The sequence below is a fragment of the Salvia splendens genome, chromosome 16, assembly GCF_004379255.2.
Source record: "Salvia splendens isolate huo1 chromosome 16, SspV2, whole genome shotgun sequence".
Classification (NCBI taxonomy): Eukaryota; Viridiplantae; Streptophyta; class Magnoliopsida; order Lamiales; family Lamiaceae; genus Salvia; species Salvia splendens.
In genome coordinates this window covers 19826997-19899085 of record NC_056047.1, presented here as the reverse complement: position 1 = coordinate 19899085, position 72089 = coordinate 19826997, and the positions used below count along the sequence as shown (strand labels likewise).

General features: G+C 37.8%; 1 protein-coding gene and 3 long non-coding RNA genes across 5 annotated transcripts; 3 read left to right on the top strand and 1 right to left on the bottom strand.

Annotated features, from left to right (window-relative positions):
• Positions 1 to 16012: 16012 nt before the first annotated feature.
• Positions 16013 to 16823, top strand: LOC121770925. The gene is made up of 2 exons (XR_006043884.1): positions 16013 to 16283; positions 16365 to 16823. It is a non-coding gene; the product is annotated as an uncharacterized LOC121770925 (long non-coding RNA).
• An 11220-nt stretch (positions 16824 to 28043) lies between these two features.
• LOC121770319 (protein FAR1-RELATED SEQUENCE 5-like) lies at positions 28044 to 52926 on the bottom strand. Its single transcript, XM_042167069.1, has 10 exons — positions 52792 to 52926; positions 52602 to 52688; positions 52034 to 52272; positions 31947 to 32284; positions 31703 to 31886; positions 31469 to 31573; positions 30783 to 31360; positions 30391 to 30465; positions 30147 to 30236; positions 28044 to 28102 (listed from the first exon to the last, which is right to left on the bottom strand). Exons 1-10 carry the CDS (start codon positions 52924 to 52926, stop codon positions 28044 to 28046), a joined length of 1890 nt encoding a protein of 629 aa, XP_042023003.1.
• A 9996-nt stretch (positions 52927 to 62922) lies between these two features.
• Positions 62923 to 63821, top strand: LOC121771289. Its single transcript, XR_006043976.1, has 2 exons — positions 62923 to 63510; positions 63606 to 63821. It is a non-coding gene; the product is annotated as an uncharacterized LOC121771289 (long non-coding RNA).
• A 1733-nt stretch (positions 63822 to 65554) lies between these two features.
• LOC121771055 lies at positions 65555 to 67372 on the top strand. 2 transcript variants are annotated; one of them, XR_006043914.1, is made up of 3 exons: positions 65555 to 66438; positions 66534 to 66870; positions 67336 to 67372. It is a non-coding gene; the product is annotated as an uncharacterized LOC121771055 (long non-coding RNA). The 2 variants fall into 2 exon arrangements; XR_006043915.1 differs by having other exon boundaries at positions 65555 to 66705; positions 66802 to 66870.
• The last annotated feature ends 4717 nt before the right edge of the window (positions 67373 to 72089 follow it).

Here is a 72089-nt window from a genome sequence, read left to right as displayed (position 1 = left end):
CATTACTCATTGACATTTTTTGTGGGTGCTCTCATTGATCTTTTGTGGGTGCTCTCAGTGATGCATATTGACATTCTGTGCTAACATGCCAGGTTGAAATATGCTGCTAACATTATCTACTAATATTTTGTCGTTGAAATATTCTGTCACCACAGAATGGAATACTGATGTTGCTGCTCTCATTAATCTTTTGCAACTTTCAGTGTTTCAATACACATGCTACATTGATATTTTTTAACAAATGACTAGTTGAAAATGCACATTAACATTTCTTAATTTGTTGTATGTGTTTTCATGCCAGAGTGACCGTCTGCCTATGAGCGGTGGAATGTGTTATTGACATTATTTTTGTTTTTTTGGTTTTTTTTGTTGGTCTTTGAAATAATATGGTGTTGACATTGAAATTATATGTAAAATATGATGTAAGATGTCGTTGACATTGAAATAATATGAATTAAATCTTCTATTCGGTGCTGTATTTGACATTACTCATTGACATTTCTGTGGGTGCTCTCATTGATCTTTTGTGGGTGCTCTCATTGATATTTATTGGCATTTCTAGTTGAAAATTCACATTAACATTTCTAGTTTTGTTGTATGTGTTTTCATGCCCGAGTGACAGTTTGCCTATGAGCGGCGGAATGTGTTATGGACATTTTTTTTTGGTCATTGACTTAGGTTATTGATGGTTGCAACTTGATCAACGAGACGTCTAGCAAAAGGAAAAGCTGTAGACGATGGTGAGTCAAGCGGGAAGCGGAAATCTGTGGTGGACGTCCCTGCACAAGCCAAGAGACCTCAGTTAAGGATCAAGAGAACAACTGCAGCTGTACACACGATAGAGAATCGTCATCGAAGAATGTCATCACGAAATGTCAACGGCCAAATTGGCAGAATATCATCGCACACTATATCAGATAAAACACATTGCTGACAGATTATGTATACACCATCAGAACAAGCATAAAAAATTAGATAATCTTGCACAAATTCTACATTTCAAAAACAGATTCATCAACCATTTCGGAATATAACCTAATGCCTATGCATAATCTACTCTACGTACTATGTCTTCTTCAGTCAAGAACAACAACTTCTACACTATATATTCAACAATTTTTCACCAAAACAATGACGGAAAATTCATCACAGGGACATCAACCATTTCGAAATCTAACTGCAGCTGTACACACGATAGAGAATCATCATCCAAGAATGTCATCACGGAATGTCATCGGCCAAATTGGCAGAATATTATCGCAAACTATATCAGATGAAACACATTGCTGGCAGATTATGCATGGAGCATCAGAACAAGCATAAAAAATTAGATAATCTTGAACAAAAACTACATTTCAAAAACAGATTCATCAACCATTTCGAAAATATAACCTACTACTCAACCTCATCCATCAACGAACGTAAAAACATAGAACGTAATCACCATTGGTTTCAATATTATGTTACACATATTATTCAAATTTGCAAGAAAAATACCTTGAGCTTCGTAAGCCATTTCCATTTCAACACAAACGAGGACGTTGACCTTATGTCGGAGAAGAACGTTGAAAAAGAATACCAGAGAAGATTTGGGATATGAATTTCAACATGAGATCGAAGTTTATATTGCAATGTTGAATAATTAAGATATGTTATATTTTATGGCTGAATGAGTAATGTAATCTCTTTCCAAAAAATGATAATAATGGTAGTTTGGGAGAATGGAGATAAATTAGGGCGTCATCATTTACTAATCACGCCTAGGAACGGTTACAAACAATTCTGGTTATGATTATACCAGATTGGAGTGAAATGAGGATGTATGTAACTGCTGGCAAAAAATGATTTTCATATACACCCCCCGCTGACATAAATTGTACTGCCCGGTGACATCGAATTTGTAACCTCCTAACAGCCGTAGATTAGTTACAAAGATGGTGTGTGATTACAGTTTGTAGTTTGCATTATAAATGTGAGTTTGTATTTGATCGCACCTCTCTCTATATATATATATATATATATATATATGGATGTATTCATTTCCTTTTTGTATCTTTTGTTCTGTTGTTCTTTTTAATCTCAGCCCCACGATTTTGTCTTCCGACGGTTAGATTGATGCCACGTGTCATTTAATAATGCAGATTTTTAGTTGAATAATGCACGCCGACTAATAATGCACCATTATAGTGTAATAATACAGATTTTCAGTTGAATAATGCACACCGACTAATAATGCACCATTATAGTGTAATAATGCAGATCATCACAACCATCCAATTCAAGGATCCAAGGGTTGTGATTAAAAAGAAGCTTGGACTGAAAAGCTACGAAGGACCTTAACACACCCTTATATATATAATATAGGGGTGCGTTAAAATGATAACCATATTTATGGTGATAACCTAATAACCTATCATTTTATGGGTCAAAAATAACCTATCATTTTTTACTAAAAATGATATTTATACACTATAAAATAATATTTTTTCAGCATGCATAGAATGATACTTTTAATCCATAAAATGATATTCTATTTTATAAATAAATATATTTCGTCTATAGAATGATAGGTTATTAGGTTATCACCATAAATATGGGTTATCATATGATCACATCCTTTATATATATATATATATATATATATATAGGGATGTATTCAATTCCTTTTCCTATATTTCCCCCTTTTTCCTTCTTAATATCAGCCATTAGATTAGAGAAATGGACGGTCAAGATCAACATTGGGTAATTAATCCCGTGTTGCATTATTTGTCCTATTTTGTGCATTATGAGGGTACAATAGTAATCTAATAATGGCTGGAAACCGCTACGAATAATGCACCACATGGTCACGAGTAATGCATATAATTTCCTATATAATGCACAGTATGTGAACTGCAATGCATACGAACAAGATGTGATGTGTTATGATGTTTGACACACGTTTTTTGTTTCCCCTAAGGGTTTAATAAGCTTAGGGGCTAGGGTATAGTACGTAGACATGTATGTAATCTTCACATGGTAACGAGTAATGGATATAATTGACTATATAATGCACAATTTGTGAACTGCAATGCATACGAACAAGATGTGCTGTGTTATGATGTTTGACACACGTTTCTTGTTTCCCCTAAGGCTTTAATAAGCTTAGGGGCTAGGGTATAGTACGCACGCATTAATAACAAATTATAAAACGATACGAATAATTCACCAAATTGTCACGAGTAATGGATGTTATTAACTATATAATGCACAATATGTGAACTGCAATGCATACGAATAAGATGTACCATGTTATGATGTTTGACACACGTTTCTTGTTTCCCCTAAGGGTTTAATAAGCTTAGGGGCTAGGGTATAGTACGTAGACATTACTAAATGCACGTATGTAATCTTCAATCCGTTGATTAACCCATATACACAATACCTCTAATAATGCATAATATACTGAGATAATGACAATTAACAGCTACATAATACACTACCTAAACCAAATAATGCACATACGTATATTCCAATAACAATAATTTGTTAGTAATGTCTACGTACTATACCCTAGCCCCTAAGCTTATTAAACCCTTAGGGGAAACAAGAAACGTGTGTCAAACATCATAACATGGTACATCTTATCTGTATGCATTGCAGTTCACATATTGTGCATTATATAGTTAATAACATCCATTACTCGTGACAATTTGGTGAATTATTCGTATCGTTTTATAATTTGTTATTAATGCGTACGTACTATACCCTAGCCCCTAAGCTTATTAAAGCCTTAGGGGAAACAAGAAACGTGTGTCAAACATCATAACACAGCACATCTTGTTCGTATGCATTGCAGTTCACAAATTGTGCATTATATAGTCAATTATATCCATTACTCGTTACCATGTGAAGATTACATACGTGTCTACGTACTATACCCTAGCCCCTAAGCTTATTAAACCCTTAGGGGAAACAAGAAACGTGTGTCCAAACATCATAACATGGTACATCTTATTCGTATGCATTGCAGTTCACATATTGTGCATTATATAGTCAATTATATGCATTACTCGTGACCATGTGGTGCATTATTCGCAGATACCAAAATGTGGCAGTTACTTTTCCGTCAAATGTCAATAATAACCCTGTAATGCATACAACCACCTTCTATAATGCAACACGGAACCAGTTTTATAGAATCAATCTGATCCGTTGATGCCTTAGATCTAACGCGTAATATTAAGAAGGAAAAAGGATCTAAGATGTGAAAAGGAGAATAACGCTCCCCTATATATATATATATATATATATATATGATTTTGATCAAAACAAGAATGACTTTAAATAAAGAAATACAGGCCAAGTGTGATCCTTAGGATTTGGCGAGATCATCTTGAGATTAAAAGATCTAATGGCTCAATTAATTCCCTAAATCTTATTATTTTATTCACTAAAAATCCAATAAGGTTACTAATGTCATTAGCTACATCTCGATTGTTATGGAAACTCCTATAATCTTGTTATTTCTCTTTCCACTAACAAATCATATGCGTGAATTATGAGTTAATATTCCTCAACTTCATCTCCTTCGTATCTTCATCTTCTTCAGCCGATGTACCATTAATCTTCCATTATACTTTTTTCCATGAAGATTTATTATTTGTGATTAAGTAGTTGCTAGAATATTCGATTTGTTAATATCCAGAATCAATCTCTCGTCCCATCTGTCTGTATCCTTCATCGGTAATTTTTTCTCCGGATCCAATATGACTGCAAGTTAATACTCCGTACCATTGCTCTCTCATCTCCTTATTCACTTCATCAGTTTGTTATCATTTTGTAATATATAAATTAAGTTTTGTAATTTTCATCGATTTTGTTTCATGATTTGATAACTTTCATTTGTCGGGTTTTTTTGGCATAGATTTTTGTACCTTCTTTTTGCCTGATCCAATATATACTATAAGTTCATCTCCTTTTTTCAATTCAGCCGGCGGTTAATGTATAACCCAGAGTTTTAGTTTTTGAATTTTCATTGATTTTTTTTATGTTTTGATTACAAAATCTGTTGTTTATGTCTTTGTATAGATTCTCGTTTCTTCACTCCAAAAATGGAATCTGAAACACCTTATACTTCGCATGTAGATAATCAAGCATCCTACGATGACATTATTGAGAATACAGGTTTCTGTGACTGTAATTTTGTTGTTATGCTCCGATTCTGAATTAGTCAGTGTTCATAAATGTTTTCGAAGGTACTATGTATGACTTAACTATGGGTTTAGTATGACATATAATTGTTATGACCTTAGTCCGCATTTAGCATGACCTAATGTTATGAACACTTATTTGTGTACTTGTTTTTTTTTAACTTTTAGTACTGTTACAACCCTGACTTATTAATAGTATTATTATGACATGATTTCGTATGAACTTAATTTGCACTAAGCATGACATACCGTTATTAGCACTTTTTTTCAACTTTTGGTACTGTTACAACCATGACTTATTAATAGTATTATTATGACACGATTTCGTATGACCTTAATTCGCACTAAGCATGACATACCTTTATTATCACTTATTAGAAACTAATTGAGGAATTTTATAGGGCAAAGGCACCCTAGGAAGTAGTTGTTCAACCACTTGAAGTCGTCAGCATGAAGGGATCTGGTAGTAGACTCCTCTCAAGAGTGGAGAAGGCTTTGAAACTTAAGAGCAAGCCTTTGCGTTAATGTAAGAAATGTCAGGAGTGGGGTCACCACGATTCAAGGAATTGCGACAAATTCAAAGAAAAAGAAAAGCAGCGGTCTAGAAAAAATTCTGAAGTTTGATACCATGTATTCTTTTTTTTTGAAGTAACGTTAGTTTAAATTTTTTTTGGACTCCATTTTATTTGCAATGTCAGGTTGTTTGAAATTACTCAGTTCGTTCAGTTTTGTATGAGGCATTCTGGTACTCAGTAAGTTTATGTCATGACTTGAATATTGGATTATTATGACCCAATTTACCCATACGTTTCCATGACTCAAATATTCGTTTATTATGACCTAAAAGAACTTACGATGTTTGGGTTATTGTTTGTGTATTCTGCGTTCGTAATACTTTTTGTGTTTATTTTGATATGATAAAAACATGAGAATAATTGTCTATTTTACTTCAGTTTGTTTGATATGAACATTTCGATCAGAATTGTATAAGACATTCTGGTACTCAGTAATTTTATGTCATGACTCGAATGTTGGTTTATTATGACACAAATTAACCATACGATGCTATGACTCATATATTCATTTATTATGACCCAATGTATTGAGTAATTATCATCACACGGTGTTTCGTCGCCAAGAAACAAGAGGAAAACATTACAAGGTGTTTCGGAGTACAGTTTTACTCAAACTACTAATTTTTTATTCAAAAGTCCAATTTTACGTCATTTTAAGTGCAGTTTTCTGTCAAATGACTGAAAAATGGATGGAGAAAAGGAATAGGTGTAGTTTGGGTCATTGTTGTTGTATTGTTGGGTCATATCATCGTACGGTTAATCTTTAAATTTGTAAATATCAGCGTAATAATTGTACAGACGACGTTTTGACTGCTCTGTTTTTTACTAATTGGTACAATGCAGCATCAGCTGGATTACTAGTACATAGAGACTCCAAAAATTAATACAGATGAAATAATATATACTAACAATAACATCAAGCTGACATACATAAAACATGGTCCACAAAATGAGAATTACAGGGTCTAAACATCGTTTAATTAAAATAGTGGTAATCTATAAAGAAATGGACAACAATTTTCAGTAGTTTTAGGTATGACTAACTATAGATTAAAGATCCGTAGTTTGCTATCATCTTTTCTACGTTGATCTTTGTTTTCTTGCTCTCCTTTCCATAGTGTTTGGATGCCGCCTCTTTATTCAATAATACGCTATGATTATTCCCTGAATAAAAACGAGGTTAATACTGCGGCATACTCGTCATTAAACAACAATTGTATAGTTGAGATACAATCACAATCATATCAAGTTATGATTAACCTGGTTTTGGGTCATGGATACCAAATCCAGAAAACAGAGGTACAGAAGGTAAATACAAATATGTTTAACCTGGTTTTGTGTCATGGATACCAAATCCAGAAGTGTTTAGAGTCGAACTTTTAAATATTGATTATGAAAAAACCCCGAACAAAAACGGAGTGCCCAAAAAAAATTAAAACTTCATTCCTTCAAATAATAACCCAGACAATGTAGTCGACATACCCTTCTTGTCTTTAGGTTTTGGTTGTGCCTTCTTCTTCTCAGTAATTCGTTGATACACTAGGTTACAGCCAACCAATTGAAATGAAATTTGGGTAAGATTTGAGTTGAGTTTCGGTCAAATTGTATTAAAAAACTTACAAACCTTTTACGTCATGTGTCGCGGTTCCAGACGATCTTGTGTCCACCATGGTTCAAGAAGACGCTCAACAAATCATGATCGTCAAGTAGAGGTTTGAAGTCGATTTTGTAGGTTTAGTCGATTCCTTCATCGCCGATAATGTAGTTAGGGTTTTTAGTCGATTTTGTAGGTTTTGAGGAATTTGTGATGAATTTTTGGTGAGAGAGAGGAATTGAAGGGCGTGGGAACCGAAGAATCAACTTAATAGCGTGTGGAGTAATGATCCCAATTAATTCGCTCTTAAAAAATGGAAGGACGGTTCATTATATTTTCTCCCTAAATTACCCTTATCATGATACAAATCGTTCTTATTATGACCCAGAGAAAACGTTTAACAATCCAAATCGTGGCCATTCATCTCCAGATCTAGAGGTCCATATATGGTCTGTATTTCTATACTTAGGGGCTTCTTTTGATAGATGAAACCCTATATATATATATATATATATATATATATATATATATATATATATATATATATGATAACCCCAATTTCCGTAATAACCCTATAACTTAATCTCCACCACGCATTTTTAAAATATGTGGTCTAGATTTAATCTAACAAAACTATCATTTCATCAAATAAAACTATCATATTAAGGGCAAATTTGTCATTTCGTTGTAAAATTGGTCACACGATCTGAGAGGCGTCTGCCTCGCGGCGGAAATTCCGCCGACGCCGAGGACGATGCCGGATTTGTTGACCGGGAGCGGATCCGATCTCCACGCGACTATTCAGAGGAGCCTCGGCGCCGTGAGGGTGGTGATGGCGCCGGAGACGACGTCGGAGGATCTGTTCATCGCGGCGATTTGTATTTTCATTATTTTGATTTTTGAGTAATCAATTCAGTTTTGGATAAACTCATAAACAACAACTAATTCAACGTGATTGTTTCCGATGAAATTGTTGTGTGATTTATTTTTGTTTGGTTCATTCAATTCGAAAACTGGAATTTTCAATAGTTTGATTTTTGAGTAATTAATTGAGTTTGGATAAACAACAACTAATTCAACGCGATTGCTTCCGTTGAAATTGTTGATGAATAATTTGCCGCGGTTTATTGCATCATCCTTCCCCTACGACAAAAGTATCATTTCAGTAAAAGTATCATTCTATCCGGCAAACCTATCATAATTGTTGATAAAATGATAGTTTTGCCGGATAGAATGATATTTTGAGTTGATAAAATGATACTTTTGACTCATAAACGTTAGGTTTACTACATAAAATGATAGTTTTGACGTATAGAATGATACTCTGAGTTGATAAAATGATACTTTTGGCTTATATATGTTAGGTTTACTGCATACAATGATTGTTTTGCCAGATAGAATGATACTCTGAGTTGATAAAATGATACTTTTGGCTTATAACTGTTAGGTTTACTGTATAAAATGATAGTTTTGCCGTATAGAATGATACTCTGAGTTGATAAAATGATAAATGTTACTCGCAGCAGATAAAATGATATTTCTAACCTATAAAATGACAAGATGATACTTGCAGCCGATAAAATGATATTTCTGACTGATAAAATGATAATCTAAGAGGATAAAATGACAGTAACCTTATAAAATGATATATAAGCTGAAGAAATGGCATATAAGCTGATAAAGTGATACTTTATCGTGACAAAATGACATAAAACTGATAAAATGATAGTTTTACCGGATAGAATGATACTTTGAGTTGATAAAATGATACTTTTGGCTTATAACTGTTAGGTTTACTGTATAAAATGATAGTTTTTCTGGATAGAATGATACTCTTATTTAATAAAATGATAAATGTTACTCGCAGTAGATAAAATGATATTTCAAACCTATAAAATGACAAAATGATACTTGAAGCCGATAAAATGATATTTCTAACTGATAGAATGATAATCTAAGGTGATTATATTCGACACCACTATTACAAAACAATAGTATCAAGTCATACAATTTACTATTACAACTACTAGCTCTCTTTAGGGGGTTCAAATTCTCTAATCATCTTTTCAACATCGATTTCCCCCTTTTTGCTATCATTTTGAAACTTCTGCTGTATATTTGAAAATGTCTCAAAAGCCTTATTGTTTGTATCTCCAACAAGCAATGCGTCAGTATATTTGGCACGGAGTTTTATGAAAGCCTCTGTCCCCTTCTTCGTTAAACTCGAATTCCACTTACGAACAGGACCACCCATGTAAGTCTCCATATGGCGCATCACATAAATTCCACAGTCAACTTTATTTGTATCGTTCTGCCATGGCAAAGTCATGTGTCTGGTTTTTGACATTTTGACAATTCTCTCCATTGATGGATTAACTCCATCTCCAAGATAATCTCGGAAGAAAATTTTCTATTCAAATAACACAAAACATACATGAGGTTGATTAAAAATGATATTTATTACTAGTAAAAATGATATTATGTTCGTACTAAATTATATTCAATTCATTTTAACTAATAAATATTGAATGTGTTTAACTAAACATACCAGCATACTTGGTGCATCTCCATATTTGTTCTTAATCAACTCTTCACTAATCAGAGCATTGTCAATCACATCCATCATTTGAATCTTGAGATTGAAGCACATGATATAGAAATGTTCGTGCGCCCAGATCGGAAAGAATATCTAATTTTCAAAACATTATATACAAATTTTATATTCAAAAGTATAGGAATGTTGTTCTGTAATGTATATTTCATTATGACTTACCATGTCATAATCTTCCCATTTGAAATTTTCAATCTTTGACACAAATTCATTCAGTGATGAGCAGAATTTTCTTTGAGCCCCGGCTTGAGTCCATCCAGATTCCCTTGCAGAGATATTGTATACCTGTCATGTTTACATTTTTGTAAATAAATTTAACTTTTAATGTAACACTATTATTTATTTATTCGTTTACTGTACCGTAGGTGTGGTGTTGATGAAAAGACGACTCGGTGATGCCTTTGATTTGAATTTTTCATGCTGGTTGAGGTACACAACCCATGCATCTATAATGTTGATACTGACGTATGTACGTGGAGCAAGGCTGTGGAAATCAATCTTGAACATGCTCATCATGTTGTTCTCATAAACCATCTAATTACTGATTTCAAAATCATATTTAATGTTAGTTAAGAGAATTTAATAAGAATATAATTATGTAATTCAAAACTTACTCTTCGCTTTCTTCATGTTTCATCAACCAGTACATTATTTCCTTCTCTTCTTTACTCAGTTTTTCTTTTATACTTACCTTTGGCCTTTTCCAAAACTTCTTCCCTCTCTTTTAAAACTTCTTCATTTCCTAATTCACCACATATATCCTCCATGACAGTGGATATCATGGTATATGCTCTGTCATGCTTCTTTCAAAAAAAAAAAATTGTTATTGACATAAGGGATATTATTTTACCCAATGGAAATCATATCATTTTACCCACTGAAAATATCATTTTATACACTGAAATTATCATTTTATCATTTTATGCAAAAGTATCATTTTATCATTCGAAACTATCATTTTATCCCCTTACACTATCATTTAATGATGCAAAAGTATCATTTTTCAAATAAAACAGAACAATCAAAAAACATCATCCAACCTATTTCATTTTAACCATATAAACAATCATTTTGTGTACTGAACCTATCATTTTACCCACTGAAAATTATCATTTTATTCCCCGAACCTATCATTTTATCACTCAACCTATCATTTTATCCATTGAAACTATCATTGAACCAAAAAATTTCATTTTATCATTGAACATATCGTTTCACCCAATGAAACTATCATTTTATTCCCCGAAACTATCATTTTATCATTTTATGCAAAAGTATCATTTTATCATTTGAAACTATCATTTTATGAGGCAAAAGTATCATTTTACCCACTGACACTATCATTTTATGAAGCAAAAGTATCATTTTACCCACTGAAACTATCATTTTATTCACCGAAACTATCATTTTATGCAAAAGTATCAGTTTATCATTTGAAACTATCATTTTATCCCCTTACACTATCATTTTATGATGCAAAAGTATCATTTTATAAAACAAAACAACCAAAATACATCATAAAACCTGTATCATTTTATTATTCTATGCAAGTATCATTTTATCATATGAAACTATCATTTTACGATGCAAAAGTATCATTTTATCACTGAACCTATCATTTTACCCACTGAAACTATCATTTTATTCACAGAAACTATCATTTTATCATTTTATGCAAAAGTATCATTTTATCATTCGAAACTATCATTTTATTCCCTTACAATATCATTTTATGATGCAAAATTACCATTTTTCAAATAAAACAGAACCAAAAAACATCATCAAAACTATATCATTTTAACAATATAAACAATCATTTTATGTACTTAAACTATCATTTTTAAAAGTTACCTCATATTGATCAGTGATAAAGAATTCAACTTCTTTCTCTGGCACTTTTTCCTTCTCTTCTCGAGCTACTTTATTAGCCATTTCCTTTTCTCTTTCATTCTGTTTCTCTTGCTTGTTTTCCACCTCATCATCTCTTTCCTTCTCCATATCCTTCTCCATATCCTTTTGCTGATCAGGAGTTTTTTCATATTCCGGTATCAGAGTGAAGGTAGGGAACTCATTCCTGTTTTTCAGTATATATGTCCTCTCAGCTGCTTTAGTTAGCTCAATCATGATATCGATCCATTCAGGATCATCAATATCATCATTTGTCATAGCATGTGGCATTGTTTTCTGACTATCTGTAACACTCTGCATACCTTCCTCTCTCAATCCCAATGCATTTCTTGTTGTATCACAGATAATCTTAAAGCTATTAAGGTTCCTGATTTTATCCGGCGCTGCTTCAAGGACATCAAGCATTTTCGACATTGAGGCTTTACAATCCCTGGCAGCCTCCTTCCATTCATCTATGAAAGTCTTTTCTTGACTTCCACTGGTTGTCCCCTCTTCATCATGATCTTTCATCTCCAATGATTTTACATCTTCAGGTACATCATCTTCATCTTCAGATTCATCATCTTGGTCATTCTCTTCATGTGGTTGCTTTTTATATCGGTCATACTTATGACCGAGACCAAAATCTGAATCACTCATTTCTGCTCCTTATCTTTCTTTCAACAGTTCAGCAGTCCATCCTTTAACTGTTGGATAACATCTTGGCACCGATTTTTTTCATAGACAACGTAACAAGCCTACATTAACAAAAACTAAATATTATTTTTTCTGTAAATGGATTCATAGACAATGGAAAATAAATATATTCTTACCACTACAAAGATAACTGGTCCGGTAAATATCTTTGCTGTGTTACTTTTCCATCTCTTTTGTGTTTCAAGCAATTTAGATATGACATAGCTACACCAATTGTATTGTTTGATCTTCTCAACATCATCTATGTAATCTAAAATTTGTGGACTCAAATTTCCATCAGCAGGGGTGTTAATCAAGGCATACTCCACCAGAACCATAAAACACCATTTGAACCACTCACCACCTTCTTCGTCTTTCATCATCTGCTCTACAACATACGCTGGCACCATTCTTTTCTCTCCACCTTTACAGAATTTAGCAATTTGACTTTTGATGTCGATATTTTTCTGAAATTTGATCCTAGTCATAGGTGAAGATCCAATCAGGAACCCAAGAGTTATATGAACATCATCCTCATCTAAAAACAGTGATTCCCCACTGTTCAATCTAATTGATGAACTTTTATGGTTAAAGTTGTAGATCAGATAATATGCCAATGATCTTGGGAAACTTCTTATCTTGAAGTGTAGGAGTGCGCCAAACCCACTATCTCTAAATGCTCTTCTTTGATTCTTGTTTAGACATTCGAGCATGTTAACGAAGAAGTCAGTATTCCTTCTACCTGCCAAATTTGTTGTTTGTATGGCTGTATCATCTTGAAGAACTATTTTCTTCCCCTTCTTTGCAGCTGCCTTCTTCTTACTTGCACCACCATTCTTTCTTTTCTTGTTATTTTTTATACTTTCTATTTCATCTGCTAATAGTCTATCATCATCAGCAGCATCAGCATCACCTAATACACAAAAGATTTCAGTGTGTTAAATGGTTTATGTCATTAAATTAAGTCAAAGTATCATTTTATCCCAAGAAACTATCATTTTACCCCCTAAAACTATCATTTTATCCCCTGAAACTTTCATTTTATCAAGTGCAACTAGTAAGTTTATCATTTTACCTACTGAAACTATCATTTTATTCCAAGAAACTATCATTTTATCATTTTATGCAAAAGTATCATTTTATCACTGAACCTATCATTTTACACAATGAAACTATCATTTTATCCCCTGAAACTATCATTTTATCCCCTGAAACAATCATTTTATCAAGTGCAACTATCATTTTACCTTCTGAAACTATCATTTTCAATGTAGAGATTTATCATTAATACACAAAAGATTTATCATTTTACCTTCTGAAACCATCACTACTTGTCTATCATCATGATCAGCACCAGCATCAGGAATGTTTGTTCCTAATACACAAAAGATTTCAGTGTGTTAAACGATTTATGTCATTATATAAAGTAAAAGTATCATTTTATCCACTGAAACTATCATTTTGTCCCCTGAAACCATCATTTAATGAAGTGCAACTATAATTTTAACAAGTGCAACTAGTAAGTTTATCATTTTACCCACTGAATTTTATTCCCCAAAACTATCATTATTTTATACAAAAGTATCATTTTATCATTTGAAAACTATCATTTTATGATGTAAAAGTATCATTTTATCACTGAACCTATCATTTTATCCCCTGAAACTATCATTTTACACCCTGAAACTATCATTTTATCACCTGAAACTATCATTTTATAACCTGAAACTATTATTTTATCGCCTGAAACTATCATTTTATCACCCGAAACTATCATTTTATCCCCTGAAACCATCATTTTATCAAGTGCAACTATAATTTTATCCCCTGACACTATCATTTTCAATTTAGAGATTTATCATTAATACACAAAAGATTTAACATTTTACCTTCTGAAACCATCATTAAGAGTCTAACATCATCATCAGCAACATCAGCAGGAATGTTGTTTCCTAATACACAAAATATTTCAGTGTGTTAAACGATTTATGTCATTATATAAAGTCAAAGTATCATTTTAGCACCTGAAACTATCATTTTATCACATGAAACTATCATTTTATCACCTGAAAATATAATTTTACCTTCTGAAACTATCATTTACTAAATTTCAATGACTTCAAAACAGGAGACAGAGCAAAACTTGTCACTTAAGTAGAACAAAACACTACTCACAAAATCAGCACTCAAATAAACTTCTTCGAATCTTCATTACTGCTGCACACATTGTTCTAAACCAAAGCATTTTAATAAGGTCAGGAGGTTAGGATATTGTCACGCCCGCATTTTCTAAGGATAGAAAAGACGGTTGATCGCGACTAGGGGAGGATTAAAGAAGCGGGGAAGAAAGGGGAAAACAACAAAAAGCGACCATAGCTCGAAACAAATGAGAATAACTCAAATAAAATCTGAGTATCTCAACAATCAACAACTCAAAAATGAATATTATCTCTGCGATAAAAGAACTCAAAAGAAGGACAACTACTTAGCGGAAGCATTTGAGAGGATGAATATGCCACGTGTGAAGACATGACAGATTCTAAACACTTAAGTTTCTTCAACGGTCTTGCTCAACACCCACCGCGCCCGTCACGCTCAACCTGCAAATTTTTTAAAAGAAATGCAGGGCTGAGTACTTGATGTACCCAGTGAACACATGCCAAAATAATTTTCATAAAATATTGTGTCAGCATTTAAAAGTGAACTCGGGGTTTTAAAAAAGACCAAGTCACCAAAACATTTCTCGCTCAAAAGTATGGCTGCTCTCTCCTCGTACCATATCTGAACCTCATATGTGAAACGAGAACGTGGCCACATTCTCGATCACTGGACCGGCCAACTCGAAAGATAGCACACGATCCCCTCTGTGTACACTAGCTTGAATAGGGACTCGCTCCCTAGACAAACCCGAATTCGATTAAACTCATAACTTCTAGTAGGGACTCGCTCCCCGCTAGGCGATCAGATAGGCACATCCTCAAAAACAAAAATACGGCATGACACAATATATTTCACATAAAAATACACTTAGGGCATTGCCCTTATTTAAAAAGAAAGCCCACCTCGTTCTCTTAATATTCTTAACTTGAAAACTCTCACTCCGCCTTAACTCGCTTGTGAAAGAAAAACCCTTTTGAAATAAAATAACAAACTCATCAAAAACTCGTAAACTTCTAGTTAAATTAGAATGAATGAATCCTACGTGAACTTGCGTGCTCGTTTATTTCCTCGCTCATTCTTAAAGAAATTTCAAGATTCTCGTATACTAAAAGCTCCGTCCAACATCAGCTCCAAAATTAATTAATTAACAAGGCCCACAAAACAAAAATACTCCGACCCATTACTAAACTACCACTGCCGGCCCAACATAAAAATAAAAACAAGTGGCCCAAAAATCCTAAAATTAAAAAAAGAACTTGTAACAATTAAACAAACCAACTAAGCGAAAATTCTCATCCCAATCATATTACGTTTTCCCTTTATACATATCCCCAATTTCAACTCTCTCTCTCTCTCCTGCACCTCACCCTCTTCTTCCAACACGTCCCAAAGTTTGAGATGTCCACAATTTCGCACTCTTCTCGCCTTCTCCCTCGCGTTCTCCACTGCTCCAGCAGTCACCGTCCAAAGCTGCCGAAATTCGCTACCGTCACTGCCTCTCCGTCGCCGCCGCTCACCGCCCGCTTCGGCGGTCAGCTCCTCCGTCTGTTGCGCTGCTACTCCCAACGGTAAGTCTCTTTCCCCAATTCATTCTAATTCTATTTCTCTTAATCGATTTTGATTTGTTTCTCGGATGATTAAATTTTCAGTTGAGACAAAGGCTAAACTTAAAGATTGAAACTTTGTACAGAGCACGATGATTTAGAATTATCCTAAATGAATGCAAGGAATTCAAGGCTGGGAATTGATCGGTGATTACCTTCTTCGGCGATAGAAAACTCTCTTCTCCAACTCGGTTCTTTCTCTAGATTTTAGTTCCCGATTTTTCTTGGTATTGAATTTATGTGTAGAAAGATCGTGGGATTGATTGGATATATATAGGCAAAACTAATAGATATTGATGGATTTGGTGGTTGGAGAGATTTTAGGGAGTGGAGATATGGGAGAAACCGTATCATATTTTGATAGTTTGGATTTGTTTGATATCTATTTGCAGATCACGGAGGAGGAAAATCTTTGTAAAATCTTTAATTAAATTTGAATTATGGAATAATTGGTGACCAAGTCAACTAGGAAAAGATTTAATTTGATTAATTTGATTTTTTTTCCTCTCTCTGTCTTTTTTACGGGGTGTTACAGATATGGCTGCAGATACTGATAAACTAACGGATCTCAACTATTCGCTTTATCAATATGAGTTTTGCCGCTATAGTCACCCATTTGCTATAGACACTGATAAACTTCTTCGAATAAACCGCTGATTTAGAATCTAAAAACCGTTGAGTTAGGATATGGAACAAGGTATGTATTGATGATACAAAACCAAGTATGAAGTAAATTCAAAGTAAATTCATCATGATGTCATATGTAACTCTAAATCTACACTAAAAAACTACAAAATCTAAAAAAAAGGAGAATCGCAGGCAAAATGATAAAATCGAACAAAAACAAAAGTGAAATAAGTAAAAAACTTTACCCAACCTTTCTTCGATGATGCTTGAGCGTTTTCCGACGTCATATTACAGAATTTGGATGGATTTACCTTCGAAACTACAGTTTGAATGCGATCGGAGAGTTTGGAAGCGATTTGGAGGGTTTGGAAGCGATTCGAAGGGTTTGAGTGTCAGAGAAATCAAATTTAGCGTTTTCTATCGACGCACCAATTTGAAAACGAAATGACAATTATGAAAAAATAGTGTTAGGTATAAAATGATAGTTCAAACCTTTAAAAGTTTGGATTTGTCAAAAGTTCAATCCTTTCAAAAGTATCATTTTATCAACTATCATTCTATCAGTCAGAAATATCATTTTATCGGCTGCAAGTATCATTTTATCATTTTATAGGTTAGAAATATGATTTTATCTTCTGCGAGTAACATTTATCATTTTATAAACTCAGAGTATCATTCTATCCGGCAAAACTATCATTTTATACAGTAAACCTATCATTTATAAGCCAGAAGTATCTCCTTAACTACCAAGAATGTAAATACCTACATATCAATAAAAGTATCATTTTATCAACTCAGAGTATCATTCCATCAGTCAAAACTATCATTTTATGCAGTAAATCTAACATTTATAAACAAAAGTATCATTCTATCAACTCAGAGTATCATTCTATCTGGCAAAACTATCATTTTATACAGTAAACCTATCATTTATAAGCCAAAAGTATCATCTTAACTACCAATCATTGGCTTTAAAGCATCATTATAAACAGGAATGTACATAACTACATATCAGTAAAAGTATCATTTTATCAACTCAGAGTATCATTCTATCCGTCAAAACTATCATTTTATGTTGTAAACCTAACCTTTATAAGCCAAAAGTATCATTTTATCAACTTAAAGTATCATTCTATCCGGCAAAACTATCATTTTATCATTTTTATGTCATTTTATGAGCTTATATGACATTTCTTCTGCTTATATATCATTTTATAAGGTTGTTGTCATTTTATCCGCTTATATTATCATTTTATCAGGTTAAAGTGTCATTTTATGACCAATGTATCATTTTATAAACAAAAGTATCATTTTATCAACTCAAAGTATCATTCTATCATTCAGAAATATCATTTTATCGGCTGCAAGTATCATTTTTTCATTTTATAGGATAGAAATATCATTTTATCTGCTGCGAGTAACATTTATCATTTTATAAACTCAGAGTATCATTCTATCCGGCAAAACTATCATTTTATACAGTAAAACTAACATTTATAAGCCAGATGTATCTCCTTAACTACCAAGAATGTAAATACCTACATATCAATAAAAGTATCATTTTATCAACTCAGAGTATCATTCTATCAGTCAAAACTATCATTTTATGCAGTAAATCTAACATTTATAAATAAAAGTATCATTTTATCAACTCAAAGTATCATTCTATCAGTCAGAAATATCATTTTATCGTCTGCAAGTATCATTTTGTCATTTTATAGGTTAGAAATATGATTTTATATTTTGCGAGTAACATTTATCATTTTATAAACTCAGGGTATCATTCTATCCGGCAAAACTATCATTTTATATAGTAAACCTAACATTTATAAGCCAAAAGTATCATCTTAACTACCAATCATTGGCTTCAAAGCATCATTACAAACAGGAATGTACATAACTACATATCAGTAAAATTATCATTTTATGTTGTAAACCTAATATTTATAAGCCAAAAGTATCATTTTATCAACATAAAGTATCATTCTATCCGGCAAAACTATCATTTTAACAATTTTTTGTCATTTTATCAGCTTATATGTCATTTCTTCAGCTTATATATCATTTTATAAGGATAGATTATCATTTTCTCAGGTTAAAGTGTCATTTTATGACGAATGTATCTTTTTATAAACAAAAGTATCATTTTATCAACTCAAAGTATCATTCTATCAATCAGAAATATCATTTTATCGGCTGCAAGTATCATTTTGTCATTTTATAGGTTAGAAATATTAATTTATCTGCTGCGAGTAACATTTATCATTTTATCAACCCAGAGTATCATTCTATCAGGCAAAACTATCATTTTGTCAACTCAGAGTATCATTCTATTGGCAAAAGTATCTTTATCAACTCAGAGTATCATTCTATCAAGCAAAACTATCATTTTATCCAGTAAACCTAACATTTATAAGCCAAAAGTGTCATCTTAACTACCAATCATTGGCTTCAAAGCATCATCACAAACAGGAATGTACATACCTACAAATCAGTAAAAGTATCATTTTATCAAGCAAAACACATCACTCTTATTCGGATTTTACTTCACTCTTGTTCACAAAACACTAGTTCCTTATTCAGTGAAGTAAATAGATACAACACAACAGTGAATTAAATAGTAAACAAGATATTAATGTACAATAAGTACTTGCTATTGAATTTAAATTAAGTTTTCTACAATAGTTTATGAACGCTTGAAGTTTATAATCATTTTTTCCACATCTGTGTTATTTGTTTTCCCATATTCTTGATAATGCTTTGATGCTAGTGACAAGATATTCAATGCCTCATGGTTTTTTTTCGACAATAATAATGCGCTACAATACTTTGCTCTTAGTCTTTGGAGTATTCCCTTGCTTCTTGCAGTTAATCCACAATTACAATCTTGTTCACGCTCACCATAATAACATTCCAAATGTCGCATCAAAAAAACTCCACAATCTTCTACATTTGATGTTGTTCTCCAAGGCATTTTGAGCCTTACTATGCTCGTATACTTAATTGATTTGCTTTGGTTGTGATACCCCATTTTTGTCAAAAAATGACAAAAAAACAATCTCTGCAATATATCATTATGAATATCAGATGTAGTTCAATATAAAGAGTGCTATACTTCACTGTAATCACAAAAATACTTCACTATATATCATGTATACTTACCACATTTGCAGGTATGCCACCATATTTGATTAAATACGTCGTCATCGTCAGCATTCTTTGAATTGTCAATCACCACTCTACTTTTAGTACTAAATCTGAAGCATATGGTATAGTAATGTTCTACAGCACATATTGGAAAGAACACCTACATAGATAATAATAATAATTTCAGAATAAAAACAATTAGTAATATAACAAAGAATCAATTGTGTTCAGTATTTACCAAATCTACATCGTCCCATTTGAAATACGGAATTTGTTCAACCTCAGTTTGTAAATTGTCACAGAATCTATCAATTAGAGCCATGAGGTCGACTTCATAAGGTCAGTCAACAATTGTATACAGCTGAAAGATGAGACAAGTCAAATCTGGATGAAAATAATTGAAAATGATAGGTTCTGGGAATAAAATGATAGTTTTAGTGGGTAAAATGATAAACTTACTAGTTGGACTTGATATAATTATAGTTACACTTGATAAAATGATGGTTTTAGGGGATAAAATGATACTTTGACTTTATATAATGACATAAATCGTTTAACACACTGAAATCTTTTGTGTATTAGGAGAGAAACTTCCTGATGCTGCTGCTGATGATGAAGATGATAGACAAGCATATATATAGTCATGCTTTATAATGAACATATACCATGCCATTTATTTTTCAAAATTTATATTATTCTTACGGATGGGTATGTTGTGAAAAAAAGGCGCCTTGATGAAGATAGAGCCCTGTATCCTTCCATATTATTCAAATAAGAAGCCCATGCACTGATCACACCCACTTCTATTAGCGTACGTGGCAATAGTGAACATTATTCTCTTTTTGTTACCGTTATGACATTATCATCATACACTATGGCGTCCCTGTTCAAATATGTGTGTGTGTTAGCACATCTTTTGTATATTTTTCTTCTAAATCAGAACTATAATATAAATCTTTCTAATTTGATTCATATGTTGTCATAATCCACAAAAGATTTGTGACTCCTTCAAGGTAAACTTGGTTTTGGCCTGGACCATCCTCTCCATTTGTTCAATCCTAGCAGTTGTCTGTTAGGGTAAGAATGATATGAAAACTTCACTATATAAGACATATAGTTCACTTCATGTTTGTTAAAAGTGTTGGTGAATGGATGAGATATATCATTGCTTAACACTTACCATGTCTGGATTGTAAATTACTATTTCGATTGAGGGATTATAATCATTTGTCTCCTGCAAATAGTGAAATGTGATATAACATAAGAATAAAAACTCAAAAAAGTAAATAAATTGTTTCCCAAATCTTCAACTTACTGCTTTCTTTCCAAAGTTAATATCAGACAAAATTGATGTGCCTTCATTCACTAATTTGTATTTTTCATCATGGACTTCCATCATTTTTCATAAGCTGAATCCATTCTGGATCATCTTCTTGATCCTCTTCCATAGCTTGTGTCATGTTTTCAATTGGCTTAGACACAGCTTGGTCCCCTTGATCAACCTCCACACCAACCATCTTTAGTGCATTTATAGCTGCAACTTTGAAGCAATTGGTGTCATTGGTATTTGTTGGAGCATCCTTTATATACCTCATCATTTTACTAATAGCATATGCAGCCTCCCTAATTGCACTTTTAATTTCATCAGACGAAGGAACTTTACAACTAATATCTTTAACACTCTTTCTTTTATCCTGTTTCTTTCTGGCAAGCATTTCTTCTTCATCGTTGGTTTATGACCTCCCACGCTTTGAGGCTGGAAGACATACTAAAAAAGTGGTCAAATTCATGAATACACACTTAATATAGCTCAAAAGTATTCACTGAGATACTAAATAATTAAATAACTCACTCTCTGGTTTCTGTTTTTGTTGCATATCATGGTTGTTTTTGGACCTTATTTCCTCAGAAGTTGTTGTTCGAAGGACATCTTGTTGATTTTTTGTCCTTATTTCAGTTGTAGGTGCAACAATTTGTTGCGGTCTATCCTCACGCATCTTAGAACTTATTTCGACTGCAGCACCTTCATGGATATGAGAAAAAAAATCAATATAGCAAAAACAAAAGTGAAATAAGTAAAAAACTTCATCCAACCTTTCTTCGATGATGCTTGAATGGTTTTTCCTTCGAAACTGAAGAAGCAAGGGTTTGAATGCGATTCGTAGGGTTTGGATGCGATTCGAAGGGTTTGAGTTTTATCATATTTCGAAGGGTTTTAATCTAACAAAACTAACATTTTATCAAATAAAACTATCATATTTCGGTTATTTAAGGGCAAAATTATCATTTCGTTTTTAAATTGGCGCCTCCAAAGAAAACGTGAACTAGAAGCTAAATTTAATTTCTCTGACAAACCCATGAATATTGGTCTCACTACACAAGTATAATTCTATTCGGCAAAACTATCATTTTATCAAATCAGAGTATCATTTTATCAAATCAGAGTATCATTCTATCCGGCAAACTATCATTTTATCAGACAGAAGTATCATTTTAATCAAACAAAACTATCATTTTATCCCATGAAACCATCATTTTATCAACCCAGACTATCATTCTAACCGGCAAAACTATCATTTTATCAACTCAGAGTATCATTGTATGCAGAAATGTACATACCTATAAATCAGTAAAAGTATCATTTTATCAACTCATAGTATCATTCTATCCGACAAAACTATAATTTTATTTAGGCAGTAAACCTAATATTTATAAGCCAAAACTATCATTTTATCAAGTGCAACTATCATTTTATAAAGTGTAACTATCATTTTACCTTCTGAAACTATCATTTTATCCCCTGAAACTATCATTTTATCCCCTTAAACCACCATTTTATCAAGTGCAACTATCATTTTACCCTTTGAAACTATATAAGCTGACACTTTAACCTGATAAAATGATAATGTAAGTGGATAAAATGACAGTAACCTTATAAAATGATATATAAGCTGAAGAAATGTCATATAAGCTTATAAAATGACAAAATGTATTACAAGTTACTATTACAACTACTAGCTCTCTTTAGGGGGTTCAAATTCTCTAATCATCTTTTCAACATCGATTTCCCCTTTTTTGCTATCATTCTGAAACTTCTGTTGTATCATTCTAAATGTCTCAAGTGCTTTCTTGTTAGTATCTCCAATAAGTAATGCTTCAGTATATTTAGCACAGAGTTTTATGAAAGTGTCTGTCGCCTTCTTTGTTAAGCCCGAATTCCAGTTACGAACAGCACCACCCATATAAGTCTCCATATGTCGCATCACATAAACTCCACAGTCAACTTTGTTTGTATCGTTCTGCCATGGCATAGTCATGTGTCTGATTTTTGACATTTTGACAATTCTCCCCATGGATTGATCAACTCCATCACCAAGATAAATTCGGAAGAAATGTTTCTATTCAAATAACACAAAACATACATGAGGTTGATTAAAAATGATATTATGTTCCGTACTAAATGATATTCAATGCATTTTAACTAATAAATATTGAATGCATTTGACTAAACATACCAGCATACTTGGTGCAGCTCCATATTTCTTCTTAATCAACTCTTCACTAATCAGAGCATTGTCAATCACATCCATCATTTGCATTTTGAGATTGAAACACATGATATAAAAATGTTCGTGTGCCCAGATCGGAAAGAATATCTAATTTTCAAAACATTATATAAAAATGTCATTTTAAAAATATAGGTACGTTGTTCTGTAATGTATATTTCATTATGACTTACCATGTCATAATTTTCCCATTTGAAATTTTCAATCTTTGACACAAATTCATTTAACGCTGTGCAGAATTTTTCTTGAGCCTCGGCTTGAGTCCATTCAAATCTCCTTGCAGTAATATTGTATACCTGTCATGTTTACATTTTTGTAAATAAATTTAACTTTTAATGTAACACTATTATTTATTTACTCGTTTACTGCACCGTAGGTCTGGTGTTGATGAAAAGACGACTTGGTGATGCCTTTGATTTGAATTTTTCATGGTGGTTGAGGTACACAACCCATGCATCTATGATGTTGATACTGACGTATGTACGTGGAGCAAGGTTGTGGAAATCAATCTTGAACATGCTCATCATGTTGTTCTCATAAACCATCTCATAACTGATTTCAAAATCATATTTAATGTTAGTTAAAAGAATTTAATAAGAATATAATTATGTAATTCAAAACTTACTATTTGCTTTCTTCATGTGTCATCAACCAGTACATTATTTCTTTCTCTTCTTTATTCAGTTTTCCTTTTATATTTACTGCTCTGACATTGTAGGGAGAGCACAGTGCTTCAGCAATTTTCTTTGTTGTTCTGGCCACTTTCTCCTTTTAAACTAGAGGTTCTTGGGAAACCATCTTCTTCCCTTTGGCCTTTTTCAAAATTTCTACTCTCTCTTTTAAAACTTCATCATCTCCTATTTCACCATATATATCCTCCATGACAGTGGATATTATGGTATATGCTCTGTCATGCTTTCATTTTATGCAAAAGTATCATTTTATCATTTGAAACTATCATTTTATGATGCAAAAGTATCATTTTATCACTGAACCTATCATTTTACTCACTGAAACTATCATTTTACCCACTGAAACTATCATTTTATCATTTTATGCGAAAGTATCATTTTATCATTTGAAACTATCATTTTATCCCCTTATACTATCATTTTATGATGCAAAAGTATTATTTTTCAAATAAAACAGAACAACCATAAAAACATCATCAAACCTATATCATCTTAACCATATAAACAATCATTTTATGTACTTAAACTATCATTTTAAAAAGTTACCTCATATTCATCATTGTGAAAGAATTCAACTTCTTTATCCAGAACTTTTTCCTTCTCTTCTCGAGCTGCTTTATTAGCCTTTTCCTTTTCGCTTTCATTCTGTTTCTTTTGCTCTTTTTCCACCTCAACAGGAGTCTGGTCATATTCCGGTATGAGAGTGAAGGTAGGGAACTCATTCTTATTTTTCAGAATAAATGTCCTCTCAGCGGCTTTAGTTAGCTCAATCATGATGTCGATCCATTCAGGATCATCAATTTCATTATTGCTCATAGCATGTGACATTGTTTTCTGACTTTCTGTAACATTCTGCACACCTTCCTCTCTCACTCCCATTGCATTTCTTGTTGTATCACATATTATCTTAAAGCTATCAAGCTTCCTCAGTTCATCCGGCGCTCCTTCAAGGACATCAAGCATCTTCGACATTGACGCTTTACAATCCCTGGCAGCTTCCTTCCATTGATCTATGAAAGTCTTTTCTTGACTTCCACTTGTTATCGCCTCTTCATCATGATCTTTCATCTTCAAAGCTTTTACATCTTCAGGATCATCATCTTCAGATTCAGATTCATTATCTTCGTCATTCTCTTCATATGGTTGCTTTTTATATCGGTCATACTTATGATCGAGACCAAAATCTGAATCACTCATTTTTACTCTTTGTCTTTCTTTCAACAGTTCGGCAGTCCATCCCTTAACTGTTGGATAACATCTTGGCACCTTTTTTTTTCAAAGACAATCATGTCCACGTAACAAGCCTACATTAACAAAAAATAAATATTAGTTTTTCTGTAAATAGATTCATAGACAATGGAAAACAAATATATTCTTACCACTACAAAGATAACTGGTCCTGTAAATATGTTTGCTGTGTTTCTTTTCCATCTCTTTTGTGTTTCAAGCAATTTAGTTATGACATAGCTACACCAGTTGTATTCTTTGATCTTCTCAACATCAGCTATGTAATCCAAAATTTGTGGACTCAAATTTCCATCAGCAGGAGTATTAATCAAGGCATACTCCACTAGAACCATAAAACACCATTTGAACCACTCACCACCTTCTTCGTCTTTCATCATCTGCTCTACAACATACGCTGGCACCATTTTTTTCTCTCCACCTTTACATAATCTAGCAATTTGAGTTTTTATGTCGATATTTTTCTGAAATTTATCCTATTCATAGGTAAAGATCCAATGGGGAACCTGATAAGGCCAATTTCATGCATAGGTCTAGGAGATAAATTCGCGGATTTACTAGGTCTAACACACTTTTTAAGCCAGGTGTGTAGAAGAATTCCGCCAGGTCCAGGAAAAGAAGAGGACAATCACATGTCCGAGGAAACTGGCGAAGAAGTGAGCATTATGGAAGAAAATTGCAAGACCGAGGAAGTCTCGGAGCCGAAGGGTAGAATAGAGATTTCTACGAAGGTTCTAGAAGATTAAGTCTGCGCCTATATAAAGAAGGAAGCATGCATTCTGGAGGGATCTTCTCGGTGGAGACCTCACTAACAGTCTGAGGCTCGTAGCTCATTTTCTTCTATACACTTGAGTTCTTTAGAGGGAAATTGGGGTGGTTCGCGTGTTGGGTTCACTTTTTGCTTTCTAACATTTCAGTTGGGTTGTAACACCGTCCTGTCGAGGGTGAAGAAACAAGTTCCATTTTATTTTCTCGCATTTTGTGCATTTTCACCGAGCTTCGTTGTTCTGAGCTCGGCTTTTGGTTTTTTCACCGTATATTTCTGTGTTTAATGCAAGTTCAATTTTCTGTCATGTCGTTGATGTTGATTTCGGATTTCGCTTCTGTGATTTTCTGGAGTTTGAGTTAGTTTACTTGTGTTGGATGCGTTTCGCAATTATTCACGGAATCTGTGCAGAGTATTGGCTGGATCGGGTCGATCAGAGTTGTTGGTGGTTGAATCGGAGTTTTATATTTGGTGTTGTAGCTGAGTTGAGTGGAATCGTTTGAATTCGGAGTTGATCGGAGTAGATCTGTTAGATCGGAAGTTATGGAGTTGATTGAGGTTGTCATTTGGTTCGGATCGCTTGGATCCGGGGTGGATTAAGCATTCGACGTGAATCTGAGCAGAGTTGATTAGAATTTATGCCTAGCCTTCGTGTTTTCATTTCATTCCGTCTAGTGTATGTAGATCATTGTTATTTCCGGTTTGTTGCAAGCTTCCGACGACCCAACTTTTACATTTTGTTCGAATCTAGGTACGTGCTCTATTTTCTTCACCTTCGTTTCGGATTAAGTTAAAAAGGGCATGTCGTAGTTAGTTAGAGTTTCAGTTTGTTGCTGCAGCTTTTCTACCGTACTTGCTAATTCTGGAATTATGGTCCCCACTGTTACATGCTTTCTGTCTGCTTTTATTAGGTAGTCATTTACACGGTCTAGGAAGTAGGTTTAATATCCCGTAGCCTTGATGATGTTTGATCTCAGCATGTTTACAGTTTCCTAGGTCTACTATTTACATTTCTTGCCTAGGTCTAGTCGTAGTTAAACCTCAACCCAGTTTGCGTGGCAGCAGCCGCCCTTGTCCAGAGTTTCTAAATGCTTTCTTACGTGTCCATCTTCGTGGGATCGACCTCTGCTTCTCTATACTAATCCATAGTATTCGGGTTGAGGGATCTTTGAAGGGGAGTGTAGTGTGCCCAACGACATAGCATTCCGTGTTCTCTTGAGTTCCTAGACCAAGTGATCTAGTGGATTCATAGGACTTGGCATCTCGACCTAGCATCTTGACACATTAAACAGCGCACTAACCGCAATCCTCTCTTCAAATCCCAAGAGTTATATGGACATCTTCATCATCTAAAAACAGTGATTCCCCACTGTTCAATTTAATTGATGAACTTTTATGGTTAAAGTTGTAAATTAGATAATATGCTAATGATCTTGGGAAACTTCTTATATTGAAGTTTAGCAGTGCACCAAACCCAATCTCTCGAACACCTCTTCTTTGATTCTTGTTTAGAGATTTGAGCATGTCAACGAAGAAATCAGTATTCCTTCTTCCTGCCAAAGTTGGTGACTGAATGGCTATATCATCTTGAACAACTATTTTCTTGCCCTTCTTTGAAGGTGCCTTACTATTACTTGCACCATCATTCTTTCTTTTCTTGTTATTTCTTATACGTTCTACTTCATCTGCCAATTAGTATATCATCATCAGCAGCAGCAACAACATCACCAATGTTCTTTCCTAATACACAAAAGATCCAGTGTGTTAAACGGTAAATTATCATTATATAAACTCAAAGTATCATTTTATCCCCTGAAACTATCATTTTACCAACTGAAACTATCATTTTATACCCTGAAACTATCATTTTATACTCTGAAACTATCATTTTACCTTCTGAAACTATCATTTTATCCCCTGAAACCATCATTTTATCAAGTGCAACTATCATTTTACCTTCTGAAACAATCATTTTATTCCCTAAAACTATCATTTTATCCCCCGGGAGCATCATTGTATCAAGTGCAACTATCATTTTACCTTCTGAAAATATCATTTTCAATTTAAAGATTTATCATTAATACACATGAGATTTATCATTTTACCTTCTGAAACCATCATTAATTGTCTATCATCATCAGCAGCAGAAGCATTACGAATGTTCTTTCCTAATACACAAAAGATTTTAGTGTGTTAAACGGTTTATGTTATTATATAAAGTAAATTCAAAGTAAATTCATCATGTTGTCATATGTAACTCTAAATCTACACTAAAAAAACTATAGAATCTAAAAAAAATGAGAATCGCAGGCAAATTGATAAAATCGATCAAAAACAAAAGTGAAATAAGTAAAAAACTTCATCCAACCATTCTTCGATGATACTAGAGCTTTTTCCGTCGTCATATTTCAGAAGTTGAATGGTTTTTCCTTCGAAACTGATGAAGCAAGGGTTTGAATGCAATTCGGAGGGTTTGGATGCGATTCGAAGGATTCGAGTGTGAGAGAAATTGAATTCGAAGGGTTTGAGTGTGAGAGACATTGAATTCGAAGCGTCTAGTTCACGTTTTCTTTCAACGCGCTAATTTTATGATGAAATGACAATTTTGCCCTTATAAAAACGAAATATGATGGTTTTATTTGATATAATGATAGTTTTGTTTGATTAAAATGATACTCTGAGTTGATAAAATGATAGTTTTGCCGGATAGAATGAAACTCTGAGTTGATAAAATGATAATTTTATTGATTTGTAGGTATGTACATTCCTGCATACAATGATACTCTGAGTTGATAAAATGATAGTTTTGCCGGATAGAATGATAGTCTGGGTTGATAAAATGATGGTTTCATGGGATAAAATGATAGTTTTGTTTGATTAAAATGATACTTTTGTCTGATAAAATGATAGTTTTGCCAGATAGAATGATACTCTGATTTCATAAAATGATAGTTTTGCCGAATAGAATTATACTCTGAGTTGATAAAATGATAATTTTATTCATTTGTAGGTATGTACATTCCTGCATACAATGATAGTCTGAGTTGATAAAATGATAGTTTTGCCGGATAGAATGATAGTCTGGGTTGATAAAATTATGGTTTAATGGGATAAAATGATAGTTTCAAGGTATAAAATGATAGTTTCAGGGGATAAAATGATAATTTCAGAAGCTAAAATGATAGTTGCACTTGATAAAATGATAGTTTCAGGGGATAAAATGATAGTGTCAGGTGATAAAATGATAGTTTCAAGGTATAAAATAATAGTTTCATGGGATAAAATGATAGTTTCAGGGTATAAAATGCAAGAAAAAAGTTGTTCAAGATGATAAAATGATAGTTTCATGGAACAAAACACATCACTCTTGTTCAGAAAACACTTCACTCTTGTTCACAAAACACATCACTTTTATTATGATTTCACTTCACTCTTATTTGCAAAACAACTATAAATAAACCATGTAAACATAATACAAAGGCCATACGATTTTCATAATCAGTTAACATTTATAAAAACAACTATAAATCTAACCACAGAAACTACAGTTTTCATAATCACTTAACATCAGTGAAACAACTATAAATCTAAACACAGAAACTACGGTTTTCATAAATCTAAACACAGAAACTATCATTTTATAATTTGAAACTATCATTTTACCTTCTGAAACTATCATTTTATCCCCTGAAAATGTCATTTTATATCAAATGGCTTCAATCTGCCTTCTCATTGAATCTACCACAATTTCTTGAATCATGACGACTCATCTCAAGACATTTACCACACCGTCGTAGAGGCTTATTTGCTTTCCTTATTGCACTCTCCCTGTTTGATACTTTGTCACTAGTTGATCCTTTGGTTCTAACAACATCTGGAGGGTACATCAATTACATCAGGTACTGCCATTCCATAAAATTCCTCAACCATCTTTTTCTTTTCAATGACTGAAGGTATTGCACAATTTCCAAATTTATGCTCTTCCAAATTATTAAGACCAGCACATAACAAAGGCAGATGATCCATACTTCCCTCAGACTTTTGGACTAATCGATAAAAGTTGGAGAAGAACTTTTTCTTAACTTCCTGCTTTTCATCCAAATCTGCAAGGTAAAAGATAACATTATTACAATAAATACTATCATTTATCTGACTGAAAAGTAGAGTTTTTACAAATAAGGTTAAAAATGGAGCACACGTTCAAATGGTTGTATCTCCTCAGATGGTAGATCATGGGCTGCCTTTAGTAAAGAGCTCTTCAACCACCTTCGACCAAAATATTTCTCAAGAATGAGATTAGCAGACTTATTCTTCAACAAACAAAATATATGACAGCATAACAAACCAATTCTGGAAAACTTCTTACAACTACAGTCGAATGTGTCTTGCTTACAATCATACTTAACATCTCATGTTCTACCATATTGGTCCTTGACCTTATACATCTTGATGTTATCCTCAACAGTTATCGAAACAATCTCACATACCATACTTATTTCTTGTTGTACATGTTTGAAAATAGAATCAGTGTATATTGTAGATGCATGCTTCTCACTAAGCAATTGGGTTGACAAATCAGAAATAGTTGAGTAATCCAAGTAGTTCAATCGTGAATTGGCATTCCTTTGATCTCCCACAGCACAGTTAAAGAAATTGATGAACTGTACAAGATTTGCATGAGGCTTTGTGTAGTTTTTAAAAAAGCTATTCTCTGATTCAGACATCGATGTAGTCCTAAGAAGTGACCCCATGGGAAAATCTCGAAAATAAGCAGGAACCCAGAATTCTCTATCTTCAAACATCGATCCAAACCAGTGCACGTCTTCTAATCCATATCGTTCCATTAAATCATTCCATATTATATCAAACTCATCAAGCTCTAACAAATCAGACCATACACATGCATTCAACTCTTTTTTGAAATCTTCATTACCAAGCAAGGATTTGGGCAACTTATCTGACACCTTAACCATAATATGCCACATGTACCATCGGTGCCTTGTTTGAAAAAGTGCTTGTTAAACAACAAGTTTCATCCCCCAATCTTGATCAGTGATAATCAATTTGGGTGCTACCCCCATACATCGAACAAAACAGCCAAACAACCAAGTATATGAGTCTCTACATTCACTTGATAACAATCCAGCTCCAAATGTAACTGCTCTGGAATGGTTATCTTTTCCAGTGAATGGAGCAAAAATCATGCAATACCTTCAGAACATAACATAAAAATGAATTATATTTTCATACATACAGAAAAGTATCATTTTATCAACTAATAATATCATCTTATCAGCCGAAAGTGTCATTTTATGTCTTTTAGCAACAAAAGTAATATACCTGTCAGTGTTGTACGTTGAGTCAAATGAAATTACATCTCCAAACATATGATAATTTCGTCTTGAAATAGCATCAGCCCAGAAGAGTTTAGTTAATTTTCGATGAGATCCTATCTCAATTTCATAATAAAAGGCATCAGATGATTCCTTTTGAGAACGCATATAATCAAAAATCATTTGAGCATCTGAACCATCAATATTGGACATAATATCGTGATAACCATTTCTAATATCAATAATATCACATCCAACATTTTCAGGTCCACCCATTAACTCCTTCAGAAGTTTGAATGTGAGTGTGGGACCAATATTACACCTGCCACAATCCTCCATAAACCTCCGATGGGTAGGATCCAGACTGCGATTGGCCGTCATAAAATGCCTATGCTCATCCGCAACCATTAAGTGATTATGATACTCAACAAACTGATAAACCTCATACCCTTTGCTCATGCCATCTGAAAAATATCGCAAGTTGAGCTTAGCAAGACATTCACACCTAAATGACCGACACCTACGCTTCTTAACAGACACTTCAGTTGATTTGGATGCATCACCAGGTATAAAATTCTTAGAGCCTTGTCTGATGCAAGCCAAATACTGCCACTTAATAATACCATGAACTGATTTGTTGCCCAGTTTACGAATGCCAAAACCAACTGAACGAGCATAATGTTCATAGAAATTAATGAAAATAAGAACGCAATTGAACAGGTAAATAATGAAAATAAGGACGCAAAATTGAAAACATCACACCGATCACAATTCTCAATTATGCGAGAAATATGGAAACAAAATCTGGAGATTATGGAATAATGAACCAAATCGGAATCAAATCTGGGAACAAAATCGATGAGAAGAGGAATATGGAAACAAAATCGCTGAGAAAGAGGAGAGAATCGAACTGAGAGAGAATGAAAGAATGGAGCGAAATTAAGAAATTAAATGAGGGAAAAGACATATTTACCCTCTGCGCCTTGTATAGAATGATGGGGTAAAAGACATATTTAGAAATATACATGAAAACTATATTCATTTTGTCATAATGCCATATACTGGTAATTAATTTAATTTCCCATCCGAATTGTTGTATTATATAGACCAAAGGAAAAAACAATTTTACAACAACGCTATATAAAAAAACATTACTCTAAATAAGATGTGATTTCAAGAAATTATAATTCACGAAAATAAAAAAATTATCGAAGAAACAAAATTCACGAAGAATTGTTGGATAAAATGATAGTTTCGGGGAATAAAATGATAGTTTCAGTGTTTAAAATGATAGGTTCAGTGATAAAATGTTAAACCCACACACAAGTATTTACAGAACCAGCTTATGCTATATTTATCATTTTATCAGTAAAAAGTATCATTTTATCAACTCAGATTATCATTCTATCCGGAAAAACTATCATTTTGTGCAATAAACCTAACATATATCATTTTATCAGTCAAAAGTATCATTTTATGAACTCAGAGTATCATTCTATCCGGCAAAACTATCATTCTTTGCAATAAACCTAACATATATCATTTTATCATTTTATCAGTCAAAAGTATCATTTTATCAACTCAGAGTATCATTCTATCTGACAAAACTATCATTCTATGCAATAAACCTAACATATATCATTTTATCATTTTATCAGTCAAAAGTATCATTTTATCAACTCAGAGTATCATTCTATCCGGCAAAACTATCATTATATGCAGTAAACCTAACATATATAAGCCAAAAGTATCATTTTATCAACTCAGATTATCATTCTATCCGGCAAAACTATCATTCTATGCAGTAAACCTAATATTTGGCAAAATTCAGAAATTAAATGAGGGAAATGACATATTTACCCCCGCACTTTCTTTTATGAATTAAATCTAAGTTTGAATCTCAACCACAAGATTAGAAAATATGTATGGTTCAGATTTGGTTATAGGGTTATTACGTGATTTAGGGGTTATCATATGATCACAACTCTCTCTCTATATATATATATAGATATATATATAGGGATGTATTCATTTCCTTTTTGTATCTTTTGTTCTTTGTTCTTCTTAATCTCAGCCCCACGATTTTGTCATCCGACGGTTAGATTGGTGCCACGTGTCATTTAATAATGCAGATTTTCAGTTGAATAATGCACTGATAAGTCGTATTCTAGGCCTCGGTTACTGGTCAGTATTACAGGTTTAAATGATTATATTTGCAAAGCAGTTGCTCAAAGTGTGCAGGATAAGTGTTTTGGCCAGTAGGGAAGTTCCGGAGTGTTCGGGTAGAAAAAGCGCCAGCATGGTCTCATACTGATCCGTATACGTGCTAAAACGGCTTGAGATGAAGAAGACGGATAGCTGGGACGGATTACCCACAATTAAGGGCAAAGAAGTCAAATTGCAGCGAGGATTTACCCTAAAATCAAGGGTAGCCTCCCTATAAAAGGTAGCCAAGTTGGAGAGAGAATGAGCCTTCGAGAGACTTCAATTCACCATCATCTTTAGGTAGAGAGTTCTCTCGGTAATTTCAGTCTTTCAGCCGTGTCCCACTTCTTGCCTCGCCGAGCCATGATCACCTGACGTTCAGAATGTTCCCGAGTTCCAGTCATCGTCCGTTCCAGTTAGCTAGATCGTAGTTCCAGTCAGAGATTTTATCGCCCGGAGTGGCAAACAATCTTTAAATTGCTTTCGTAGTTTAATTAGTTCTCCGTCTTTACGTTGGATTTCTGTTACATTTTGGGATTTTGTTGTTTTGAAATGCTTGCTTTGGATATCCGAACGTGTTAATGCTATGAAGTTGATTTCCGTTTCGTTCATTGTAGTGTTCTTTTCTTTCCTTGTCTAGTTAGCTTAGATCTAAGATTTCTCGGTGTTTTAAGTGCTAAATCTCTAAATTCTGTTACGTAACAAATTTCTTTAGGATAGGTAAACAAGTACTATTTGATCTGGAAGTAGATCGTTGCATGCAAGGCTTCGTTTTATTTTCTGAATCGATCTTTCATGTTGACCAGCATGCAGAAGTCCAGTTTCAGCGTTTGATTTCAGATTTGATTTCTTAGTTTTAGATCTGTGTTCGCGAGTTGTTAATCTGCGTTTGCCGGGTTGGATCTGGAATTGTTATCTGAGTTTAATTTGTGTTGTTGGAGAAGATGATGTCTACATCCAGATTGGGGACCACCTTACTTTTATTTACTTTTGCTTTCTTTTGTCCTTCACCTCTGGTTGTACCTGCAGATCTGTCAGCCTAGTCACCACTACCTCCACTACACTCTGAATATTCTGTTTAGCCAAAAATAGAAATACCGTCCTTTCCAAACAATTTCTGTTACACCATGTCCCCTCATTTCCACGTACACAGTTGCATTCCATGATCTGCTCCCCCATCCTAGTCAGTAGGACGCCACCCTTTAATTACTCGCCTAGGTAGAAACTCAACCCGAGCGTGGTAGCTAACCAACCCTCCAAAACATCACCGCAGTAGTTTAAACGCACCATCTCTGTGGGATTCGACACTTACCTCCACTATACTGATCAGTAGAAGTGGGTTGAGGAATCTTTGAAGACGAGGTCTAGGCTTAGTTAGGATCTTTATCCTGCCAGTAGGATATATCCTCACTTGAACGACACCTACGCACCACGTTACCTCTTCAAATGGCGCCGTTGCCGGGGATGTATGGCGTTTTAGATACTATTGTGTGTGATACTTTGGCGTAAATATTGTGTATAATTTTTTCTCTTTTTCTTTTGTTTCAGTTTATGAGAAGCAGTTCGGATCCTAATCCGTGGAAACCGAAGATACTTCAGCGAGGATCCATACTTGTGACCACTCGTTCTGGCCTGTCAACAACTCTTTCTGACCTAGACACGAGTAGCGACGAAGAACAGTACACCATAGAAGGACCAATTCCCGTGGAGTTGCCACTGTTGGAAGGCAATCCAGGAATGGCTGCCAACATGGACGAAGATCCAGAGATCGGTACGCTGAATGCGCATACCGAAGGAGAACCACCGCAAGCTATCGTGGTCACCCCGGGACATACTGCTTGTGACGTGAAGCCTCATGTCATAGCGATTCTATCTACATACTGCGGGAAAAGCTATGAAGGGCCGTATGAGTTCCTTCACGAATTTTGTAAGATTTGTAGAGCGCAGAGAAGACCAGCAGGAGCGACTGAAGATGATTATAGGCTGAAAGCTCTGCCATTTGTGCTCAAGGGGGAAGCGAACACCTGGTTCATGCGCTTGCCCCCTGACTCTATTGAGACTTGGGCCGACTTCAAGTCAGCATTCCTGGGCGAGTTTTTTCCGTCATCTAAGACAAGCGCACTGAAGAGAGAAATAACGAATGTGAAGCAAGGATATGACGAGCCCTTGAGCGACTATTGGGCAAGATACATGGGTCTTTTGGAATCGTGTCCCAACCATCGCATGGCGGACATTGAAGTACATCATACTTTCTACGAGGGCATGAACGCGGTAACCAAAGACCTGGCCAATTCATCTTCGGGAGGAAGCTTCACGCAATTACGGGTCAGCGAAGCAAAGAGAGTCCTAAGGAAGCTACTGAATGCAAAGAAAGAGTATGACCATTCAAGGGAAGGATACAACCGAGAGCGGGCTGCTGTTGCATCGACTACTGATCAGGAGAACAAGCTGGAGCAGAAAATGGACTTGAAGATGGATGAGCTGAAGAAGTCACTTTTGAGTGCCATCGAGAAGAGCACTCCACCACCTCTCCCAACTGGAAACTACAAGGGTGCAGAGCAGGGGAATCAAGGGGCCCAATACGAGCATCCGAATGACTTGATCAGTACGGAGCAAGCTAACGCTGCTGGGTATTTTAACCAGAATGGGAATTGGATCCAGGGGAGACAACGGGACGCACCATGGAGGGACCACCCGAATTTTCGATGGGGAGAAGGGAACCAAAACCAGAACCAAGGTCAAGGCCAGAACCAATATAACCCTTACCCGAACCAAAACCCTAACCGTGGACCAGCAAACCCAGACTTCCAGCCCAACTGGTCAGGAAGAAACCAACAAGCCCAAAACCATAACCCACAAAGCTCAAACTCGAACCCTGTTTACGTGCCACCCCATCAGAGAAATTTCCAAAACTACCAAAATCAACCAAACCAAGCATCCCAACACCATCAGAACCAGAATCAATTCCAAGCCCAGCACCAGAATCAATATCCTCAAGATCAGTACACTCCTCCTGCCCAATATAACCAATACCCGCCTAATCAAGGACAGCAAACCTTCCAGAACTATCAACACCAAGGGCCGGGTCATTTCCAAAACTCAAACAGGCCGAGGAGATCCGTTGAGGACATGATGAGTGAAATGCTAGCATCACAACAGAACATCAAAGGAGAATTGCAAGCCCATAATGAGGTCGTGCAGGGGATGCAAAATGCCTAGAAAGAACATAAGGCGAACATGGATATGATGAATAGGCAGTTAGCTCAACTGGCCAGTTCGATGGGTGATTTGAAGGGAAATGCAGGAAAACTCCCATCTACAGTCCAAATGCCCGAGAAGGCAAATGTGAGTAAGGTCACGTTGAGGTCAGGAACTACTTATGATGCACCTCAACCGAAACAGCCGAGTGAAGGATCGAATGGAACGAAGATAGGAGGCGAGACAATTTCAGCTGAGGAAATAGGGAATTTCATGCCTCGAATGCAGGATCCATTCTTCCTGGATGATACACCAAGTATAAGAGAGGAACCCGATGCCTTACTGACCAGGAAGGAACCTCCTCAAGAGAAAAATCCCAGAATGGAGGCTCGGACCCAAGAGCTACCAAAGAAAGTTGCTGAGGAACCCGTAGAAGAGAAAAAAGGGGAGAAACCATTCCCATTCCGATTTGTTACAAAGAGGAAGAAAGAGAACCCGGTCGACTACTTGTCGATTTTTGGAAGGTTGGACGTCACCATACCATTCCTCCAAGCCGTGAAACTACCCCCGCTCGGAAAATTCATTAAGGATTTCATAGCCGGGAAAGCTTAAAAAGATGGACAAATCATGGTGGAAGGGATCGCATCCGCAATTGTGCAAGAGAAACTGCCGCCCAAGAGGGCCGATCCAGGTATGTTCACTTTACCCATAACTATAGGGGATGTGAAAGTTGAACATGCGATGTGTGATCTTGGAGCTTCCATTAATGTCATGCCATTATCAATCTATAACCGACTGAAAGGAGTGAGGCTGTCAAACACTAGGGTGTTGATCCAGCTGGCTGATAGGTCGTGCATAAGCCCTGAGGGAGTTTTAGAGAACGTGTTGGTTAGAGTACAGGAGTTCACATACCCTGCTGATTTTTATGTGATCAAAATGAGTGAGCATGAAGCGAGAGAGTCTAGTGGAGTCTTGTTAGGGAGACCCTTTTTGAGAACGGCTAAGACAATAGTGGACATGGCCGAGGGGACTATTTGCATTGATTTTAATGGTGAGAAGTTTACTTTTGATATAAATGATGCCATGAAGAAACCCATTGATTCTGAAAATCTATGCTTTGTTGATGTGATTGACCCTCTAGTCCAAGATTTTCTTGAGACCGAACTATTACAGGAAAAACTCCAGGCTTTAGATGCTTGTGATCAGGCCGACGAAGAAGCTGCTGCGTGGTGTGATTTGATCAGTAGCCAGGGGTTGACCGACGAAGAAATAGAAGGAGCGATCAAGGAATTCTGTCAAAAGTCGGCGTTCATTGGAGCCGCAGGGGCCAAGCTTCCAGTCAGTACGGAAGAACCTTCAGGGGAAGACTTAAAGAAAGACGGGGAGGCCCAGAAAAACCCTCTACCCGAAGACACACTTCCACCCCAAGTCGAGCTAAAAAAGTTACCATCGAACTTGAAGTATGCCTACCTCGGGGAGGAGAACTCATATCCCGTAATCATCAACAGCAGTCTCACAAAAGAACAAGAAGCGCGGCTACTGGCTGTGTTGAATAGGAATAAGAAGGCAATCGGATGGAGCCTTACAGATCTAGTAGGGATAAGCCCCGACGTTTGCATGCACCACATCAGGCTAGAAGAGGGAGCGAAGGCTCATCGAGATGCTCAAAGGAAGGTAAACCCTAACATGCGAGAGGAAATTTTAAAGGAAATCTTGAAGTTGTTGTCGCTAGGGATTATCTATTCAGTGCCGGACAGTGAGTGGGTCAGCCCGATCCACATGGTTCCAAAGAAATCCGGGATCCAAGTTGTCAAGAATGAGAGGAACGAGCTGATTCCAACAAGGCTGGTCACGGGTTGGCGAATGTGCATCGACTACCGGAAGCTGAACAACGCAACAATGAAGGACCATTTTCCTTTGCCTTTCATCGACCAGATATTAGAGAGATTAGCTGGGAAAAAATTTTTCTGCTTCCTAGATGGGTACAGCGGGTACTTCCAAATTCACGTGGATCCTGAGGACCAGGACAAAACCACTTTTACTTGCCCGTTTGGAACCTATGCATACCGTCGCATGCCTTTCGGTTTATGCAACGCTCCAGGTACGTTTCAACGATGCATGATGAGCATATTTTCCGATTTGATTGAGGAGTGCATAGAAATATTTATGGATGACTTCACGGTTTACGGAGACTCGTTCGACTCTTGCCTTCATCATTTGGACATAGTTTTGGAAAGGTGTCAAGCAAAGAGTCTGGTTTTGAACTTCGAGAAGTGCCATTTTATGGTCACCGAAGGGATAGTCCTAGGACACGTAGTCTCAGAAAGAGGTATCCAGGTGGATCGAGCCAAGGTGGATGTCATATCCAAATTACCATTCCCTACTGATCAGAAGGGAATAAGGGGTTTCCTGGGACATGCTGGATTTTATCGAAGATTTATAAAGGATTTCTCCAAAATCGCCCAACCCCTTACCAGACTGCTTCAAAATGATGTGGAGTTCGTTTTTGATGAGCAATGCAAGGCAGCTTTCGATCTTCTCAAAGAAAAATTAGTATCCGCACCTATCATACGAGCTCCTGATTGGAACCATCCTTTCGAAGTAATGTGCGACGCCAGCGACTTTGCGGTAGGGGCCGTGCTGGGTCAGAAGATCGATGGGAGGAGGCACGTAATTTTTTATGCGTCCAAGACTCTAAATCAAGCCCAGCGGAATTACGATACCACCGAAAAGGAGATGCTGGCAGTGGTGTTTTCTTTCGAGAAGTTCCGGCCATATTTGCTGGGATCTAAGGTCGTAGTATACACTGACCATGCAGCCCTTAAGTATCTAGTTACCAAGAGAGAATCAAAACCACGCTTGATCCGATGGGTACTCTTGTTACAAGAATTTGATTGGGAGGTGGAAGATAAGAGAGGAGTCGAAAACAAGGTGGCAGACCATTTGAGCAGAATAGTGCAAGAAGGAAACAGCGAGGAGGTGCACGACAAGTTTCCAGAGGAACACTTATGTGAGGTGATTTTTGCACCCAGAAAAATTGATTGGGAAGAAGTGTACAAACTTACTGGTCAGAATGATGCAGCAAAAGGAAAAGAGAAGGTAGGGCAGGAGCCATGGTATGCGGACCTGGCCAACTACCTAGTAACTGGAGAACTTCCAGAGGTACCAAGTGTTACCAAAGCCCAACGAATGAAGATCAAGAGTGAGGCAAAATATTATTTTTGGGACGACCCTTACCTATGGAGGGTAGGATCCGATCAAGTGATAAGAAGGTGCATTCCTGACTGGGAATAGCGGGATGTGTTGACCCACTGCCATTCGTTAGCATGTGGAGGGCACTTCGGATCCAAGAAGACGGCAAGGAAGATTCTGGATAGCGGCTTTTACTGGCCAACTCTCAACAAAGATGCATACGAGTTCTGCCGGAGCTGTGAGCGTTGCCAACTGACCGGTGGAATATCTGCCCAAGATGAGATGCCGCAAGTACCGATTATTGTTTGTGAATTATTCGACATATGGGGAATGGATTTCATGGGGCCTTTTCCCTCGTCCTATGGCAATCTGTATATCCTAGTCGCGGTGGATTACGTCTCCAAATGGGTAGAAGCGACGGCCACAAGTACGTGTGAAGCAAAGGAGGTGGCCAAATTCTTAAAGAGTCACATTTTCAGCCGTTTCGGAGTCCCAAGGGCGATCATCTCTGATCAAGGTACACACTTTTGTAATCGTACAATTGAAGCTTTAATGAAAAAGTACGGTGTGCACCATAGACTTTCAAGCCCCTACCACCCGCAAGCTAACGGCCAAGCCGAGATCTCTAATCGAGAGATAAAGAAGATTTTGGAGAAAACTGTAAATCCTTCTCGGAAGGATTGGAGCGTGAGATTAGAGGATGCTCTCTGGGCATATCGAACAGCCTACAAGACCCCCATTGGTATGTCCCCTTACCGAATAGTTTTTGGAAAAATGTGCCACTTACCTGTAGGGATCGAGCACCGAGCATACTGGGCAGTACAGAAAGTGAATATGGATGCTACAGCCTGTGAGGAGGAAAGGAAGCTGCAATTACAGGAGCTTGAGGAACTTAGATTGGAATCTTTCGACTCGGCCATGTGGTACAAGGAGCGAACGAAATTATGGCATGATAGAAATCTGAGAACCAAGGAGCTCCATGTTGGCCAGAAAGTACTACTCTTCCAGTCAAGATTGAAGTTAATGCCCGGGAAACTCAAATCTAAGTGGACAGGACCGTACATCGTAACAGCCCTTCGAGCTAATGGAGCGGTGGAGATTTCAGGGAGTCTTTCTAACTCTGAGCCTTTTGTTGTGAATGGACATAGGTTGAAAATCTTTAGGGATAATAGTGAGGTGGGGGTAGTGGATGAAATTCCACTACTACCACATACTAAGGTCACATACTGATTAGTAAGATAGGAATTTGGAATTCCACGTGGCTAGTTTCATTTTGATAATATTCTGCATATACTGGCCAGGTAGGATTCCAAATTACCTAAGGAGAATGTAAATACTGTATATACGTAATTAATTTTTGCATGCTTGAAAATTTTCTAAAAATCCAAAAATATATTTTCGGGCCTTAAATTTAGGTTGGGGTACACTTTGACCAAGAGATTACCTATTTAGTGTCACTCCAATTTGTATTTAAGTGCCATTTTGAATTATTTTCCGTAATAGGTAAGTATAGAGGGAAATTGTGGATAGGACGTAAATTTGAATTAAGCGTGTGCAGCTTTTGCAGGGTGGCAGTGCTGGAATGGTGTGGAGCAGAGAGAGTACACACGCTAGCCAATCAGGAACCAACGCCTGTCGCCCAACCACTTTTCACATGAAGCGGCATGACCGGTAACCACTGATAGCCGGTTGAAACCACCTGCAACTGCCATTTCTAATCCGAACTAAACCAACCGACCCTCCCTTTCTCCCTCAAAAACCCTCATTTCCAAAATACCTTTCAAGAAATTCTCCTCTATCCCTCTCACAGAACCATCGTTCTCAAACCAAACCCTAATTTCTACCGTCAAATCACAAATTACAGTCATGGGTAAGAAAGCTATCGCGAGGAAAATCAAGCCCCGTCGTGCGAACACCCAAGATACGCAGCCGCTGCGAGAAGAAACCCCGGAGGCCCAACCACAGTCGAACCAACCACCCGCACCGACTGCTCAACCGCCGGCCACTATTTCTTTGGATGCCGTAATGGTATTCCTTCGCCAACAAGACCCGACTAGGGACTGGACGGCGGCATTGACCAATTTCGGCCACACGGGGGGCATAGGAACCGCACCCAGTGGAATTCCTCATGCACAGGTCAGACACGCAGAACTATAGTCGGAGGAAGGATCTCCCTCAGCCACCGCGGCATCGGAACCCTCGGTACCAGATTCGGCAGACCTGGAAGCTATCGCCGCGTTTTACAGCTCCGACTCTGAGGAGCGAAAGAAAAGGTCCAGCCAAGTAAGGGAAACCCAGGGAGAGAGTGGCGGAGCAAAAATGACGCCCGAGAAGGACCCAGTATTTCAAGAAGTAAGACGGCCAGAGATAGATCTGAACGAATCAGCCAGGAAACAGGGCCTCATGACGGACGAGGAGTTTGACTCGATAATGAACAGGGTAAACCGAAGAGAGGAGACAACTGACTTGGTGGCTGAGGGTCTGGACCTCGCACCAAGATCAGTAGGAGAGAATGAACAAGCTCTTAGAGAACCCATACCGAAGGATAAGACATCCCAGTCAGAAGGAGAAGAGGAGAGGGAAAAGCAGAGTGAAGCCAAGGAAGCAGGAACAGAGACAACAGAACCAGAGGTAGAGGCATCCACCCCAGTGGCACCTCCGGTAGTTAAACCGATCCCCGTCAGAAGGAAACTGGTAGTGAAGACAGGCTCCAAGGCAGAGCCACCCAAACCGCAGAGGAAATCGCAACGTTGTTTGGGTAAGTGGGCACCCAACAGGGCGAAACCGAACACGGCGGAGGATCCCCTAGAGATCGTGAGCGACGACGAACCCTGTCCGGCGCAAGAGGATCAGGGTGTGGAAGCCGAGCGGGTGGCTGAGGGACTGGACCTCGCACCCGAGTCAGTGAGCCCCGAACAATTGGAGAAGGAAGATGCCAAGAAAGAGTGTAGCTCCACTACCCAGGAGACGCCACCAACCGAGGCGGAAGAGGAAGCTAGAAACCAAGTAGAAAGGAAAAGAAAGGGCAAGACCGTTGTGGAGGAAAAATCAAAAACCAAAAGAATGCGTACCCCGAACACAGGCATAGTGATCACTGAGACTGCCCGGAGGACCCCATCAAACCGGCAGACACAGAGCGATAGTGAGTACGAGGCCAGTGAAGAATCTGAATCAGATAGCGACACAACCATGGAAGAGGAGGAATACAAGGAGCGGGAACTCCCCAACGATCATCGAGAACTGTTGCATCCACCTGCCGAACCACTCCGGTATAAGCGTTGGACGGTGGAACTCACGGATGACGTTGTGGAAGAGATGAAGTTGTTTGACGACAAGAAGCTCCAGTCAGTTTACCGCACAAAGAACGCAAAAGGCAAGAAGGTTAAGTGTGGAAAGGTAATTCATCTCCCATCCTTAGATGAATTGCAAATTAGTGAATCGTTTCTAGCCCTTTTGCATGAGTTGGGTTTTGAATGGTTGTTGAGGAATGAGAAGTTAAGTGTCCCGGTCGATTTGGCCAAGGAGTTTTTCGCAACTTTTCGATTCGAAGTCACAACTGATTTGGATATAGAGTGTGTTAGCTTCAGGGTATTTGGAGGAGAAATTAGGATGAATCTGATTGAGTGGACTGTGAGGTTGGGTATATGCAGTTTGGAGGAGGCAATAGGACTTGAATGGAGAAACAGGGAGCGGGGGATTCCCCGCCGGCATGTGGAATTTGAGCCCCAGTCGGCTTGGGAGGAACTTACTCACCCCGGAGCAGGGCAGTTCCAATCCACGATCTCCCGATCGATCCACCTTAGCGACCCCGTTTTACGCCTGGTTCAACTTTTTTTAGACTACAATCTTTTGGGGCAGTCTAATTCGGCAGTCCGGACATCAATGACGGAGTTGTACCTTATATGGTGTGCAAAAAAGGGCAAGAAGTTGCACTTAGGGTTCTGGACTGCATACACATGTCACCCTCGTCGCAACTCACCCAGCACGGAATATTTCCCTCTGCCATATATTGGGAATCTTCATGAGGAACAACATCACCGTTTCGGAGGACGAAGACCTAACCCCACTAACGATGGTGAGCGCCCCAGGATTGTTCGACACCCCTCTGTTCGTCCGAACGAACACGGTGTACATGAGGCAGGGCGTGCCCCACTTTTATGCGATGGGAGAAGAGGCAATACCCACTGCTCGGATAGCAACAGCTCAGGAAGCACCAGGACAGGACCAGAGGCGAGACAGAATTGAACAATCTGTGGAAAAGATGGCTGAGGAAAATAGACAGATGAGGGAAGAGATGATTCGTTTAGCGTCAGCAATGGAACAGGTATTGAAGGAGTCTGCGGAGCAGAGAATACTGACTCAGAGGCAAGCCGCTCTAGAAAGGACAGTCACTGAAATGGCAGAGGAGAATCAGCAATTGAAGGCAGAGGTGATCAAGCTGGCAGGAGTTGTGGAAAGGATGTTGAAGGGCTCTGCAGAGCAGGATATGATGCATCAGAGGCAGGCGGCCATGGAAGCTATCGTATCAGATCTCGGGGAGGAAAACTCCAAGATGCAAAAAGCAATGAACAGAATGTTAGCCACTATGGATAACATCTTAGAAGAAATGACCTACCTGAGGAAGGAGCAAGCTGCAGGACCGAGTGGCCATGGTGGCCGGACTGATGAACCACATATCCAAGAGACCGGAGTAGCAGATGAGCAAGAGACAGCGGACGCCGAGGTGCCGGCAAGAGCCGAGGAGCCGGCGAAGGAAAATGAAACTGGAACGGAAGAGGACAACCCGAAGGAACAACCTGCACCACCTGCCCCACGAAGGAGCAGGCGACTTCGATAGACCCCCCCCCCTACTGACCAAGTTAGTTTTTTTAAGCTTTTTTTAACTTTTCGTATTTTTGTTATGTTGTGGTATTCGGTTAGGTAGTATAATCTGTGTTTGCGAGCAAACCCCACTTCATAACACTTAGCCTATTCCATAGTCTAAGTGTGAGAAGTTAGGGTTTGTTTCTTGGTAGCATGTTTTCTGTGTTTCTTTTGTATATACGTGTTTCTTTGTTTAGTGGATTTTGTCCGGTGTTCAAACCTCTCCCACTTAGCCTATTCCATAGCCTAAGTGTGAGAAGTTTCTGTTTGAGTTGTTATTTTTGTTTGTTATTTTGTTGTCTGTGTGTCTACCATACTGGCCAGTACTTTTTTTTCCACTTCACAGCCTTATCTGGGGCAGACACTTGTGAAGTAGGAGGGGGGGACGTAATGGCCAGTATGATGTATATATGTGTGTTCTGTGTTTGTGCTCGTTTTGTGTTTTTTAGGTCTAGTTTTTTTTATGTTGTGTGCTGATTTGGGCTTAAAACTCAACCGTCCTGAGCTGGAGGTGAGGGGAATTGAGGGAGATAAGACAAGCTGGAAAACCGAAACCACTCTCCTTAGTACCTCCTGACCAGTATAGATGATGCGAGTATGAGAGAAAAGCCCACACTTAGAGCCAAACACGAAAGCCCTCTAAAATGTGAGTTATAAGCCTTAAAGTGGAACCACTTTCCACATACACTTAAAGAAAAGAGAGGCTGCCACAATTTGCCTAGGGTGAAGTGATCACGGGTAGCAAATACTGAAGGCAGTAGGAACCCCCCCCATAAAAAAAAAAAAAAAAAAAAAAAAAAGAAAACCACCACTTTTAGAACCCTTTTTTCTTAACCTTTTATACCCAGATAAACACCCCTAGCCCCTGGGACTGTGTGTAAGGCATGAAACAAATGGAGCTTACTGGCCAGGAAGAAGTGTGAAAAAAGCAGAAACCAGCTGGGCAGGAAAGTTAGAAGAAAATCGACCAGGGAGACATTCCAGGTCCAAAAAAAAGAAGGGATAAGGGTGGCGAAGCCACGGAAAAAAAAAAGAGGAAGAAAGAAAGAAAAGAAGAAAATGGTCAGAGATTTGACCACACAAAAAAAATGAAGGAATAAGGGTGGCGAAGCCACAAGAAGCCTACTAACCAGTTGGAAACTCAAGCCAGAAGCACCAGCTAAGAAAAGCAACTGATCAGAAGCCTGATGCACACAATCCCCCTTCATAAATTAAATAGAAGTTTTTGAACCTTAGAGCCTTAGGAACATCTACCCAAAACACTACAACCCAACAGCCCCGTTACAAGCCTTAAAGTCCTTCAGTAGCTGCACGTGGGATCCAAGTCCAAAGCAATTGTGGTTGAGCATGATGAGAGAATTCAGTCCTAACGTTCCTGGTAAGGTGCGAGTGACTGAGTGAACCTAGTGGTTGACCGAGAGTGTGGGCGATCTTGACAAGCAGATGTACTGACTGGGAGAGAAAAGGGGGGGCGGCAGAAGTTCAAGGCTGTCTAAGGCCGGATTGCACCTGATCCCGAGGGGAGGGATGGTTGAAAATGTAGCCCAATCTGTTAGTGTTTTATGTGTTTCTGTGTTTGTGTTTGTGTTTTCTTTCTTCTTCGTCGTTGTAGTCTAGAGTCCAGTTTTAGGTAGAGTCGGGCAGGGAAGTAACCAGGCTAGAATGCGACTTATTGTTTTTTGTTTGTTCTTCACGCTTGAGGGCAAGCATGTGGTAAGTGTGAGCAGTTTGATAAGTCGTATTCTAGGCCTCGGTTACTGGTCAGTATTACAGGTTTAAATGATTATATTTGCAAAGCAGTTGCTCAAAGTGTGCAGGATAAGTGTTCTGGCCAGTAGGGAAGTTCCGGAGTGTTCGGGTAGAAAAAGCGCCAGCATGGTCTCATACTGATCCGTATACGTGCTAAAACGGCTTGAGATGAAGAAGACGGATAGCTGGGACGGATTACCCACAATTAAGGGCAAAGAAGTCAAATTGCAGCGAGGATTTACCCTAAAATCAAGGGTAGCCTCCCTATAAAAGGTAGCCAAGTTGGAGAGAGAAGGAGCCTTCGAGAGACTTCAATTCACCATCATCTTTAGGTAGAGAGTTCTCTCGGTAATTTCAGTCTTTCAGCCGTGTCCCACTTCTTGCCTCGCCGAGACATGATCACCTGACGTTCAGAATGTTCCCGAGTTCCAGTCATCGTCCGTTCCAGTTAGCTAGATCGTAGTTCCAGTCAGAGATTTTATCGCCCGGAGTGGCAAACAATCTTTAAATTGCTTTCGTAGTTTAATTAGTTCTCCGTCTTTACGTTGGATTTCTGTTACATTTTGGGATATTGTTGTTTTGAAATGCTTGCTTTGGATATCCGAACGTGTTAATGCTATGAAGTTGATTTCCGTTTCGTTCATTGTAGTGTTCTTTTCTTTCCTTGTCTAGTTAGCTTAGATCTAAGATTTCTCGGTGTTTTAAGTGCTAAATCTCTAAATTCTGTTACGTAACAAATTTCTTTAGGATAGGTAAACAAGTACTATTTGATCTGGAACCAGCATGCAGAAGTCCAGTTTCAGCGTTTGATTTCAGATTTGATTTCTTAGTTTTAGATCTGTGTTCGCGAGTTGTTAATCTGCGTTTGCCGGGTTGGATCTGGAATTGTTATCTGAGTTTAATTTGTGTTGTTGGAGAAGATGATGTCTACATCCAGATTGGGGACCACCTTACTTTTATTTACTTTTGCTTTCTTTTGTCCTTCACCTCTGGTTGTACCTGCAGATCTGTCAGCCTAGTCACCACTACCTCCACTACACTCTGAATATTCTGTTTAGCCAAAAATAGAAATACCGTCCTTTCCAAACAATTTCTGTTACACCATGTCCCCTCATTTCCACGTACACAGTTGCATTCCATGATCTGCTCCCCCATCCTAGTCAGTAGGACGCCACCCTTTAATTACTCGCCTAGGTAGAAACTCAACCCGAGCGTGGTAGCTAACCAACCCTCCAAAACATCACCGCAGTAGTTTAAACGTACCATCTCTGTGGGATTCGACCCTTACCTCCACTATACTGATCAGTAGAAGTGGGTTGAGGAATCTTTGAAGACGAGGTCTAGGCTTAGTTAGGATCTTTATCCTGCCAGTAGGATATATCCTCACTTGAACGACACCTACGCACCACGTTACCTCTTCATGCACACCGACTAATAATGCACCATTATAGTGTAATAATGCAGATCATCTGGACCGTTGATGAATGAGATCTAACGGTCCATATTAAGAAGAATAAAGGATTTAAGGGATGAATAGGAGAATAACGCTCCCTTATATATATCTTGAGAGAAATGATTGTACTGAGAAAAGGGATTTATTGATTTGATAGGGAATGATGGAGTATTTGTGCCTTGTGAGTTGATAAGAAAATTTCTAGCGCAAAGTTGAGAGAGAAACTACAGAAAAACTGAAAGAGAAAATGAGAGATTTTATCATACGAGAAGTGCTCACTGTGGGCACAAATTTATTATTATCGAGGTGGGTGGTTTGCAACTCAACAAATCTCCTCTCAAACCAACATCACACTGGGAACACAGTCCAACGAGTCATTCCGGGCTCAACCTAACCTGCATCATCCTGGGGCCGACCCCATGAGTCATCCAAGGCCTAACTCTAACACGAGTCTTTCAGAACCCGACCCTAACCAAAGCTCTTATACCAATTATTAGGATCATCGACTGCACATTAGTTTAATATTGTCTACTTTTGATCAAGCCATACAGATTTATTTTTAGATCATTTCCCTAAATCTCAAACTATTTGAATTAGACAACACTTATATATTAGTATTTCCATCCTTCTCAAACACTCCATCTGTACCAAAATAAGAGTCATATTTTGACATTTCGGTATGTCCCACAATAAGAGTCATATTTCAGTTTTACCCAAAATGGTAAGTAGGTCTCTACTCCTTACATTCTGCCAACTTATTACACTCACATTTTATTATATAACTACTATATATAAGTGGGACTTATATTCCACTAACATATTCTATCAATTTTTCTCTACATTTCTTAAAACACGTGGCATAGCTTAATAGAACTCTTATTCCGGGACGAAGCGAGTATAAAATAAATTTGCAACCAACACTACATGCATTATATTTATCCAAACATATCATTTTTATTGATAATCAGTGGACTTCTCTAAAAAACAAATTGAGCCAACCGCGAGACGTGTAGCGGATGCTCTTATGCCCTATCCTTAAATTTGTACTCCCTCCATTCCCTCATAGTTGAGACGAAATTTTTCAGCACAGAGTTTAAGAAAGAGATGTTCAGTGTGTTAAATAAATAGATAAAAAAGTAAGAAAGGAAAAAAAAAGTAGAGAGAATAGAGTAAAAAGTGAATAAAGTAGAGATAATAAAGTAAGAAAGAAAATAAAGTTACTATATATAGAAATGACTCAAGTATGAGGGAACTTCCCAAAATAGAAAAATGACTCAACTATAAAGAAATGGAGGGAGTATTTATTATTATTTTTATTATATCTTATTTTATATAAGTTGAAATTTTTAGTTAAAATATTAATTTTATAAATAAAAACTTCATAGTATAAATTTTAATCCAATAAACTTCACTAGATTTAAATCTTAATTAAATTATATTTAGGTTAATTATATTTTCAAAAAATTCAGGGTTGTAATGAAAGAAAAAAAAGTTAAGATTAACCTGAAATATGAATAATAATTTTTTAGTGATCTAGTGGTACTATTTCAAGTTCAAAAATAAAAAATTTGCAACTCATTTTTCTAAAAAGTTAACTTGAAGTTCACTTTAAAAGAAATAGATCAATTATTGAAGCTTAGAGCATCCACATTGGGGCGGATTATCGTCCGCCACTATAGCCATGCGGACGATGGCACATCCATCGTCCGCGCCCTATGCTTCCTCCGCGGACGACATGCCTTCGACCAGGCATCGTTTGCGGTATCATCCGCCCCACTGCGTGCGTCGCGGACGATACCGTGGACGATGCAACGCGTTTTCTATTTTTTTAAAATTTTATCTATTTAAACCCTCATTTCTCTTCCATTTCCCACACCAATAATTCTCTCACATCTCTCACTTTCCCCACACACCAATATTTCACTCCCTATCTTTCTCACTAAAAAAAGGAGACCCGGCGACGACTGGAGTACATCTGAGGGCATTACTCTGGCCTTGGCTCGGGCCATATTCGATTGCGTTCATGAGGCTGCGGCGGAATGCTTGACCGAAATGGAGCGTGAAGCGGCGGAGCAGGCCCAGGCGGCGGCACAAATCCCGAGGCCGATTCGACGTCGGACGTTTGTCCGCCGTGAGCACGACGTAGCTCACCAACGTCTGTTCGCACACTATTTTGCCGAGCAACCACAGTGGGGCCCGACGGTTTTTCACCGTCGTTTTAGAATGCGGCGAGATCTTTTTCTCAGCATTGTCCAAATGTTGGAGGCACATGATGAATACTTCCAGTATCGAGAAGATGGCATCGACAGACCCGGACTTACGCCTTTGCAGAAGTGCACGGTTGCGCTCCGGCAGTTGGCCTATGGCACCACGACAGACATGTTCGACGAGTACCTTCACGTCGGGGAGACAACTGGCCGCGAGTGCCTGAAGAATTTTTGTTGGGGAGTTGTGGAGGCTTATAGCAACACATATTTGCGAAAGCCGACTGTTGAGGATTGCCAGGCCCTGATGAAGATGCACGAGACGGCACACAGCTTTCCAGGAATGCTAGGGAACATCGATTGTATGCAATGGGAGTGGAAGAATTGCCCGACGGCGTGGAGAGGCCAATTTACTAGTGGATACAAGGGCAGCCACCCGACGATGATCCTTGAAGCCGTCGCTGACCATCGGCTCTGGATCTGGCATGCTTACATTGGTGTAGCGAGGTCGAACAACGACATCAATGTCCTCAACTTATCCAACCTCTTCACCGAACAATGCAATGGCAACGGCCCGGCCAACGAGTTCACTGCCAACGGACACCAATATCATATGAGGTACTACTTGGCCGATGACATATACCCAAGGTGGCCTGTTTTTGTGAAGACGATCAGTTGCCCAATGGGTGACAGGAGAGTTTTATTTGCGCAAAAGCAGGAGGCTGCGCGGAAGGATGTGGAACGGACATTTGGTGTGCTCCAAGCTCGGTGGGCAATAGTGAAAGGTCCGGCGCGTATTTGTTTCGAGTTGCGGATTGTTGAAATGATACTCTAATTTTATTTGAGCTATGGTCTAGTTGTGTTGATTTTCCCCTTTCTTCCCCGCTTCTTTAACCCCCCCTAGTCGCGATCAACTGTGTTTTTATCCTTAGAAAATGCGGGCGTGACAGTTTTAAATATTCAAATAAATAAAATGCTTAGGGCGGACTATAGGGCGGCCTATAGGGCATCCCCTGACGGTGAATGGGTAGGAGGATAAAATGCTGATGTGACGGAGCATAGGGCGCCCTATAGGACAGACTATAGGGCACCCCATTGTGGATGCTCTTAGTTATTTCCTTGAATAAATTAATAAAGAATTATCATAGGTTAAAAAGTTAAAAGTGGGACCAAATTGAGGAGTTATATTGGAGGTGAGATATTTCTGTAGAGATAAGAAAGTGAAAGAGATGTCACCACGTGATACTCTCAATTTAGTGATATCTCTACTTGTTTGTCATCACCTAATTTTTACCTAGTTTCTTTCTATTCCCTGTTAGAATTGCACTCAAGAATTGAATTGACAGAAAGTAAAAGTGGAATCTTATTTATTATAATCACACGAAGAACAGATCAAATTGATGCCTTGCCAAGCAAATTGCACAGTTGTTGTTGCATCCAATCTCAACAACCATCTACACAACACAAAAATTACTTGCTATCCCTTTTAACCATAAACTCTCTTACAGCAGCAGCTAAGTCCATGAATTTTGTGTCTGTGGTGGATAAAGCCACAACGCTTTGCAAACTGGACTTCCAACTCACTGCAGATCCATACATGGTGAAGACATATCCAGATTGTAACCTACGGTTATCAAGATTTCCAACAAAGTCACAATCACAGAAACCTCTAAGTGCATCTCCCTTATACTGAATGCCATACTCCCCAGCTCCCTTTAGGTATTTCAAGATCCATTTTAAAGTTGACCAATGTTCACTACCATGATCTGCAATGAACCGAATTGTAACACTCACAACTTGAGCTATATATGGCCTTGTTCCAATCATTCCATAGATTATACCGAAAGAGAGTACCTAAAACAAAATCCTAAAACACACTCACAACAAAATAAAATAATATTATAAACATGAGCAATTCTAATAAGTGATGGTGGGGTCTATTACACATCTTTATGAGTGTATTTTAGGATTTGTTTTAGGGGATTCCTTCCGACATTATACTACCTACGATGTTGGCATAAGGTATCAGGTTCATCTCCTACCTTTCTACCTAAGTTTTTGGCTTCTACTCCACTGTGAGTTTGAGATGCTGAGCCAATGGTGTGGAAGTTGGCTTGAAGTTCTGCATCCTGAATCTCTTAAGCAATCTAAAGATGTAGTCAGTCTGATTAAGCCACAGCTCTTTCATTGCTCCGTTCCTAATTATATTCATGCCTAGAATCCTCTTGGCACATCCAAATCCTGAATTTCAAGGGATAATCTCATATCAACTTTCACCATTTGTATCTCATGCTTGAAGGCTCCAGCAACAAGCATATCATCTACATATAAGAGTAGATAGGTTGTTGGAACTTCACCTCTCTTCATAACGTAGACACATTCATCGTATTTGGATTTATGAAATCCAATTTTCAGTATATGTGAGTCAAACTTTCTGTGCCATTGTCTACTGGTGTGCTTCAAGCCATAGAGCCATGCTCTTGAGTGAAGCCCCTTGCCACCAGTCTAACCTTATATCTAATCTTTTCATTGTCAGCAGATTCCAACTTCTTCTTGAAATCTTACAATTCACAATTTTTCTGTCAACAACCTTGTCTACCAATATCCAAGTCTTTTGTTCCTCAGTAGAGTGTCATTACACTTTTTTCTTAACATTTGTGCTGAAAAAAAAATGTCTCCACTACTATAGAACATGGTGAATAGTTTATTATTCCCATATGCACATTTCTACACTACCATACCACTTTTTATATGTTTCAAGTTTGATCAATAAACTTGTCCAATAATTTATTTTTCGCCCAATGATAAAATCCAAACATCAGTAAATGCCGAGCCCACTTGCATAAGTTTCAAGCAAGAAATGTCAACTTTTGATCATCCACTTTGCATAAGTTTCAATCTTATTAGACGTCAATTGGTTTGCAAGATTATTTCAAATAATTAAATATCTATTATGTTTAAATATCTATTATATTTAGTTCATGATATTGATTATTTCTCATAATTAAATATCTATTATGTTTAGTTCATGAGATTAAATCTCGTACCTTAATTCTAGATAGATAATTAATTAGGGTTTTTTGGCTTTAAAAACCAAAAACTTTCACCAAATTCCGATTTTTCCCACGAACTATGAGATTGGTTTTTAAAACCACGAACTTTCACATCGTATGCCATTTTTAAGTTTGAGGTTTGTGAAGAACACGACATTTGAGAACGATTTGTGCGGACGACTTGTGATGGCGATTCTGAAGATGGAACCCTAACACCCAAAATTGATTCGCCTACCTGAGGAACTATTCCAAAATTGATTCGCCTACCTGAGGAACTATTCCAAAATTGATTCGCCTACCTGAGGAACTACTGAATTCGAAATGAAGATGACCAAAATCTGACTGAATTCGAACCGAAGATGTAATAAAGATTAACAAAATCTGACGACTTCTTTTAGGGTTTAGGAGATTTTGATTAATTTTGATCGATTTTGATCATTTAAGTGTTTTAATTCTTGACTGAGGGTAAAACGACGTCGTTTTCCGGCATCCATGTCATTTCTGAGGCTGTCCACGTTGGACAACTTCTGCACCGGAAATGTGTTATTCGGGTCGGGTTGGGAAATGGCATACGATGTGAAAATTCATGGTTTTAAAAACCAATCTCATAGTTCGTGGAAAAAACCGGAATTTGGTGAAAGTTTTTGATTTTTAAAGCCAAAAACCCTTCATTTTTTGGGGAAATGTTGTCAATTTTAATTCATTTGTTATGATATGATTACTTGTTTAGCATGACTCATTATCGTTGTTATTTTTTGAATTTTTTTAATTTAACTTGTATGACACATTTTTGGCATTTGTATGATACGTTCTATTATATGCTCTGATTTTACCTATGTATGATTTATGTGGTTAGTTCGTAAAGCAAGCATCAGATTTTTGACGATGGCGTAGTAATGTCTACAGCACAAAAGAAGAAACTAATAGAGGACTTTTATGGAGCAGAGTAGGCGTGCACAAAGCTAACTGGCCCGGCGGTTAACCGCCGGTTCATGAACCGGAACCGGCGGTTTGAACCGTCCGGCGGTTTGTCGATTCAAACGAGCCGGTTAAGGGTCAAAGGTTTCATGAACCGTGAACCGGCGGTTCAAAACAGGTGGTTTGCCAGTTTGAACCGGCGGTTCAATGGTTCAAACAATAATTTTCCGGCATAGGGTTTGAAGGGTTTAATAATTTTCCGGCATAGGGTTTGAAGGGTTTCAGGCACAGTTCAGAAAACCGGCGGTTTCTGACGAAAACCGCCAGTTTTAGCCGGTTTCCGCCGGTTCCAGCTATTTTTCAGGCGTAGGGCATAGGCTGCAGTGCGTAGGCCTGCAAAACCGGTCAGAAACTGCTGTTTTGATAAATATTCAAAGATGAAGATGAATGCTGACAATGGAGTCTTTGGTAGGTTTACAAAATGTTCAAAGCTGCTAGCAAAAACCCTAGACATGGGTATTTATACTAGAGGATAAAAGTGCTAAACAAAAGAGTTCAAAAATCGCAAGTCGTGCAAAAAGCCCGGTCGGACGTTTTTCCTCATGCAAAACGCCCGGTCGGGCGTTTTCCCCTTGCAAAATCGCCCGCCCGGGTGTTTCGTTCTGCATCGCACGATGGTGGTCTTGAATCATCATTTGGACACCGTCTCAGTAGGCATAGTGACGTTTGAACAGACCTCCACATTCGGCTTGACTCCTTGTCATGTTTCCACCCTCTTCTCGGACCCCAATCAACCCATGGCCCTCGACATCGTTCTATTATATGATTGTGAATACATGGATTCACGTCAATTTTGGCATTTAATTTGAGGAAGAGGAATTAGTCTTGTGTATGCACACGTATGGTAGCTGGAAGCATATTTTATTTTAAGCTGTTGTTTCTTTATTTTTTTTCTTTTTTGGTTGCATATGTTTGTTTAGGCCAATGAATTGATTGGAATGGGTTTGGCTTTCTAAGAAAAGATGAAGGATAAATTGAGCACACACTTAGGATGCATGTATTGTTTTAAATTAATTTATTTTGCAAAGTCTGATTTTTGCATATCATGTTATTTCGAAAAGGGTGAGATTGCGCACGTTGTTTGCGGTGGGAACAGAAAGTGATTGAGGAGTAAGCTTTGAAGGAGTTGGCAGCGGAAGCGTGCATGTTCTAACGGATCACATAATTTAATCTATTTAGTAGATTATCTAGACAAAATTTGTTCGCGTAATTATCACATGTATCATGCTCATAACTTGAATTAAAACATGCTTTAGCATATAAAATCCCTAAAACATGCTTACTACGGAATTATCCAATTTACCTCGTTGATTCAATCAATAATTGATGATGGCTTGCTCTGTCTCCTCATGAAGATCTTCAGTGCTCGACCTCGGATCTTCTGACTGGTGTCCCGGACTGTATACTGATATTTGTGTGGGCAAATCTCACCAGAATACTAGGACTCGAATAATGAAGACAGAACTCAGAACACGGAAGAAGTAATTTTCGAACTCTCTCTCTTTAGAGGGGGATAGGCTTGCACACGGTTCAAAAAACCGGCGGTTCATAACTCTCACCAAAATGCATGAACCGGAACCGGCCCGCCTAGGGTCCCGGCGGTTCCGGTTCCGGTTCAAAAAACCGGTGGTTCATAACCGCCGGTTTTCAGCCTGAACCGGCTGTTCCGGGCAAGTACGGTGGTTCGGCCATTTTTTTTTGCATTTTTCGATTAAATTACGACTCCAGCGTGTAATATTTATTCAACTTAAAATTAAATTACATTTCACTTTCGAAAGTTGTATCATTATATACAGTGTTCTTCTTTTTCGTAGGTGAGTTTTGGTGACGAGACAGTTATTTTGTTTTGAATTAATTGTATTTGTTTATGCATGAAATGTGAGTAAATAAAATTCAAAAAAGTACAATGAAAGTTGCAATTTTATTGAAATTACACGTTTACAAGTTACAACAATTACAAATCGAAAAATTTAAATACTCCCTCCGTCCCGGGCTACTCGCCCCTTTCCTTTTCGGCACAGAGATTAAGGAATGAGTGTATAGGAAAGTCAAAAATTACGGCTGTAGGTGAAAATTTTTACTAAAAATGGAAAGAGTGCAAGTAACTTGGGACGCCCAAAAAGGAAATAAGTGCGAGTAGTGCGGGACGGAGGGAGTACAAGTTATAACAATTACAACTTTACAAGTTACAACAATTACAAATCGAGACTACTACTAGTCAACAACGAAGCTAATTAAAAATGACAAAAAAGACTTAGAAGTTCTTATTAAAAAAATTGTAAGTATATATACTCCTAATCGGTGAAGGAGATCTTTCTACATAACTAAATTAAGGACACCTTTAGCAATTCAACTTTAAATGTTGAGTTTAGTCTAACAACCAACAATTATAGTAGAATTGTCAAAAGTTTCCCGGATTTAGCCGTATAGAGAAATCTACTTCATCGACTAGAGTATATACAAATACAATTATGTAATTGTATTTGCATATTTTTGAAATAGAAACAAATGGGAAAAAAAGAAATAAAGGAAAATGGACTTGAACTCAACTTAAATTTTAAATTTAAGTTGAGATGCCTACGTATCCCCAATGCTCATTTGCATTAGGGAATCAAAGCCCACGTAGTTCTCTTACCTTACTTACCTATTTGGCTTGGCCGGCGGTGGCTTACGGTTGGCCTACGATTCATCCCCGGTGAATTCATCTTGTGATCCCTCCTGACGATCATCCCAATCATTTTCTTGTTCTCTGACGTCGGCTTTGGCCCAATCATCAAGTAACATCATGGCTTCCATATTTTTCGCCGAGAGCTTACTTCTTGATTCATCCAACACACGCGAGCCAACACTTAAAGCGGACTCGACGGCGACAGTGGAAGCCGGAACAGAGAAAATCTCCTTGGCCATTGACGCAAGGATGGGAAAATCTTTCTCGTGGGTTCCCCACCAATCGAGGACGTCGATTTGGGCGGGAGGACTAGGACCTTCATCACCAAATGAAAAGAGTGAATCGAAATATAAATCCAATTCACTTACCATACCTGAGCTCCTTCCGACGGTGTTGTAGCTGTATAGGTCGGCTAGTTGGGACGCGGCGTCGGGGTCATAATAATCGGCTTGAAATGCAAAGCCATAGTTATGTTGTGGAGGAGGGGGGTGTTCTGACTTGGTGGGTGTTGTTATACTTGGTTTCATATTCGGTGTAGAGAGCGCGCAAGTTATACTCGAAGTTTTGTTGGACAATGGACCGGTTCGGGAGGGTTATTTGAAAGGTTTCTGAGAGGTCTACTCCAAATTCGTCACTGGTATCGGATTGGATTGCTTGAAGGGGGCCAAGATCAATTGAACTCAAATTGTTATAATAAAACTCTAAAATCCTAGAGGTACCGACTAATTTACATTTTGGATCCAATACCTTTGCAATCAAAAACACGGTTGGAACCTCACTGAAATACTTGAGCCATTTTTCAATCATGTAATATAAGACACACATTAGCTCAGGGGAAGAGGAAGCATTTTTCATTGCAGTTTTAAAACCAAGGGATATGTACATGCAATACTCTAAAACACGAACAGCAGTGCAGTAATAAACACCCGACAATTCAACAGTGGCATTTTTTAAATTTTTAAACAATTTAAATAAAGCCACACTGTGTTCCCAACAACTATGCAAAAGATATAAATTATGAACGGGATAGGTTCTATAAAAATCACATAAAGCATCTTTATGTGTCAAAGTAGAATTCAGACAATCATATGTCGAATTCCATCTATGAGACACATCCAGAGTAAAATTCGTATACCTGACATTCTTTTGATGGCAATATTTCTTCCATGCTTTGCCAATAGCTAGCTTTTGATGGATTAATCTAACTGCAGTTCTAATTGGAGAAACATGCTTTTGCCATAATTCAAGCGCATCTTGTACACATAAATTTAAAATATGACAAATGCATCGTTGATGAAAATACTTACCTCCAATTACCGGTGTACAAGTCGCAATCAAATCGCCAATACTTGCGGTGTTGGCAGTTGCATTATCAAAACCGATAGAAAATATCTTGTTGCATAATTGAAACTCATTTAAAACTTGTATAATCAAAGAAGCAATTTCGGGTGCAGTGTGTGGAGTTTCAAATTCTCTAAAACCTATTAAACGCATGTTTAACGTCCAACTATTGTCCACAAAGTGAACCGTAATGCCCATGTATGAATGACGGTTAAAACAATCCGTCCACACATCGGAGCAAATGTTCACTCTGTGGCCCAAGTTGACTAAATAACGTGATAATTCTACCTTTTTCTTCAAACATTTCCGAACAGTAGATCGTTGCACGGTCATTCTACCAATTCTCTTTCATCACAGTCAGAAGAAATCAAAAAATTCAATAAGTTACTTCTCTGCCACCACGTATATACTCTCTATTCAACAAGATATCCAACTAAACCAAATTTTGAAAAAGAAAGAAACAGTATCTTATAATACTCACAGCTCCTCCGTGACCTTAAAAGACAAAGGCAAGAACATAAAAAGAATTCAAATATATATATATATATAGGGTTTTCATCTACCAAAAAAAGTCCTTAAGTATAGAAATACAGACCATATATGGACCGTCAGATATTGAGATTAATGGCCATGATCTGGAATGACTCCTCGATTTTGTTGGGTCATAATAAGATGGATTTGTGTCATGTGAGGGGTAAATTAGGAATAAAAAAAATTAGGAACCATCACCTACTGTTTTAGTGGGCGGATTTTATGGCATTTATTAATATTGACAGCAAAATACATTTTCATTTCATATGCTAGATATTAGGTGAGAGAGAGAAAAGGTTTATCATTTCTTCAAAGAAAATAACACAAAACCATTCACTCCTAAACCAAAAAACCCTAGTAATTTATTTCACACGCTTTAGCGAAATCGACGATATCTCTCAACAGCGACGCTTCTTTAGCGACAACGACCACTCGCTCTGCTGGAGCAGGGATCGTGGACGGTATAGGTTAATAAAACTTTCTAATAACTTCTATTTTTAGTTTTTGGTTCAAAATTGATTCACGATTTCTGGCATTTTTATTCGTTGTCCACAAGTTTATGAAAGGATGAAGGTGAACAAGAAAGAAGCACAAAACCAACCTCCGAAAAATGGTATTTGGCCGCCTAGATTTGGATCATTTTTGTGTCGATTGTTTAGATTTTTAAATTTTGCCCTAATTTTCTAACCTTGGTTGTGTTTCGAATAGCCGCTCAATCTGGTTGGCGAACTTTGAAGAACAATTGAGAGGGAATCATTGATGGCAAAGGCGAAAGCCTAAGCAAATTTAAATGGTCCTGAAAAAGGTACTTACTGAGATGTCTTTTTTAGTAATGGAGAAATGTGAACTGAACTTTAATATTTTTTTTTGGAAATGGGTAACATGACCTTAAATGTGGGTTTAGTTAAATTTCTTGGAAAAATAATTTTTATTAATAACTGTTGGCATTTAATTTACAGCAAAATCGAAAATGAAATGGCAACACCAAAAATTGGAAAGGAATCTACTAAGGCTCCCACAATTGATGGATCCAATATTTTAAAAGGTAATAGATTTACAGAAAAAACTAAGAATGTCTCTCAGAATTTCATTTCATATACAAGAAACGTATTAGGTCATATATGTAACAGTTTTGTGTCATGTTTACAAACTGTTATTGTTTCTATAAGTTGCATTCAATTTGGAATCACCTAAAATAAATGTATGGTCACTGATTAGCATTGGAATAGCTTTATGGGTTATGTAGTAGCAATATATGAATTAGGTCATGTTTGTATCACTTCTATGTCATAAGTGAAATATATGAATTAGGTCATGTTTGTATCACTTTTATGTCATAAGTGACTGCAATGTTTATTTTCTCAGATGGAAGTCAACATGGGTGAGAGAAGGCAATTGGAATTGTGGACTATCGACTAGATATAAGGGTGTTATTAAGTATTTAAGAGCTAAAAAGTATTGTGTTGAAGTTGGACGAAAATAATCACAGCTCCCTTTCCAATAAAACATCGACATCCAAACATTATGCAACGGACAACAAGAAAATGATGATCGACGTTGAATAGATGATAGCAAGCTACAGAGCTTCTGTAGTGGCCATGTCATAAATTTTGTATTTAAAGTATGTTTTATTGATATAATTATGTGCGTATTTAACATATGGGTTTTCAAACATTTTATTTCATCAATGGGTGATACTTTAAAATGACATTGGATTTTATTGTTTCTTCAAATTAGACTTTAATATGAATTATTTTTCTGACTCTATAACCAAGGTAAAATATGATGGTTGTTTGATCTCTTCTGAAAAGTAAAAACACAGTATAAGATGACTCTATGTCATACTTCCTACATGTTAGAGTCATTTTGAGCAAAAAAGATAAAAATAAAATCATTAATTTGTTGTGGGAATTTTTGTACAATAACCAAGCAACTTGTGAGAAAAAATTAATTATGTAAATTAGCAGTTCATGTCATAATATATGCATGTAAGAGTCATAATAAGCATAATCAGGCAAAAAAATAATAGTATATGAGAATTCATACATTGGGTCATAATAAATGAATATTTGGGTCATAGCATCGTATGGTTAATTTGTGTCATAATAAACCAACATTTGGGTCATTATATAACACTAAGGAGTACCAGAATGCGTCATACAAATCTGATCGAAATGTTCGTATCAAACAAACTCAAGTAAAATACAAGATTATTCTCATGTTTTTGACATATTAAAAAAAACCCAATATTAATACGGCCAAAGAATACACAAATAATAACCCAAACATCATCCATTCTTTGGGTCATACTAAATGAATATTTGGGTCATGTCAACTTATGAATAAATTGGGTCATAATAATCCAATATTCGAGTCATTACATAAAACTACCGAGTACCAAGATGCCTCATACAAATCTGAACGAACTGAGTAATTTCAAACAACTTGACAATGCAAATAAAATGGAGTCCAATAAAAAACTTAAACAGACGTTTCTTCAAAAAAGAGACTACATGGCATCAAACTTCAGAATTTCTTCTAGACCGCCTCTTTTCTTTCTCTTTAAATTTGTCACAATTCCTTGAATCGCGATGATCCCACTCCTGACATTTATTGCATTGACGTAAAGGCTTGCTCTTAAGCTTCAAATCCTTCTCCACTCTAGAGGGGACTCTACTACCAGATCCCTTCGTGCTGACGACTTCTGGTGGGTGAACATCTACTTCTTGGGGCGTGCACACGGTTCAGGAACCGCTGGTTCCGGTTCATGAACCGGCGGTTCACGGTTCATGAAATGCATGAATCGAAACCGGCCCGCCTAGGGTCCCGGCGGTTCCAGTTCCGGTTCAAAAAACGGCGGTTCAAGCGGCGGTTCAAAACCGCCGGTTTTCGGCCTGAACCGGCGGTTTCGGGCAAGTTCGGAGGTTCGGCCAATTTTTTTTTTTTTTGCATTTTTCGATTAAATTACGACTCCAGTGTGTAATATTTATTCAACTTAAAATTAAATTACATTTCACTTTCGAAAGTTGTATCATTATATATAGTGTTCCCCTTTTTCATAGGTGAGTTTTGGTGATGAGACAACTATTTTGTTTTGCATTAATTGTATTCGTTTTAATTGTATTTGTTTATGCATGAAATGTGCGTAAATAAAATTAAAAAAAGTACGATGAAAGTTGCAATTTTATTGAAATTACACGTTTACAAGTTACAACAATTACAAATCGAAAAATTTAAATACAAGTTACAACAATTACAAATCAAGACTACTACTAGTCAACAACGAAGCTAATTAAAAATGACAAAAAAGACTTAGAAGTTCTTATTAAAAAAATTATAAGTATATATACTCCTAATCGGCGAAGGAGATCTTTTTACATAACTAAATTAAGGACACCTTTATCAATTCAACTTTAAATGTTGAGTTTAGTCTAACAATCAACAATTATAGTAAAATTGTCAAAAGTTTCCCGGATTTAGCTGTAACACCCCAACTTTTTCTACCCTTTTTATTTGTTCTCGAAAGGACGTCGTTTACGCATCTGAAAAATTTTCGCCTTTATTTTTTTTTTTTTGAGAGAAATATTTCACTTTTGGGCCTATAACAACTATTCTTTATGTACCCCAATTTATATTTTTTTCCAAGCCCAATTCTTTTGAAACTATATTTTGAAGCCCAAATTTTTGGAGAGGAACCAAGTCAGTTTTAGCAAAACCCTAGCAACACTCTATATATATATCATCATCCCACGTTCACACGTGATACATAGTTTTTTTCAACCATCACTTTCATTCAAAATCTGGGCGAGACGGAGAGGGAGACAGAGACGAGCATGGAGGGTACGGCGAGAAGGGACGACAGTAGCTGCGAGAAGGACAGCAGTCGTGCAGCGGTTCTGCGACATCGGCGGCGGTGGTGCTATGTTTTGCCGGCGACAATCAGCGAAGGAGGAGAGAGACGGGACGGCGAAAGCACCGCGCGGCTGCTCGACGAGTCTCGAACAGCAGCGACGGCGACTTAGCTCGCACGAACGACAGTCGCAGGCTGATGAAACTCCGAGAGTGCAGCGGCGGCGACCCCGGCTGTGGCGACGGGCTTTCGGCAACAGCCGCTGTGATTCATGGCGGCGCTGCATGCGGGAGAGAAGGAGAACGGCGGTGTTGGCAGAGTTTCGCGAGCAGGCAGAGGCGCGATGGAGCTTGGCCACGACGGCATCGTCGCTGGACCATGGTGATTATCGCGGCTGGAGAAGCGGCGAATAAGGAACAGACGACGGAGACTGGGAGAGAGATGGAGAAGGGAGAAGAGACCGATTTTGAGGAATTGAAAGAGGGAGAAAAGATTAGAAATTTCAATCCCATTCTGGAATCTCACGTATGGTAAGAAAAAAAATGATGCTTTGCCTTTTTTTATTATTTTAATGATTTGGCCAAATGATTTAATTTAAAGTTTTGGGCCTATGGTTTTAACAAAGGAGATTGGATTGGAGTTATTTTGAGTCCGGGCTAAACTAATTAAGTGGAAGATTTGGGCCAGTAGCTAGGAGCTTCACGGATTGAATTAAAGAATCATATTGTTGTGATAGAGTCGGCTGACCTTATGATTAATGTACGAGGATTTCAGAATTTTCTATGTAATGTCGAAGGGTAAGATCTAATATCACAAGGATACATGCATTATTTTAATTAAATGTTTTGTTCTCTAAATTCTAATTTTTGCATATTATGTTCTTCCATAAAAAGGGTGAATTTTTAGCAAGCTATTTGAAAACAAAACGGCGGAAAGACGAGTTGAGGAGTTAAGAGAACGAGGTGGGCTTTCTTTTTAAATAAGGACTGTGTCCTAAGTATATTTATTTTTGCGAAATATGTTTGTCATGCCATATTTTTGTGTTGCTATGGGACCTATCTGAAGTGGCTTTTGCCATGTATGGTTAATCGAATTCGGGTCTGACTAGGGAGCGAGTCCCTACTCAGACTAGTGTACACCCCGTAGATCGTGCGCTATCTCTTTGAGTTGGCCGGTCTAGTGGCTTGGAATGTGGCCACATTCCTTGTCATGTATGTTCAGATATGGTATGGTGAGGTTGATGATGTTGAGGTTGATGGTGATGATGATGTTAGTGAAATGATTTAGTGACTCGGGCTCTTTCAAAGTTAAAACCCCGAGGTCACTCGTTAATGGCATGATAAATATTTTTATTGAAAATGTTTTCGGCATGAGTCCACTGAGTGCATCAAGTACTCAGCCCTGCATTTCTTGTTAAAAATGTGCAGGTTGAGCGGTGACGAGCGCGGTGAGTGTTGAGCAGAGCTGGTGAAGATTTGTGTTTGCTTTTAAATGTTCCGAATATATTATGTCTTCATACATAATATTATTCTTCTCTCGAATGCTTCCGCTGAATGTTGGTTTTTTTTTTAGTATGATTTGTTGAGGTATAATCCCTTGAGTTGTTGATCGTTGAGACACTCTGATTTTATTCGAGCTATTCCCATTTGTTTCGAGCTATGGTCGATTTGTGTTGATTTCCCCTTTCCTTCCCGCTTCTTTAATCCTCCCCTAGTCGCGATCAACCGTGTTTTCTACCCTTAGAAAATGCGGGCGTGACAAAGTCGTATCAGAGCAATTTTTCTTTCCGCTCTGGACCCGAGAGTCTTTTTCATTCTTAGTCTAGATTCGATTCGCTAGACTAAAATAAGTTTAAATTTGGAAGGCTCAACATCCCGCTTCGCCACGCTCAACCAAGAAAGAGGTAATATATTAAAATGTTGTGTGTTATACTTGGTTATCCTGAAGTATGAATGGTTTTATATTGAAATGTGAGATGATGAAATGTGTGGTGAACTTAGAATGACGAATAGGTAGGCCTAGTTGACTGTGCGAACTGAGTTCTAAGTTGAAAACTCACCTATCGCTTCCCCGAGCGATGAAAACGAACGAGAAAGGAAAAGTGGAGCGAAATTCCTAGATTATCGAGATATGAGACGAGAGGATCGGGATAGAGGATGGAGGCCAATGGACAATGAAACTTTTTCTATTCTTGGAATGGCGCGAAACGTTGGAGCAAGCTTGATGTGTAAACTATTCTACTATTTCCTACGTTTTCCCTGAACGACAAGAACAAAAAGAATACGAAGAAGATTTCAAGAAGTGGAAGATAGCGAAGACGAAATGAAGTTCAAACGCAAAAGAGGGTGCAAGACAATGAGGGATGATGCGAAGTGCGCGATTTAATTTAATATATTTAATCTCGCGTAATTTTTTAAAAGTGGCAGCGATGTGACTTTCAACAACAATGTTAATTAAACGACATGAGGAAGCTGCTTGGAAGACAAGATGATGGAGAAATTCTATATTCGAAGGACGTAAGCAAATTTCGGGACGAAATTTTTGTTAAGATGGGTAGATTGTAACACCCCAACTTTTTCTACCCTTTTTATTTGTTCTCGAAAGGACGTCGTTTACGCATCTGAAAAAGTTTCGCCTTTATTTATTTTTTTTTGAGAGAAATATTTCACTTTTGGGCCTATAACAATTATTCTTTATGTACCCCAATTTATATTTTTTTCCAAGCCCAATTCTTTTGAAACTATATTTTGAAGCCCAAATTTTTGGAGAGGAACCAAGTCAGTTTTAGCAAAACCCTAGCAACAATCTATATATATATCATCATCCCACGTTCACACGTGATACACAGTTTTTTTCAACCATCACTTTCATTCAAAATCTGGGCGAGACGGAGAGGGAGACAGAGACGAGCATGGAGGGTACGGCGAGAAGGGACGACAGTAGCTGCGAGAAGGACAGCAGTCGTGCAGCGGTTCCGCGACATCGGCGGCGGTGGTGCTATGTTTTGCCGGCGACAATCAGCGAAGGAGGAGAGAGACGGGACGGCGAAAGCACCGCGCGGCTGCTCGACGAGTCTCGAACAGCAGCGACGGCGACTTAGCTCGCACGAACGACAGTCGCGGGCTGATGAAACTCCGAGAGTGCAGCGGCGGCGACCCCGGCTGTGGCGACGGGCTTTCGGCAACAGCCGCTGTGATTCATGGCGGCGCTGCATGCGGGAGAGAAGGAGAACGGCGGTGTTGGCAGAGTTTCGCGAGCAGGCAGAGGCGCGATGGAGCTTGGCCACGACGGCATCGTCGCTGGACCATGGTGATTATCGCGGCTGGAGAAGCGGCGAATAAGGAACAGACGACGGAGACTGGGAGAGAGATGGAGAAGGGAGAAGAGACCGATTTTGAGGAATTGAAAGAGGGAGAAAAGATTAGAAATTTCAATCCCATTCTGGAATCTCACGTATGGTAAGAAAAAAAATGATGCTTTGCCTTTTTTTATTATTTTAATGATTTGGCCAAATGATTTAATTTAAAGTTTTGGGCCTATGGTTTTAACAAAGGAGATTGGATTGGAGTTATTTTGAGTCCGGGCTAAACTAATTAAGTGGAAGATTTGGGCCAGTAGCTAGGAGCTTCACGGATTGAATTAAAGAATCATATTGTTGTGATAGAGTCGGCTGACCTTATGATTAATGTACGAGGATTTCAGAATTTTCTATGTAATGTCGAAGGGTAAGATCTAATATCACAAGGATACATGCATTATTTTAATTAAATGTTTTGTTCTCTAAAGTCTAATTTTTGCATATTATGTTCTTCCATAAAAAGGGTGAATTTTTGGCAAGCTATTTGAAAACAAAACGGCGGAAAGACGAGTTGAGGAGTTAAGAGAACGAGGTGGGTTTTCTTTTTAAATAAGGACTGTGTCCTAAGTATATTTATTTTTGCGAAATATGTTTGTCATGCCATATTTTTGTGTTGCTATGGGACCTATCTGAAGTGGCTTTTGCCATGTATGGTTAATCGAATTCGGGTCTGACTAGGGAGCGAGTCCCTACTCAGACTAGTGTACACCCCGTAGATCGTGCGCTATCTCTTTGAGTTGGCCGGTCTAGTGGCTTGGAATGTGGCCACATTCCTTGTCATGTATGTTCAGATATGGTATGGTGAGGTTGATGATGTTGAGGTTGATGGTGATGATGATGTTAGTGAAATGATTTAGTGACTCGGGCTCTTTCAAAGTTAAAACCCCGAGGTCACTCGTTAATGGCATGATAAATATTTTTATTGAAAATGTTTTCGGCATGAGTCCACTGAGTGCATCAAGTACTCAGCCCTGCATTTCATTTTAAAAATGTGCAGGTTGAGCGGTGACGAGCGCGGTGAGTGTTGAGCAGAGCTGGTGAAGATTTGTGTTTGCTTTTAAATGTTCCGAATATATTATGTCTTCATACATAATATTATTCTTCTCTCGAATGCTTCCGCTGAATGTTGGTTTTTTTTTTAGTATGATTTGTTGAGGTATAATCCCTTGAGTTGTTGATCGTTGAGACACTCTGATTTTATTCGAGCTATTCCCATTTGTTTCGAGCTATGGTCGATTTGTGTTGATTTCCCCTTTCCTTCCCGCTTCTTTAATCCTCCCCTAGTCGCGATCAACCGTGTTTTCTACCCTTAGAAAATGCGGGCGTGACATTAGCCGTATAGAGAAATCTACTTCATCGACTAGAGTATATACAAATACAATTATGTAATTGTATTTGCATATTTTTAAAATAGAAACAAATGGGAAAAAAAGAAATAAAGAAAAAAAGACTTGAACTCAACTTAAATTTTAAATTTAAGTTGAGATGCCTACGTATCCCCAATGCTCATTTGCATTAGGGAATCAAAGCTCACGTAGTTCTCTTACCTTACTTACCTATTTTGCTTGGCCGGCGGTGGCTTACGGTTGGCCTACGATTCATCCCCGGTGAATTCATCTTGTGATCCCTCCTGACGATCATCCCAATCATTTTCTTGTTCTCTGACGTCGGCTTTGGCCCAATCATCAAGTAACATCACGGCTTCCATATTTTTCGCCGAGAGCTTACTTCTTGATTCATCCAACACACGCGATCCAACACTAAAAGCGGACTCGACGGCGACAGTGGAAGCCGGAACAGAGAAAATCTCCTTGGCCATTGACGCAAGGATGGGAAAATCTTTCTCGTGGGTTCCCCACCTATCGAGGACGTCGATTTGGGCTGGAGGAGTAGGACCTTCATCACCAAATGAAAAGAGTGAATCGAAATATAAATCCAATTCACTTACCATACCTGAGCTCCTTCCACCGGTGCTGTAGCTGTATAGGTCGGCTAGTTGGGACGCGGCGTCGGGGTCATCATAATCGGCTTGAAATGCAAAGCCATAGTTATATTGTGGAGGAGGGGGGTGTTCTGACTTGGTGGGTGTTGTTATACTTGGTTTCATATTCGGTGTAGAGAGCGTGTAAGTTATACTCGAAGGTTTGTTGGACAATGGACCGGTTCGGAGGGGTTATTTGAAAGGTTTCTGAGAGGTCTACTCCAAATTCGTCACTGGTATCGGATTGGATTGCTTGAAGGGGGCCAAGATCAATTGAACTCAAATTGTTATAATAAAACTCCAAAATCCTAGAGGTACCGACTAATTTCCATTTTGGATCCAATACCTTTGCAATCAAAACCACGGTTGGAACCTCACTGAAATACTTGAGCCATTTTTCAATCATGTAATATAAGACACATATTAGCTCAGGGGAAGAGGAAACATTTTTCATTGCAGTTTTAAAACAAAGGGATATGTACATGCAATGCTCTAAAACACGAACAACAGTGCTGTAATAAATACCCGACAATTCAACAGTGGCATTTTTAAAATTTTTAAACAATTTAAATAAAGTCACACTATGTTCCCAACAACTATGCGAAAGATATAAATCATGAACGGGATAAGTTCTATAAAAATCACATAAAGCATCTTTATGTGTCAAAGTAGAATTCAGACAATCATATGTCGAATTCCATCTATGAGACACATCCATAGTAAAATTCGTATACCTGACCTTCTTTTGATGGCAATTTTTCTTCCATGCTTTGCCAATAGCTGGCTTTTGATGGATTAATCTAACTGCAGTTCTAATAGGAGAAACATGCTTTTGCCATAATTCAAGCGCATCTTGTACACATAAATTTAAAATATGACTAATGCATCGTTGATGAAAATACTTACCTGCAATTACAGGTGTACAAGCCGCAATCAAATCGCCAATACTTGCGGTGTTGGCAGTTGCATTATCAAAACCGATAGAAAATATCTTGTTGCATAATTGAAACTCATTTAAAACTTGTATAATCAAAGAAGCAATTTCGGGTGCAGTGTGAAGTTTCAAATTCTCTAAAACCTATTAAACTCATGTTTAAAGTCCAACTATTGTCCACAAAGTGAACTGTAATGCCCATGTATGAATGACGGTTAAAACAATCCGTCCACACATCAGAGCAAATGTTCACTCTGTGGCCCAAGTTGACTAAATAACGTGATAATTCTACCTTTTTCTCCAACATTGCCGAACAGTAGATCGTTGCACGGTCATTCTACCAATTCTCTTGATTGCTACATTCAAACCACTTTGCATAGTAACCTCAAAATTTTTTGATCATATTTAAACAGAGGCGTACTTGATGAACCCATCTAGTCATAACATCAGAAAAAAAAAATTGATCATATTTAAACAGAGGCGTACCTGACGAACCCAAGCCGCCGGGCCCGGGTTGGAAGTTGAGCTGGGTTTGGGTAGAGGTAGTGCCGCATTCTACTGGATGCGTCGTCACCAAATGGCGCCGGAGGGTGCCATATCCTCCTCCACTCGCAAATTTGTACACTTTATCGCAATAGTTGCAGTAAGCATGAAACACCGATGTCTCTTCTTGAGAGGTCGGATCATGAGGACTTGGAATCACCACCGGGACCTTCTTGTAGTGTTTGACAAAAATGTCAGATTTCAAAGCTTTTGCCGTGTTAGTGGGTGGAGGAGGGGGAGGCATCTCCTCATTTCCGCCAGTGCTAGACGGAATACGAGAATGAGATCTATCCTCGTCGTTGGTGTCCGAGTCCGACGATATACCAACGTCGAACTCGTCAGCTTGTTGGGAACCACCTCCCCTACCCCCATTGTTGCATTTCAGCGAGTAGCATGGCGGTCCTATGATCTTCTTCTATCTACAAATATTATATAAGTTGGAGTTATAAGTATGAACGCAAAAAAAATTATGAACTCAATTTTATGAAATTATGAAATATGAATTGGAAAAATAATTTTTCATTACTTACTTGCATGCGTTCAGCCTGTACTCGGGACACCTCTTCCATAATTTCTCGACGACTAGGTCGCCTTGATTTTGAGGGACGACTAGTACTTTGATCTTGAGCAATACCCTTGCCCCGATCACCACGGCCCGATCCACCACGAGAAGAAGACATATTGAATTATTGATGAATGAAAGTAAAGTAGTATGGATGAAATATGTATGAAGTATGAAATAAGTGGTAAAGTATGAACACAATAACAAATATAGTAGTGAGAGTGTGAGTCGAGCGAGACAAGTGCGTATTAGAATGTAGAAACTAGTAAACAACTTGAGCAATTAGAGAGAATGAGGAGAGAATAGAGAAATGGAGATTGAGAGAAGGAAATCCTTGTTAACACAAGAATGGGGTGAGTAGAAATGAGGGGGAAGTGGGGTATTTATAGGAGTAAAATAGGAAGGAAAAAAAATTCAAATTTTGAATTCGGCCCGAACCGGCGGTTTACCGCCTAAACCGGTGGTTCAAGCATAAACCGGCGGTTCGGTCCACGGTTTTGCACCGAAAACCACCGGTTTCTGACTGGTTTTGCTGGCCTACGCACTGCAGCCTATGCCCTACGCCTGAAAAGTAGCCGAAACCAGCGGAAACCGGCTAAAACCGCCGGTTTTCTGAACCGTGCCTGAAACCCTTCAACCCTATGCCAGGAAATTACTGTTTGAACCGTTGAACCGCCGGTTCAAACCGAAAAACCGTTGGTTTTGAACCGCCGGTTCACGGTTCACGAAACCCTTGACCCTTAACCGGCCCGTTGGAACCGGCAAACCACCGGACGGTTCATGAACCGGCGGGCCCGAACCGGCGGTTAACCGTCGGGCCGGTTCGGTTTGTGCACGCCTAGAGGGGGGGACGAAAAATGGGAGCAATAATAATTGTTATTTCTGTCTCCTTTATTATCCTATTTATATTAAGTCACATATTGGGCCCAGTCAGAGATCTAAGGAAGAATTTGGACATGGCCTCACCCAATTAGCTTTTTACTAATTAAATTGAACCCATAATTTAATATTAGATTATATTAGAATATTACAAGCAGCCACTACAGAAGTAATATTGCACTGCCTTTCGAAATCTGAAATTACAAGTATTCCGGGTTTCCTTTTATTTGTTTAATTCATTTCCCGCGCTTAAGATGGAGACATCCATTAATTAATTAATGTCTGCTATGGACTTAATTAATTAACATATTTTATTCTCCAAGAGTGGACTTAGCAAGAAACTCTTATTTATTATTCATAGAGTAATTAAACTCCAACTAGCTAGGTTCTGAATAATAAAACCTTGTTTCGAGCTCCTCTTGTGGATGTTATCAAACGAGACTCTCCTCGCGCACGATTCAACAAAATAGCAATCCTAGCACCGCTAGATAATGATCACCACTACCCAATATACCTGGATCGTTGGGTGACGAAAAACCCGCACCTTTGGTAAGTCAAAGTAGTAGATACTCAATATCGTATGCTCAATGCTAACGTACATTGATTAAGAAATTAATTATCAAGACCTCGTCTTTTAGTAGATAGCATAAAGACTCGTCTTGCTGTTAGATCCATTCAGTGTTATACCACACCAACGTCATCATATTTCAATGAGGCTTAGAAATAATCGGACTGACATTGCAACCTTTCACGATAGGTAGTCTAGGTCTATCCGGGTTGTGAAATTCTTATTTTTCTTTGTTCAGAACTGACCGCGTACCTTAAATTGTGCGCAGCCTACAACCGGTCTAC

What these genes read in the sequence shown, in the direction of transcription:
- LOC121770319 (XM_042167069.1), bottom strand. Translation starts at nt 52,926, where the DNA reads ATGAAGAGAGGTGAAGTTCCAACAACCTATCTACTCTTATATGTAGAT. An exon ending in TAAGGTCAAGGACCAATATG is followed by an intron (nt 30,466 to 30,782) that starts GTAGAACATGAG and finishes TTTACCTTGCAG; the next exon opens with ATTTGGATGAAAAGCAGGAA. An exon ending in TAAGCCTCTACGACGGTGTG is followed by an intron (nt 28,103 to 30,146) that starts GTAAATGTCTTG and finishes TTTGTGTATTAG; the next exon opens with GAAAGAACATTGGTGATGTT.